This window comes from Calypte anna, unplaced genomic scaffold (assembly GCF_003957555.1).
Source record: "Calypte anna isolate BGI_N300 unplaced genomic scaffold, bCalAnn1_v1.p scaffold_183_arrow_ctg1, whole genome shotgun sequence".
In the NCBI taxonomy this organism is placed as follows: domain Eukaryota; kingdom Metazoa; phylum Chordata; class Aves; order Apodiformes; family Trochilidae; genus Calypte; species Calypte anna.
The window spans coordinates 370,773-433,116 of record NW_022045469.1 but is presented as its reverse complement, the minus strand read 5'-3'; the positions used below and the strand labels follow the sequence as shown (position 1 = coordinate 433,116).

Genomic DNA, 62,344 nt, shown 5'->3' with positions numbered 1-62,344 from the left:
CCCACAGGGCTGGAGCTGCAGCAGCCCTGGGTCAGGCAGCCGGGAAGACCTTCCTGGGGAGGAGGAAAACCGGGATGCTGAGAGGGAGAGCCCCGGGCAGAAAAGTCACTGGCAGAGCCATCTTCTGGATGGGACGTGGTGAAGGGCAGCAGGAGCTGGGAGGTGCTGATGTGCCTGGGATGGGGCACAAGTCACTGCATGCCACTGCTGCTGCTGCCTCTGCTGCCAGCCACTCACTGCCCCCAGAAACATCCCCCAAGGCTTTCCCAAGGGGTGTCCACCTCCCTGGGGACCTGTGATGGGGGCTCTTGGCTCTGGCCAGAGGTAAAGGCAGAAGGGGAAAGCCCAGGGGCTGGGGTCCCCTTGCCAGTGAGGCAGAGTCCATCTGGGAGGGGGTCAGGGTGCTGGGGTGGGGGGCACTGGGGAGGGTGGAGAAGGGGCTCTGGCAGCAGTCAGGGGGCAGGGGGCTGGGCAGGAAAGGAGGGATGTTCATAGAATCATAGAATAGGCTGGGTTGGAAGGGACCTCAGAGATCATCGAGTCCAACCCTTGATCAGCTACCGCCACAGTCACTAGACCATGGCACTGAGTGCCATATCGAGTCGCTTTTTAAATGTCTCCAGGGACGAAGAGTCCACCACCTCCCCAGGCAGCCCGTTCCAATGTCTGATCACCCTTTCCGTGAAAAAATTCTTTCTAATATCCAATCTGAACTTCCCCCGGCACAATTTAAGACCATGCCCTCTTGTCTTATTGAGAGTTGCCTGGGAAAAGAGACCAACCCCTGCCTGGCTCCATCCTCCTTTCAGGTAGTTGTAGAGAGCAATGAGGTCTCCCCTGAGCCTCCTCTTCCTCAGGCTGAACAGCCCCAGCTCCCTCAGCCTCTCCTCATAGGATCTGTGTTCGAGTCCCTTCACCAGCTTGGTTGCCCTCCTTTGGACCTGTTCAAGGACCTCAATATCCTTCTTGAACTGAGGGGCCCAAAACTGGACACAGTACTCAAGGTGTGGCCTTACCAGGGCTGAGTATAGGGGCAGAATCACCTCCTTGGACCTGCTGGTGACGCTGTTTCTGATACATGCCAGGATGCCATTGGCCTTCTTGGCCACCTGGGCACACTGCTGGCTCATGTTCAGCTTCCTGTCAATCCAGACTCCCAGGTCCCTTTCTGCCTGGCTGCTCTCCAACCACTCTGTCCCCAGCTTGTAGCGCTGCATAGGGTTGTTGTGGCCAAAGTGGAGGACCCGGCACTTGGCCTTGTTGAAGCTCATCCCATTGGAGTCAGCCCATCTCTCCAGTCTGTCCAGGTCCCTCTGCAGAGCCCTCCTGCCTTCCAGCTGATCAACACTTCTCCCCAGCTTGGTGTCATCGGCAAACTTGCTGATGATGGACTCAATCCCCTCATCCAAGTCATCAATGAAGATATTGAACAGGACTGGGCCCAGCACTGATCCCTGGGGGACACCGCTGGTGACCGGCCGCCAACTGGAAGCAGCCCCGTTCAGCACCACTCTCTGGGCCCGGCCCTCCAGCCAGTTCCTAACCCAGTGCAGAGTACGCTTGTCCAAGCTGTGGGCAGCCAGCTTTCTCAGGAGGATGCTGTGGGAGACGGTGTCGAAGGCCTTGCTGAAGTCCAGATAGACCACATCCACAGCCTTCCCCTCATCCACCAGACGGGTCACCTGATCATAAAAGGAGATCAGGTTGGTCAGACAGGACCTGCCCTTCCTAAACCCATGCTGGCTGGGTCTGATCCCCTGTCCATCCTGCAGGTGCTGTGTGATTGCCCCCAGGATGATCTGCTCCATAAAATGTTCTCTGTCCCCCTCCTTGCACCAGGAGCTGGGCAGGCTTGGGGGGGTGGTTCCCTGTGCTGAGGCCAGAGCTGGGAGAAGTTCTGCAGAACCAGGGTGGAGCAGTCACCAGTGCTGTGTCCCAGCTCTGCAGCATCGTTTCCAGTGTGGACATTGAGGATCAGAGGCTTGGGGACAGCCCTGGAAGCCTCGGGCATGGGGGCAGCTGTGAGTGTGCCCAGGAAGGGGTCTCAGTCCTGGGGAACTCCCTGTGGTTCATCCCTGTCACAGTTTAAGGCTGGGCCAGCACTTAAAGGAATGTCAGGTGCTCTCTATTCACCCTTCTCCTCTCCCTGAAAGGGAAAGGGAAGAGTTGTCCTCAAAGCTGGACAAACCCATGGCATCCCTTGGAGCAGAGGAAAGCCTCAGGGCCCTGGGTGTTCACACAGAAGATGCTGGAGAAGCAGGCCTGCAGGAGGCTGCCCCTCTCTGCTGCAGGGACAGAGAGATGCTCTTCAGAGCAGGCAAGGAGGAGACAGACCCAAGGCTTGGAGATCTGGGCTGATCCCCATGCTGTGGGGGGCATCTCAATGGCCATGGCATTGACAATCATCTCTGGAGGGAACACCCAGCGTCTGCCTCCTTCTTGGATCAAGGAATTGGGGATGCCCCCTCCTGGGCCCTGTGCTGCTGGGGCCACTGGGCACCAGGGGGACCAAACTGGGGGCTGGGGCAGGTAGCCCATGGAGGTGATGGCTTCACTGTGGTGTCCAGGCCAATGGGCTTCTCCTCCAGCAGCTCCTGGGGAGCAGAGTGGGGTGGGACAGGTCAGGATGGGGCAGTCTCCTTTGCTCAGCAGGAGCCCGAGGGGCTGGCAGAGCCCGGGAGGCTTCACCATGGCACCCCCTCCCCAGTCAGCACCCAGAGGTCCCAGGCTCTGTGGTGGGAAGGGCTGTGCCCATCCCAGAGCCACAGGCTGGCCCAGGGACCTACAAGTGGTGTTGGGTCCAAGTCCTGGCTCCAGTTGGGCCACCCTGGTGTCTTTGGAGCATCCCCAAGAACAGAGAGCTGGAGCAGTGTTCTTGGCCATCCCCCTGCCCAGCCAAGGTCTCCCCTGCCCTGAGGGCTGTGCTGCTGCCTCTGACCCCCCTCAGCCTTGCTGTCCATCCCCTCACCTTGATGATCTCCAGCAACTCCTCCTGGCAGTAGTAGAGCCAGACCCACACAGTGGTGTGTGGGCTGCTGATGCTGCAGATGGAGGACAGAAACTGCAGCTTCTGGGCCTCTTGCTGCCAGGCAGAGAGGGGACAGATAGACAAAGAGTGTCAAATGGGGAGGGAGGGGGGGACCCAGCAGAGCTCCCATCCCATTCTGAGCATGGGATGGGGGCAGAAGAGCCAGGCACACGTGTCATGGCAGGAATGTCCATGGGTACCTGTGTTCTGAGCCCTCCGCCCAGCTGCCAGGGGTGTCAGCAGCCATTGCTCAAGGCTAGGACACTGCTGAGCCCTGTGGGCCCCAGGGCTGAGGGTGTGATGAGGGAGGGCAGCACAGGGAGGGGGCCCCGGGACGCCGGAGTGAGGGATGCGCTGGCAGGGGGGGCAGGGAGGGTCCCTGCCCAGGGATGCTGTGATGGGGCTGGGTCCCTGGCTGCTGCCTCCTGGGGTGGGCAGCCCCGGTCCCCGGTGCCCACACACTCACCCACTCGCAGTGGGGGGACCTGCCATGTCTCACAGGGCCTTGGCCCAGAGCTGCAGGACGGGACAGCTCTGTTCTCCTCCCAAGCCCACCTGGGCTGGCTGGGGGGTCACCTGCACTCCATGATGTGAGAGGGATGGAGGGGAAAGGAGTGGAAGTGGTGAGGCAAACCCCAGCTCTTCTCTCTGATGCTGGAGTCCCAGGACAAGCCGTGGGATCCCCTGACAGATTTATTGGCACCCAACGAGGGGCTTAAGCTAATCAGCTAGAGTGCAGTTCACAGTTCAGCTGATTTGCCTGAATACCTTGAATTTCAGCTTCAGTGCAAGGGTACCCAGATGGCTCTGATGAGTGGGAATCGAACTATTTTTCTGGAAATTTCACAGGGTTGGAAATTAAAGAGATCATTCTGCACCTTTGGTATTCAGGGTATGTGATCTGTGGCTTTTGAGCTGGGATTAGTGTTGCTCTCTGGTTCATTCTTGGTAAGAGCTGCTTAAGAACCACAGTTGTGATGTGGCCTTCAATACTGGCATGGGGGGATTAAGAAGTGAGTTCCATGGGGACAGGGGCCGGGTTGGCTTCAATTGAGTGGAATCATGGAATGGGTTGGGTTGGAACTAGATGATCTTTAACCCTTCCAACCCAACCCATTCCATGATTCTGTGACACAATCCCATCCAGTTCCAGGCCTGGGGCATCTCCACAGCCACCACCAGGGCTTTGTGATGCTCCCTTCCCTTCTCCTCTCCCTGTTTGCTTCAGCATCCTGGTAGGATTCCATCCCTTCCTCTGCCTGTGTTCCTGATCCGTGCCAGCCTGAATCTCTGTGTTCCTGCCTCCAGCTCCCGAGCACTGCTGAGTCCAGGAGTCCAGGCTGGACTTTCCCAGGGCTGCCCTGCAGCCTCGGTGGTGACGTGAGAGTTATTGGGGGAGAAGGGGGCAGGAATGTGTTATCAATTTTCCTGTCTATTTGTGTAGATTTAGAAATTTTTCCTTTCTTTCATTACAATTTCATTTCAAGCTGTGTAGTTTAGTTCCCAACCCATCAGTCTCTCTCCGTTATCCTCTCTCCTTTCTTTATCTGGGAGGGGAGGGGGGATTAATAGAGAGCATTTGTAATCTGATTAATTTCTGGCCCAGCATTAAACTGTGATAGATTTTTGGGCTCAACATGACTTAAGCTAATGATCTCCAACCCAGTTCTGACTAATTAGATTAGAGTTCCGACTAATTAGAGCGAGCAGGAGGGCACAGATAACAATGGTTTCCAAAAAAGCAAAAACTGTTGCTGTCGAGAAGAAGGGTGTGTCCATACAGACAGAATCCCTTAAGAGGAACAAAAAAATGGACGTAGCTGTTCAAGTCTCTGGCTGTGCAGAATGTTTAAGCCTCGTCTTAGCACCGGCGGACAGTGAAAATAAGCTCTGTGTGAGATGCGAGCAGGTCAATGACTTGCTGAGCATGGTGGCAGAGCTTAAGGAGGAGGTGGAGAGACTGAGAAGTATTAGGGACAGCGAAAGGGAAACTGACTGGTGGAGTCACACCCTTTCGACTGCAATAGAAATGCAACAGGAGATGGTGAAGCCCTGCCCCTCCTCCTATCAGGCAGCCGATGCAGACCAGGTGGATAGGGGAGAATGGAAACAGGTCCCCCACCGGAAAGGCAAAAGAATTCTCCCCCAAACCCCACCATCCCCCCAGGTGCCCACAGAGAACAGATATGAGGCCCTAGACCCAGAGAATCAAGAGGAGGACAGACAAGAGGATGGACAAGAGGACGATCTGTCCAGAAGGTCTCCCGTTCGCCCCCTGTCTAGCAGTCAGATTAAAACTTCACCCACAAAGAAAAGAAGAAGTCGTAGTTGGTGACTCCCTTCTGAGGGGAACTGAGGGACCTATATGTCAACCTGACCCATCCCACAGAGAGGTCTGCTGCCTTCCTGGTGCCCGGGTGAGGGATATTACTAAGAGACTCCCTCAACTAATTCGACCCTCAGATTATTACCCACTGCTGGTAGTCCAGGCTGGCAGTGACGATATCAATGGAAGAAGTACCAGGGCGATTAAAAAGGACTTCAAGGCCCTGGGTCGATGAGTTGGTGGATCAGGAGCACAGGTGGTGTTCACCTCAGTTCCTGCAGTAGAGCAGACGAATGAGGAGAGGAGCAGGAAAACATATCTCATCAATAGGTGGCTAAGGGACTGCTGCCACCGGAAGAACTTTGGGTTTTTTGACTATGGGATGAATTTCAGCATACCAGGTGGACTGCAACTACCTAACAGGGGAAAAAGGACTCTAGCCCACAAGCTGGCGGGTCCAATAAGGAGGGCTTTAAACTGGGTTCGAAGGGGGAAGGGGTTGAAACAAGGTTCTCCGGAAAGGAGCCCAAGGGTGGACAGTGCAAGTTAAGGGACAAACCAGCAGCCCAACTGAAGTGCATGTACACCAATGCACACAGAATGGGCAACAAACAGGAAGAGCTGGAAGCCACCGTGCAGCAGGAAAGATATGATGTAGTTGCTATCACGGAAACGTGGTGGGATGACTCCCATGACTGGAGTGCTGCAATGGGTGGCTACAGGCTCTTCAGAAAGGACAGACAGGGTAGGAGAGGTGGAGGGGTAGCCCTGTATGTTAGAGAGTCTCTTGACTCCATAGAAATTGAAGTAGGTGATAATAAGGTGGAGTGCCTGTGGGTCAGAATCAGAGGGAAGGCCAACAAGGCTGATACTGTGATGGGAGTCTGTTACAGACCGCCCAACCAGGAGGATGAGGGTGATGAACTCTTCTACAAGCAGCTGGCACATGTTTCAAAATCGTCGTCCCTTATTCTCGTGGGTGACTTTAACCTGCCGGACATCTGCTGGGAATTCCACACAGCAGAGAGGAGGCAGTCTAGGAGATTCCTAGAGTGTATTGAGGATAATTTCCTGATGCAGCTGGTTAATGAGCCTACCAGGGATGGAGCCCCACTTGACCTACTCTTTACAAACAGAGAGGAGCTGGTGAGGGATGTGGTGGTCGGTGGGCGTCTGGGACTTAGTGATCACGAAATAATAGAGTTCTCAATAATCAGGGATACAAGGGGGGTTGTCAATAAAACCTCTACATTAGACTTCCGGAGGGCAGATTTTGGCCTGTTCAGAAGACTAGTCCAGAGCATACCCTGGGAAACAGCCCTTGAAAACAAAGGGGTCAAGGAGGGATGGACATTCTTCAAAGAGCAAGTTTTGAAAGCTCAGGAGCAGCTGTCCCGGTGTGCCGAAAGGCGAGCCGGCGGGGAAGACGACCACTCTGGCTCAACAGAGAGACTTTGAAGGAAATTAGGATTAAGAAGAGGGCCTAATGGTTATGGAAAAAAGGGTTATCTACTCAAGAGGAATTCAGGAATACAGTTAAGTTATGTAGGAAAAAAATTAGAGACACAAAGGCACAACTTGAACTAAATCTCGCCACCTCTGTGAAGGATAACAAGAAGTCCCTCTACAGATACATCAGTGGCAAAAGGAGGGGCAAGGAAAACATTCATTCTTTAATGGACATGGACGGGAATGTAATTGTCAAAGATGAAGAAAAGGCTGAGGTATTTAACACCTTCTTTGCCTCAGTTTTTAACAGTAAAACGGGCTATCCTGAGGACAGCTGGCTTCTGGAGCCTATAGGAGACAAGAATCTAAACACCCCCCCTGCAATCCAGAAGGAAACTGTCAGTGATCTACTGAGCTGCTTGGATCCCCACAAGTCTATGGGACCAGATGAACTCCATCCAAGGGTGATGAGAGAGTTGGCAGAAGAGCTCGCCAAGCCTCTCTCTATCATCTACCAACAGTCCTGGCTCACTGGGGACATCCCTGATGATTGGAAGTTGGCCAATGTCACGCCAATCCACAAGAAGGGCCGGAAGGAAGACCCGGGAAACTACAGGGCTGTCAGCCTGACCTCAGTGCCTGGCAGGGTTATGGAACAGATCATCCTCAGTGCAATCACACAGCACCTGCAGGATGGACAGGGGATCAGACCCAGCCAGCAGGGGTTTAGGAAGGGCAGGTCCTGTCTGACCAACCTGATCTCCTTTTATGATCAGGTGACCCGCCTGGTGGATGAGGGGAAGGCTGTGGATGTGGTCTACCTGGACTTCAGCAAGGCCTTTGACACCGTCTCCCACAGCATCCTCCTGAGAAAGCTGGCTGCCCACAGCTTGGACAGGAGCACCCTGTGCTGGGTTAGGAACTGGCTGGAGGGCCGGGCCCAGAGAGTGGTGCTGAACGGGGCTGCTTCCAGTTGGTGGCCGGTCACTAGTGGTGTCCCCCAGGGATCAGTGCTGGGCCCAGTCCTGTTCAATATCTTCATTGATGACTTGGATGAGGGGATTGAGTCCATCATCAGCAAGTTTGCTGATGACACCAAGCTGGGGAGAAGTGTTGATCAGCTGGAAGGCAGGAGGGCTCTGCAGAGGGACCTGGACAGACTGGAGAGATGGGCTGACTCCAATGGGATGAGGTTCAACATTCCAAGTGCCGGGTCCTGCACTTTGGCCACAACAACCCCATGCAGTGCTACAGGCTGGGGACAGAGTGGCAGAAAGGGACCTGGGAGTCTGGATTGACAGGAAGCTGAACATGAGCCAGCAGTGTGCCCAGGTGGCCAAGAAGGCCAATGGCATCCTGGCATGTATCAGAAACAGCGTCACCAGCAGGTCCAAGGAGGTGATTCTGCCTCTGTACTCAGCCCTGGTGAGGCCACACCTTGAGTCCTGTGTCCAGTTCTGGACCCCTCAGTTCAAGAAGGAGATTGAGGTGCTGGAGCAGGTCCAAAGGAGGGCAACCAAGCTGGTGAAGGGACTCGAACACAGATCCTATGAGGAGAGGCTGAGGGAGCTGGGGGTGTTGAGGCTGGAGAAGAGGAGGCTCAGGGGAGACCTCATCACTCTCTACAACTCCCTGAAAGGAGGATGGAGCCAGGCGGGGGTTGGTCTCTTTTCCCAGGCAACTCTCAGCAAGACAAGAGGGCAGGGTCTTAAATTGTGCCGGGGGAAGTTCAGATTGGATATTAGAAAGAATTTTTTCACGGAAAGGGTGATCAGACATTGGAACGGGCTGCCTGGGGAGGGGGTGGACTCTTCGTCCCTGGAGACATTTAAAAAGCGACTCGATGTGGCACTCAGTGCCATGGTCTGGTGACTGTGGCAGTAGCTGATCAAGGGTTGGACTCGATGATCTCTGAGGTCCCTTCCAACCCAGCCTATTCTATGATTCTGTGATTCTATGACTAATTTTATCATAGAATCATAGAATCGTCTGGGTTAGAAGGGACCTCTGAGATCAAGTCCACCCCTTGAATAACCCACACCTCCAAGGGAGAGAATTCTAACTCCAGTGTGAGGAAATCCAGAGGGCTCCTCTGCAAGGACATGAGACCCTTGCCTTTGGACATTTCAAAGGGTTGGTATTCTGTGAATGGTGCTGTGTTCTGCAGGTGAAGGACAAAGAGGGGATTGCTGAAGCAGAGTGGGCAGGGGACAGAAAGGCATGGGGTGCACCTGGCCTTTAGCAAGCCCTTTGCCATGCTCTACCATTGTCCTGTTGTAGCCAGACTGGGGATGTCTGGATTGAAGAGGTGGGTGATGTGGTGGGTGGGTGATTTTGCAGTGATTTGGGACAAAATAGATTTGGGACATAAGGGGATAAAATGAGTCAAATTTTTTGTTAAAAAAGGGAAAAATGGAGTAGGAACAGGAAGGAATTGTAACGGGAAGTGGAGATAATGGGGGAAAAGGGAGGAAAGGGAAGGAAAAATGGGAGGAAATGAGTTTGAAAGGGGAGGAAATGGGGGAAATTGGGAGGAAAATAGGGAAGTGGGGTAGGAAGGAGAGGAAATAAGGAAGAAAGAAGAGGAAATGGGGGAAAATGGGGTTGGGAGGGAAGCAAATAGTGAGGAAATGGAAAAAAGGAATAGGAAATGCAGGAAACTGAATAGGAAGAGGAGGAAATGGGGGGAAATGGAGAGGAAACGAGGGAAAAAGGGGAGGAAATGGGGAAAATGGGATTAGGAGGGGAGGAAATGGGGCAAATGGGGAAGAAACGGGGGAAAACAAAGGAAATGGGGGGAAAATTGGGAGGAAATGGGGACTCCTGGGTCCCTTCCACTTAAGGGTCCCGAACTCCTGGGTCCTCCCCACACTTAGGGGTCCCGAACTCAGTTCAGCCTGGAGAAGAGGAGGCTCAGGGGAGACCTCATCACTCTCTACAACTTCCTGAAAGGAGGCTGGAGCCAGGGGTGGGGGGCGTCGGGCTCTGCTCCCAGGCAGCTCTCAGGGGGACAAGAGGCTTCAGCTGTGCCTTAAGGGAGAGGTTTAGGTTGGATATTAGGAAGGAATTCTTCCCAGAGAGGGTGCTGAGGCACTGGAATCGGCTGCCCAGGGAGAGGGGGGATTCTCCATCCCTGGAGGTTTTTAAGCAGAGACTGAATGTGGCACTGACTGCCATGGGCTGGGAACCACGGGGGGAGTGGACCAGGGTTTGGAGCTGATGATCTCAGAGGGGTCCTTTCCAACCCGGATGCTTCTGTGATTCTGTGAACTTCCCAGCCACCTCATCTCTCACCTCTTCAATCCAGGTCTTCTCAATCTGGCTCTCATGGGACAGCAGCAGAACCAGGTGAAAGGGCTGTCTAAAGATCAGGTGCACAACGTCTCCTCCCTGCCCACACCGGATCAGCAAACCCTGCCTGGAGCAGGCTGGAGGAAGGCATTCCCCAGCACCTTCCCAGGGACTGAGGTGATGCTGATCAGCCAGGAATCCTCACCATCTTCCTTCCTGACCTTCCCGAAGCACGATTCCTTCTCTCTCTTTTCCAAGGGCTCAGGAAACTTTGCTGACTCTGGTCATAGCGAGGGGAGAGAGGTCTCAGAAGGTCCCAGCTCAGCTCCCCCAGCGCCTCTCCGCCCCTTCCCACACGGAGCCTTCTCCATCCCCCGCCCTTCCAGAGGGATCCCACGGGGTAAGAGAGGGGCGGGGCCAGGGGGAAGGTCACGTGGAAGGAAGATGGCGGAGGCCTCGGGGGGAGGGAGGAGGAGGAGGAGGAGGGAGAAGGTGTGTAACTGAGGCAAAAAGAGGGGAAACTGAGGCACGTGGGGGGTGGGGTCGGTTCTGGGGTCCCCCACGACCCCCCCGCTCCCCCCTAGCCTCTCCGGTTCTGCCTTTCCCGGACACTCAGTTGGGTTTTGCGTCACGGAGCGGCGGATGTGGGTTTGGAAATGGGGCCGGGTACGTTAGACCCCCCCCCAGCTTACCCCTGGGACCCCCAACCCCCCCCACATAACCCCTGGCACCCCCGAAACCCCCACTAATTACTTTCTTGGGCCCCCAACCCCCCCCCCCCCCAGTCCCCCCTTGAACCTCCCCCCCCCAAAAGCTTTCTTGGACTCCCAAATTGCCCGAGGACCCCCAACCCCCCTCAAATACCCCATGGGACTCCCCCCCGCCCCCCCAAACACCTTGGTACCCCCAACCCTCCTCAAATAACCCCTGGGACCCCCAACCCCCCCTACATAATTTCTGGACCCCCAATCCCCCCCGAATTCCACCCAGGATCCCAACTCCCCCTCAAATACCCCCTGGCACTCCCCCCCCCTGAAACACCCTGGGGCCCCCAACCCCCCTCAAATACCCCATGGGACTCCCCCCCCCTCAAACACCCTGGGACCCCCGCCCCCCCTCAAATACCCCATGGGACTCCCCCCCGCCCCCCCAAACACCTTGGTACCCCCAACCCTCCTCAAATAACCCCTGGGACCCCCAACCCCCCTCAAATACCCCTGGGCCCCCCCAATCCTCCCTCAACCCCCCCTCGGCCCCCCCTGACTGGGTGAGTGGGGGTCTCTCCGGGGATCTCAGACGGTTTCGTGGAGGTGGGGGCTCTGCTGCGCCTGCCCCAGTTGGCGGGGGTCTCGGAGGGGGATTTGATGCGGGCGGTGGTCGAGGACCCCAAAGGGCGCTTCGCCCTCAGCCCCCCTCCCCCCGCCCCTCCCCGCCGCATCCGTGCGAACCAAGGGCACTCCCTGGAGGTGAGGAGGGGGCTTCGGGGGAGGGGGGGGGGGCGGTAAGAGGAGAGATTTGGAGTCTAGGGGGGAGGTTGGGGAGTCCCGGGGGGGATTCGAGGGGGGGGCTGGGGGGTACCCCTGAAGTAATTTGGGGGAGGGTCGGGGGTCCCACGGGGTATTTGAGGGTGAGTTGGGGGTCCCGGGGATGTTTGGGGGGGTTGGAGGTCCCAGGGGGTATTTGGGAGGGGGGGGTTGAGGGTCTCAGGGGGTCCAGGGGAGTACGTGGGGGGGTCCGGATGCTATTTGGGGGTCCTGGGGGGAGGGGAGGTGTGTCTTTGGATGTTTCCAGGTGGTATTTTGGGGGTGTTTCTGGGGGTCCCAGGTGCCACTGCTGGAGCTGACCCCCCTGAGGACCCCCGGGTCGCTGCCCCCCACCCTTACCCACGGCACGCGGCGCCGCTGCCTCGGAGCCATTCTGAAGGAGGGTCTGCGCCCAATGGGTCGGAACCACATCCACCTGGTGGGGGGGGAGGGGCTGCCGGTGGGAGCAGGTGAGGAGTGACGTCACAGGGGTGGGGGTGGTGGCGGGTGTGACATCACAGAGAGGCTGAATTAACCGCAAAAATCCCCCCCCGAAAGGGATAAGGACGAACTCAGAGGTTCTGATTGTCATCGATGGGACCCGAGCTCTGGAGGGTGAGGGTCCGGGAGGGTGGGGAGGGGAAACTGAGGCAGAAATGGGGAAACTGAGGCACGGGGAGGGGTAATGGAGGCAGAAATGGGAGAACTGAGGCACAGGGAGGGGAAACTGAGGCACAGGGAGGGGAAACTGAGGCAGAAAGAGGGGAAACTGAGGCACAAAGAGGGGAAACTGAGGCACGGGGAGGGGAAACTGAGGCACAAAGGGGGGAAACTGAGGCACGGGGAGGGGAAACTGAGGAAAGGGGAAACTGAGGCAGAAACGGGGAAACTGAGGCAGAAACGGGGAAACTGAGGCACGGGGAGGGGAAACTGAGGCAGAAATGGGAAAACTGAGGCACGGGGAGGGGAAACTGAGGAAAGGGGAAACTGAGGCAGAAACGGGGAAACTGAGGCACGGGGAGGGGAAACTGAGGCAGGAATGGGAAAACTGAGGCACGGGGAGGGGAAACTGAGGAAAGGGGAAACTGAGGCAGAAACGGGGAAACTGAGGCACGGGGAGGGGTAACTGAGGCAGAAATGGGAAAACTGAGGCACGGGGAGGGGAAACTGAGGCAGGAATGGGAAAACTGAGGCACGGGGAGGGGAAACTGAGAAAAAGGGAAACTAAGGCACGGGGAGGGGAAACTGAAGCATAGGGAGGAGACTGAGGCATTCCGGTGCCCCCCCCTAGCTGGGATCCCCTTTTTCTGCTCGGCCAATGGGGTTTTCCTGAGCCCGGGGGACGGGGAGGGGCGAATCCCCCCCAAGTTCTTCCTGAGGGTCCTGGAGCTGCACCCGGAGCGTGAGTTTTGGGGGGGAAGGGGACCTGGGAGGCAACGAGAGGGGAAACTGAGGCATGGGGAGGGACCTAGGAATGGGGAGGGGGCTGGGAGGAAAGGGGACCTAGAAGGGTCTGGGGGGAGGAGGACCCGGGGGTTGGGGTTTGGGTGTGTGTGTGGGGGGTGTGACACATTTGCATTCCCCGTTGCCATGATAACTTTTTTTTTTTTTTTTTTCCCCCAGGGCGTAGCGGGGGGGAGAGGGACACGGGGGGTGACTCTCCCCATGCACAGGGATGAATAAACGACCACCGACCCCACAGACAGATCCATTCCCCCCTTTTCTGTTCACCAAGGGGGAGGGGGGTAAACTGAGGCACGGGGAGGTGAAACTGAGGCAGAAACAGGGAAACGGAGGCAGAAAAGGGAATAAAGGGAAACTGAGGCATGGGAAGGGGAAAGTGAGGCACAGGGAGGGACCCAGGAGTGTGTGGAGGGGAAACCAGACCTTGTAATTTCGTTACTTTTTCTTGAATTTCCTTTATTTCCATTCACTTGTCATTGTTTTTGGGGGGTGGGAGAGGTGGTTTCCCCCCTTCACCATTGGGAATGCCCCTGGAGCCCCCCCAACTACTATGGGATGGGACCAAAGCACACAGTGGGGGACACCCAGGGTTGGTTTTCTTGGGATGGGTTTTGCGTTTGGGGGATTTTTTTCATTTGGGGGGCTCAGGGGGTTCTCAGGGTTCAGTCTCGGGGTCTGTCGGAGGGGGATGCCCTGGCAGGTGGGTTCCATCCCCAAATCTCGAGCATATTCAGATCATGCGGTCCCTCAGGAACTTCCCGCGGCTGCCGTGTTCTGGAACCTCATCTGAGTCCATTCCGGGGGTTCTGTATCAGGGGCTTTGGGGGGCATCAGAACCCCCAAAACCATCCCCCTCAATCCTCCAGGGATCCCTGACCCTCCCCAACAATCAACTCCATGGGGTTTAGGGAACACCTAGGATTTTTGTCCCCCCCCCTCTCTGCCCCGATCACCTCCCTACGATTTCAGGCACCTTCCCCCCCCCCTCCCAGTGCTTTGGGGGTCAGTTATTTTTGGGGGGGATAGTGCCTGTTCTTTAAGGGGGTTCATTTTGGGCGGGGATGCCCCCACCTTGTAGAGTTCACTGCTGCGCTCCTGGCACTCGACATAGGATTTGCGAAGACTTTGAACATTTTTTTGGAACTCTCCCCACCCAGCTGATTCTGTGAGTTAAAAGATGGGTTGGGCAATGAAACACTGGCTTCCCAGTCAGGCAACAAAGAAACAGTTAGATCTCAGTACCACAAAACTATCTCAGAGTGGCAAGCATCTGGTAAACTCTTGATCCTACCTGAGACCTTTAAAGGAGTGCTGACAAAGACCCATTGCATTTAAAGAACAAAGCACTCAATAAGCACTTGAGATACTTCTTGGTCAGGGACATTGAAGGGAAACCCAGACACCATACATCTAACCACCAAGATGCCAACAACAAGCACCCCCTGGGAATAAAGGAACAGAGGAAGAAAAGATTGAGAAAGAAAGGGACCTTTTTATAGTACAAGTGGTTGTCCCACACCAATGGGAGCAAACCAGCTAATATTATACGAGGTGATATAGAGTCCCTACAGTGTCACATCCCCAAAGAGGAAACGCATCAGACTTCAGTCACGATGGGAAACAAGGATGGGACTGTTCCAAGGGTTTGGTGCATTTAAATGATACCAACGAGCAGATAACTCAGCATTCAAAACCATTATATCAGCAACAGAGTTTGCAAAAAAATGCTAAAGAAATGCACGAGAATTGTGGTGGGGCCTGATAAAATAACAAAGATCTCATTAAGATGCACCCCGGTTATAAGGAGCTTAGAGAAGTCTTCAGTCTCTGGTTGTTAAGTGGCATAATACCTGATGAGATAAAAGACTGTAAAATGACCCTAATTGCTAAAAAAAAAAAAAATGCCCAAACCCTCGCATGATATTAATACTTAATGACCTATTACAATTGGTTCAACAGTCCTGTTTTCTAGAATTCTAACTTCAAGGTTAAACAAAGCATGTCCCATTAACCCCAGACCAAGAGGTTTCATCAAATCCTCTGGTTGTGCAGAGAACGGAAATCTGCCCCAGGTATTAATCCAATATGCTAAAAAGCAACATCAGCCTCTGGGATTAGTTTTTGTGAATCTGGCAAAAGCCTTTGATAGGCTGACTCATCAACACATAATTACAACATTGTAAGAAGGAGGTGTCGCTGCCCATATTCTCCCCTTAATTACTAATATGTATCAGAATGCCAACACCCCTGTCAAGTTAAATGATGCTCAATCTGACCCTATCAAAATACAGAGAGGGGTTAAATATGGGGATTCTGAGTTTTCACTCCTGTTGAACTTACCCTGTCACTGACCGTAATTATAACATCTTGACTTTGGTTGATGCAAATTTGGTGTTGAAAAAACTAGAGATCCTCCATTCAAATTGCATCACACCTGCAAATCCAGTCGATCAAAATTCCAACAATGATATTGACTTGGGTTTGTTTCCAGATGTGTATGAGGAACTCCCCCCAAATATCCCAGTAACAACGCATTGTAATGGAGTGGAGGAGAATTCTCTGTCCTCTGATGAATCATTTATTTCTTGCATATCTCCCGGTCCCAGCCCTGTGAGTACTTTAACAACAGGCAGTTCTCCAATTATAAAAATGCCAGACAACAATCCAACTTGCAGTGCTGCGGCAATTGGGTTCAAAAAATAAATACTTTGATTGACCTCCTGAAAAGAGTACATGGAACTCATAGCTCCTGTTCCAATGTACAAAGTGTAACAGAACAAATGACAGCCATCATAGCATAGCATGCCATATTCCCAAATGCCATCATTCTAATATTGCAACTGTAGGAGCTTTTAGCTGTGGTGAGTGTCAAAGATCATTCACAACAAAAATAGAATTAAGCCAACACAAACGCTTAGTCCACGCAGTAGTTAGAAATTTAGAAAGAATATTGGCTTTCATTGAAAGAAAGACCTGTTGCTGACCATATTCTCCCCTTAATGATCAATTATGTATCAGAATGCCAACACCCCTGTCAAGTTTAATGATGCTCAATCTGACCCTATCAAAATACAGAGAGGGGAAATGGGTCTGCAGGGAGGGTTCCCGGGGGGGGTCCCCAGACCAGCATCCGCCTCGGCCGGCGCCTTGCAGCCGGCTTGGAACTGTTGGGGACCAGGGGAATCCCAGTGTTTAATGAAAACAAAGCATTGCAAAGGCCCGTGGCAGGTGTTGACGCGATGTGATTTCTGACCAGTGCTCTGAATGCCAAAGGGAAGAAATTCAATCTCACGGTGAAACAAATTATGGACAGTGTACTTACAAGTCACTGTCCAAAGCCCTTGCTCACAGGCAACGTTGAGGAAAGCTGATTGCCTTGAGGGGGGCTTTGGTTTAGGTACTATCCCTACGGGCTATGTTTGTGACTGGTGATACACAAACCAACTGGGCTGATACAGTATCATTTCGGTCACTGACCGTAATTATAACATCTTTACTTTGTCATCAGCACATAATTACAACACTGAAAGAAAGAGGTGTTGATGACCATATCGTATCATTAATTGCAAACATGTACCAAAACACCAACACCCCTATCAAGTTAAGTGATGGCCAATCTGACCCTATTAAAATACAAATAGGGGTCAAACAAGGGGATCCTATGTCTCCTCTCTTGTTCAACTTAGGTGTGGATCCCCTACTCAATAAATTAGAGAAAACTGGAAATGGTTTTCACATTCATTCAAAAACTTTTACTGCAATGGCATTTGCAGATGATTTAGTATTAGTCAGTAGCTCTTAGGAGGGCATGAAAAATGACACAGCAATTTTAGAAACCTTTTGTGAGCTCAATGGCCTTAAAACACAGGGAGAAAAATGCCATGGATTCTATATCGAACCAACCAAAGATTCATATAAAATTAATGACAGTACATCTTGGACTATTAATGGCACTCCTCTAAACATGATAGAACCCAGGAATTCTGAAAAATACCCAGGACTCCAAATTGACCCATGGAGTGGAATTAAGAAACCAGAATTAGTGATAAAAGTTAAAAGATGGTTAAATCAAATTGGCAAAGCCCCCCTAAAACCATCTCTAAAACCTGATAAATTGAAAGGATATGCCATCCACAGATTACTGTACAGTGCTGATCATGCAAAAGTCAAAATTACAACCCTTGAAACAATTTTTATGAATATTAGAACTGCTGTTAAGGATTGGTTACATTTACCACTTATCACATGCGACTCCTTCCTCTATTCAAGCACCACGAATGGAGGTATAGGTTTGATTAGACTGTCAAAACTGATTCCCAGTATGCAGGTTAGGAGGTTACATAGATTGGCACAATCTACTGATGAAACCATAAAAACCATTGTAAAGCGAGAAAATACAGAACAAGAATATGAGAAACTTTGGATATGAGCTGGTAGCAATAGGGAAAAGATTCCTCGCATCTGGGATCCAGGGTCCACTCTAACTGTAACTGAGGCCACAATAGATAACAAAATTTTATCAGAATGGGAAGACCCCCCCCCCAAAAAAAAATATTTACCCTAAACCTAGAGATTGGAGAAAGAATGAAGTTAAGATTTGGGCCAAATTACTCTCACAAGGTAGAGGAACAACAAATTTTGACAATGATAGTATTAGTAACAATTGGCTAAATCACCACCAAGGATTCCACCATACAAAGCTCCTTACAGCACTGCAGTTAAGGTCAAACACATAATGTACCAGAGAATTCTTAGCTAGAGGTAGGAAAGACGCCCACAATGCATCCTGTGGACACTGTATTGCTGACAGTGAGACTGTGCCCATACCATGGGGTACTGTCCTGCTGTCCAGGATGCCAGGATCAAATGGCAGAATGGAATATGGGATTGACTAACAGAGGAAGCCAAAAAGAAAGAATGGCTTGTGTTCCAAGAGCCCCACCTAAAGGATAAATTTAAGAATTTATGTAAGCCAGACCTAATATTTGTCAAAGATAAAAAGGCCATAGTAGGAGATGTCACCATACGATACGAAGCCGACTTAGACTCCTTGGCAAATGCTGCCCAAGAAAAAGTGCAGATATATTAGCACCTAACATCCCCAATACAGGAGCTAACTAATGCTATAGTTGTTCAATTGTAGGTTTCCCTAAAGGGGCTCGAGGGAAATGGTACAGTAAGAATTTCAATGTCCTCTCTGACTTTTGTCTTTCCAAATCAAAACAATCTAGAATTGCACGCCATTTGGCTAATCGTGCTTTATTTACATCTGTTGATATTGTTCATATGTTTGCTTCTAAGTCACCTTCGTGTTCTGTTAACACTTGTTAACCCGACTGTTGTTAATTAAAAGCTGGATAAGTTACGAATGGGACAAAAATGGATCTCGTAATGGTTACTACTAAACATGACGTATTATACCTATTAAGAGTGACAGGTGGAGGGGCCACCTTTACTTAGCCCAGAAAAGAGAGCTTCGTGCTCTGATAACCAGTCAAATATCTCGTCATCTAATTAGTGACCTGCATGAATGGGTGAACGAGATTCCCACTGTCCCTACCTACTATCCAGCGAAACCACAACGAAGGGAACGGGCTTGGCAGAATCAGTAGGGAAAGAAGACCCTGTTGAGCTTTACTAGGGTTTTAGAATGGGTATTTCCACCATTACAACCAAAAACCACAATACAACAAAAAATTTTGATTTTGGCAGACTTGATAAAGACTTGTAGGCAACGTGTATGTAGTATCAGTGGCAGAGAGCCGGAAGTTATCTATGTGCCTATAGCAAAAGCAGATTTGGAATGGTATATGCAGAATTGTGAAGCTTTGGCTAGTGCTTGTCTAAGCAATGGGTCATCAATTGTGATTACACCTTTAAAAGATAAAGTGTTAGTCTGGATGAAGAATTATCATTGGATAGCAAAACCAAAATTGTCATTAAGTCCAATTGCAAATGCGCTTACGGTTTTTACTGATGCAGGAAAACGGTCTCAAAAGGCTGTTGCAACCTGGATTTCTAATGGGAAATGGCATTCTAACTTTTTGTACGCAGAAAATAATGATTCGCTCCAAACATTGGAGCTGCGTGCAGTTGTGTGGTCTTTAGAAAAATGGCTCGATGTACCAATTAATATTGTGTCAGATTCATTGTATGTAGTAGGTGTTGTTCAACGAATTGAAGAGTCAATGATTAAGCAAGTGTCAAATGGTAGATTGTTTGAGTTGTTGCTTGAACTATGGCGTGCGGTAAAATTAAGAACTGCGGAATATTGTATATTGCATATCAGAAGTCACAAATTTGATCAAGGTTTGGGTGAAGGTAATGCAAGAGCAGATCGATTGGTCACGCTATCTGCACCAGTATCTAATTTTGCCAAGGCTCGGGAATCACATGCTCAATTTCATCAAAATGTTAAAGGCTTGGTGAAAGCTTTCGGTGTACCCTATGCAGACGCAAAAGCCATCGTGAAAGCATGTCCAATATGCAGTAGTATCAATCAAGGTCTTGGTTTGGGTCTTGGCGTAAATCCTAAAGGATTAGCAAGTAATGAAATCTGGCAGATGGATGTAACACATGTAGCAGAATTTGGTAGACAGAAGTATGTTCATGTTACAATTGATACATATAACCATATGATTTGGGCTACTGCACAAACTGGTGAGAAATGGAAAGATGTTCAAAAACATCTACTGGCTTGTTTTGCAGTAATGGGGGTCCCTAAAGTGTTAAAAACTGATAATGGACCTGCTTATTGTAGTCAAGGAATGCAATCAGGCTGTCAGCAATGGGGAATATCTCACGTTACAGGTATTCCGCATTCACCAACTGGTCAAGCAGTGCTAGAAAGAGCCAATCATACCTTAAAACAATATTTGCAAAAACATAAATCAGGGAGTCCTGTAGAAAGATTGCATATGGTGTTATTTGTATTAAATCATCTTTGCATTTTTGGAGAAGAAGCTGTTCCACCTATTATTAAACATCAAGGTGGTACATCTGTACGTCCTATAGCTATGAGAGTGTTATATAAAGAGCCACAAACAGGTGAATGGAAAGGTCCTGTTGATGTTTTATTTATCGGAAGAGGTTATTTTTGTATATCAACAGGTGATGGCCCACGTTGGATTCCTAGCAGATGGATTCGACCAGTAGTTGAGTCATCTGACCAAAATGAATCAAGAGCAGCTTGCAGCGCATCGTCATAGGTTGCTGTCATGGGTTGAGTCAGATTATAGTCGAACTATGCACAAGTTACAGCTTATAATGCAAGACAAGATTGCTTCTCTGCCGAAAGAAATTTTTAATCGTATCCCTGTTCACATTCGAAGTGCACCTGTTACTTTTGAAAAGTTACATTCTCTATTTGATATATTAACAGATGCGTATATGCTTGGGCCAGAAGATTGGCCTTGTCCATATTGTCATGATATTAATTGTCCTGCACTCATTCGATTTTATTGTGGTAGATGTCAATGTGATTATGTTATTCGTCGTAGAGAAATGAGTCACTGGCTTTGCGATAGCTGTGTAACAGAATTTGATAGTCAGAATCCTATTCCAGCATTCTTATATTTTACAGGTGCTACATCCCTTGATCGAGCACTTGAATTAGTTGAATCACCTGAACAATCACATCTAGCTCATTGGTGATGGGATTTTGATCGTCTTGTTCAACTTACCATTGATGAAGCAGAATCTCATATTATACAAAGCTACTGCAAGCGATGGATAAAAAACAAGAGAAAATGATGTATAAATGTATTAATTTTTGCTGTTTTATGAATTGTACTACTACAATGATTATACCACCAAGGCAGAATATGTGGGTTACTTGGTCAAATAACACTGGTATTACTGATTTTTGTATTGCCATGGCTTCTGCTACTGACCCTTTTCGCACTTGCCTGATAGGGATTCCTGGTTTTGATGAGTCTGCATTTAAAGGGTATTCTACTGGGAAGTGTACCAGGGATATGTCTGCTGGGAGATGTGCTTTAGCATTAATAGTTGGCCTGAATAAGACATTGACATGGGATCCACAAGAATTGAATCTACTAGGCTCTCAAAGTATAGGCAATGTTTCTGAAAATTGGACGCCAACATGTATACAATTCGGCGCTAATTCATGGCCATCCAATGCTCCTGATATTTCGCCAGGGTATCCATATGATGCTTATTGGGGATATTGTGGGTATAATGATACATCATCAGAGTTGGATAAGAGGATGTATCCAGTGGGAGATCGCTCTTCTTCCAAACATAAAAAAGGAACATATATCTGGAAAAATGAATCAGCATATGCTTTACCACCAGGAGTGTTTTTGATTTGTGGCGATCGAGCTTGGCAAGGTATTCCTAAAGGAATTGTCAGGAAGCCTTGTTATTTAGGTTCTTTAACCATATTTGCTCCAAAATATGCAGAATTGCGTAACATTACATTAACTGCCAATTTAACAGCAAAGATTCGAAAGACTAGAAGTAATGATCATGTTGAACTCTTAAGTCAAGCTGCTAGAGTAGCTTTGTCAATATTTCTTCCTGGTGCTGCTGCAGGAAATGCTTTACGAGAATTAGCTAGTTTAGCATGTTGGACAGAGAAACAAGCCAATGTTACTACAAAAATTTTAGGTGAATTATTACAAGATCAAACTAGTTTAAGGCATGCTGTATTACAAAATCGTGCTGCCATAGATTTTTTGCTATTGGCACAGGGTCATGGATGTCAAGATTTGGCAGGAATGTGTTGCATGAATCTATCAGATCATAGTGAGAGCATTCACGCATCTCATATCTAAAAGAACATACTGGCTTGATACAACAGCAAACAAGTCTGTTCGGAGATGCATTTACGAGCTGGCTATCTAGTCTAGGCATTACAGGATGGTTATCATCATCACTCAAAACATTTTGTTATGTTGGAATCATGCTGTTGTTCTTATTTTTGCTATTGCCTTGCTTTCTGCAATGTATTCAGCATATGATGGAAAACACTATTAACCGTTTAGGTGTTAGTACTTATATTGCTCTTAAAGAAAACGGGGGAAATGTCGATGATTGGGCATTGCCTATGCAAGGCCTTACTGTTAGCAATACTAAGGCTAACTGTTAGCAATATAAAGGCTAACTAGAATTAAAGCCATGTATAGTCATGTATCGAGTCTGCACTGTCCTTGATCCACAGCAAAAGCAAGTAAACAGGACATTGTGGTCAGAAAAATGAGGATGCAATCCGCGTGTGAGAATCTCTCGGGATTATCGAAGGAGGATTCACTTGTTTTATGCCAACCAACCATAAGCTTAGTTTTTGTAATATGCATGAGCTAATTAAAGCAATTAACCAATTGTAACAAAAGTAATCATATGTTATGTAAGTGTTATATAATCACAAATGTATAAAAGAACATCTTAGAGACAATAAAGTTGGCTCTGACTGATCATATTGATCGTGTGTCATCCCCTTCTTGCGACAGAGCTTGACTCTAGTCTGGCGCTGTGAAGAGATATGAGAGGTATAAAATAAGACCTGGCCGCCGGTGAAATACCACTACTCTGATTGTTTTTTCACTTACCTGGTGAGGCGGGGGGGCGAGCCCCAAGGGGGGCTCTCACTTCTGGTGCCAAGCGCGCGACCCGCTCCGGGGACAGCGGCAGGTGGGGAGTTTGACTGGGGCAGTACACCTGTCAAAGCGTAATGCAGGTGTCCTAGAGTGAGCTCAGGGAGGACGGAAACCTCCCGTGGAGCAGAAGGGCAAAAGCTCGCTTGATCTTGATTTTCAGTATGAATACAGACCGTGAAAGCAGGGACTCACAATCCTTCTGGCTTTTTGGGTTTTCAGCAGGAGGTGTCAGAAAAGTTACCACAGGGATAACTGGCTTGTAGCGGCCAAGCATTCATAGTGACGTCGCTTTTTGATCCTTCGATGTCGGCTCTTCCTATCTTTGTGAAGCAGAATTCACCAAGCGTTGGATTGTTCACCCACTAATAGGGAACGTGACCTGGGTTTAGACGGACGGAGACGTGGAGGGGGGCCTGGCTCTCGCCCTTTTTTTTTTTCCGCCTTTTCCCGGGGTAGACCTGGCAGCCCGGTCACTGCGGCCAAGCCGGACGCCACGGGGTAGACTTGGCAGCCCTTTCCCCCCGCCCCGAGGGCCGGCCTATCGGGCCGGGGTCTTCATCCGGGAGTCGCCAACGCGTCCGGTTCCGGCCGCCCGAGGTAGGCCGGTCGGCTCCCACGTGCCGACCAGGGTAGACCCGTCGGCTTTCCAGTGCCGACGGGGGTAGACCAGTTGGCCTCGGCCCCGACCCCGTTTTTTTAATTTTTTTTCGGGTTTTTTCCCCCTTTGAAATAGCTAAGTGATAAAAGAGAGAGAAAGAAGAGAGAGTCAGTCGACGAGTTAACTGCCAGTGCGCTTTAATAATCATCAACTTGCACCTCAACGTGTGTGAGAGAGGGGGGAATACCGCTCCTCCTTCCTTTCGTGAAAAGAGAAGGGAAGGTATTTCGGTTCTTACCTTCCTGGCCGTCAGGAAGTGGTCAAATCATCACCGCACGATCGTTCCTTTAGGGTGAGCGGGAGCCCAGCATCCTCGCCTTTCCGTCGGCTGTGTCGGCGGGGACCACCTCTTCATTTTTTTCTGCTCCAGCAGTGCCTCCAGAAAGATCTGCTCCATGACCTTATGGGGTACAGAGGTGTAAATGACCAGCCTGAGTTCCCTGGATCTTCCTTCTTTCCCTTTTTGAACATGGGGTTTATGTTTCCTACAGATCATTCCCATGACCCTCCAGATCGTTCAGAATCACAGAACACCTCAGACTGGAAGAGACCCCTGAGCATCTCCTTGTCTGAGTGCCCTGCTCAAGGCAGGATGAACCAGATGAGGTTGCTCAAGGGCTTCCACAGCGTGGCTTCATCCACAAAAGGGCTGAAAGTGCCTTTTGTCCCACCCCACGGGGGGATTATAAAGACAGCAGTGTTGGCATAACTTCTGGACACTGAGGCACCATCACATCCTTCCAGGAGGACTTTGGATCCCTGATGGCACTGTGACCCTCATCATCTCGTGAACTTCCCACCCACCACATCACCCACCTCTTCAATCCAGATATCCCCAGTCTGGCTACAACAGGACAATGGTAGAGCATGGCAAAGGGTTTGCTAAAGGCCAGGTGCACCCCATGCCTTTCTGTCCCCTGCCCACTCTGCTTCAGAAATCCCCTCTTTGTCCTTCACCTGCCTCGAGCAGGATGGACCCCATCAATGTCCCAGGGACTGAGGTCATAGAATCATAGAATCCTAGAATGTTAGGGCTTGGAAGGGACCTCGAGATCATCCAGTCCAACCCCTCTGCCAAAGCAGCATCACCCAGGGCAGGCCTCACAGGAACACATCCTGAGATTTGTTGAAAGTCTCCAGAAAAGGAGTCTCCACAACCTCTCTGGGCAGCGTGTTCCAGTGGTCCCACAACCTCAAAGTCAAGAAGTTTCTCCTCATGCTGAGGTGGAACTTCCTCTGTTCTAGCTTAAAACCATTTTTCCACTGAAAAGAGATTGTCACCTTCCATTTGACACTTAGATATTTATAAACACTCATAAAATCCCCAAAATCTTCTTTTCTCGGGGCTAAGCAGACCAAATTCTCTCACTCTTTCTTCAGAGGAGAGATGCTCAAGTTCCTTAATCATCCTCCTAGCTCTCCCTGAGACCCTTTCCAGTAGATCCCTGTCCCACTAGAACTGGGGGCCCAAAATAGCATCCAATATTCTATAGGTGGTCTCAGAAGGGCAGAGTAGAGGGGTAGGAAAACCAAGCTAGATCTGCTAGATCACTTTTGCTGATTCACCCCAGGAAACCATTGGCCCTCTAGACTATGCATTTGTTCATCCCTTTGTAGAAGGATGTCAGGTTAGTCAAGACTTCTGTTTAGTAAATCAATGTTGGCTGCTCCTGAGAACCTTCTTTGTGTTTGCACAATCGGAGTACTGAATATTCTGTAAGGCAGACTTCCCTTTCCCTACTCTGTACTGAGAGCTACATCTACCATTGCAGAGATGAGGAGTCCCCTCAGTTTCCAGAGAAGTTTTCTCCTTCCCCTCTTTCATCCCCCAGTATGGTACTGACTGTAGCACAATGGACCTTCCAGTACCTGTGGGGAGCCTAGTGGAACACTGACAAGGGACTTTTTGCAAGGGCTTGGGCTCATAGGATGAGGAGCATTGGGTTAAAGCTAGAAAGGAGTTTATTTGGACTGGATGTGAAGAAAAAGTTCTTTACCATGAGGGCACTTGAAAAAATGGCACATGTGTCCCATAAGGGTTGTTTAGGCCTCATGCCTGGACGTATTCATGGTGAGGCTTAAGGAGGTTCTGAAGAATCTGATCTAGTTTAGGGTGTCCCTGATTACTGCAGTGGGGTTTGAATGGATGACCTTTAGAGGTCCATTGCAACCCAAATAATTCACTGATTCTAGGATTGTAAGACCTTTGGCCACCTCAGTTAGTCTGGAGAATGCCCAGAGTTCTCCTAAGACAGTGTTAGGAGGACCCAAGACCATGGCCGGTATACACAGACTAATGAGCCAAGCCCTAGTGCTGTGGAGACTGCGGGCAGTAGAGGAGGATCCTGGGAGTGCCTGAAGGGTGGTTTTGGGCATGGTGGAGCTTTTCTTCAGAGTGGGAAACAGCTTGGGAAAGAAAGAATGGCCCAAAGTGCAGCTGGGGATGCCTGGAGTGGAGAGCAGAAGAAAGAAATGTCAGTGCAAGGGCCATGCTGGGGAACACCACATCCCCCAGAAGGAGCCTGGATCAGCCCAAGGCTCTGTGTGCCAAGGCAGAGGCAGGGAGGACACAGAGATGTCAGGAGAGGAAGGGGACAGCAAGGTGGGGCAGGCGGGTGAAGGAGCAGAGCCTGCAGGGCAAGAGGCACAGAGGATGGGACAGCCCAGGACAGACTGTGCTGGAGATGGGAGAGGGAAAAGCTGTGGAAAAGCTGAAGACACACTTGGCAGAGCCAAGCTCTCCATGCCTTTGCTGATGGCTCTTGTCTCTGTCCCTGATGGCCATGGGGAGACAAGTGGAGCTTCCAGCAGCACTGGGGCTCAGGGCCTCCTTGTCCATGTGCAGGAGGCTGGGAGGTGCCGGGCCATAGTCCTGCCCTTGGCATTGCCCATCTCCACATGCCAGTGCTGCCAGGAGAGCCCTGAGGGCTGAGGGAGGGACAGGATCTCCCTCCCTTGCCAGGGGCTGGGGCTCAGGGCCGGCACCTTTGGGGAATGGGCTCAGGGCTGGGCCCTTTGCAGTCCTGACACACAGCCAGGCATCCTCAGCACCAGAGCCACCTGCACCTTCCTTTTCCCCACCTGCCATCACTGCCTCCTGCTTCCTGCTCCTCCCACACCCTGCAGGGGACGCTGCTTTCTCAGGGCTGTCCCTCAGGGGGACCCAGGCACACGCCAAGAAACTGGAAACTTGGGACTTGGACTGTGCCTTGGACTTTCTTGTAGAGAAAGAAGCTTCTGCAGCTTCTGCTCCTTGCCTCTTGAGCAATTGTCATGGGCTCAGCATCAACCCCCCAGAGGGGTCCTGACAGCTGTGAGCTGGGCTCCTGGGATGGAGGGAGCTGCTGGCAAGTGGGCAGTGCTGCAGAGAAAGAGCTCTGGGCAGGAGCAGCTCCTCTACAGAGTGCAGCAGGGCTGAGGGAACTGCCAGGGTATCTGGGGGAGATGAGCAAGGCAGAGAGAGCTTCAAGGAGGTGAAGATGGAGGGGATGAATGCCAGCTGAGTGGAGGAGAACCTTCCCAGCGTCTGACATGGTGAGTGTCTGGTGCAGGGCAGTGAAGCTGATGCAGTTCCTGGAGGCATCTCCTAAAGCTGAAGAGCCAGAGCTGCTGGGAGCTGGAAGGGGGGAAGGGGCTGGAGGTGGAAGGGGAATTGTGAAGAAGAGTGAGGGGGTGTGTGCAGGCAGGGGTGCCCAGGGCTGTCCTTCAGAGCAGGGTCCTGCAGCCCAGGGGCTGTGTGCTGGGGCAGGGACTCTGCTGCCTGCCTGCCTGCCTGCCAGGGGCAGCTCTCAGACTGCCCGGGGAGCTCACTGGTGCTGGCAGAAGCTGTGGCTGGTAGGAGACAGGGAGCAAGGGCAGGCTCCTGGTGCTGGTGAGAGAGGGATGAATTGCTCAGGGCTGCTCACAGCTCCAGCTGATGCCCAGAAGATTTCTGAGGGGCCTTTTCAGGAGTCCCTTCAGGGCAGGGCTTTCCTGCTCCAGTCTGGGCTCTCCTCAGGCTCTGCTTCCACTTGTCTCTCCAGGGCATGGAAAGCTCTTTCTGCACTCTGCAGAAGTCTCACAGACCCCAGTTCTCCTCAGCCCTTGTCTGAGCTGCTCCTGAGCCCCTGCACAGTCAGAGATGCCCCTGGACAGGTCCTGCTGATGCCAGGAGGGGTCTGCAGGGCAGAGCTGAGCACTCAGGGGGTGGGATGGGGGCTGTGAGCACTGAGAGGGAGGAGAGCTGGGGACAGAGAAAGAGCTGCAGGCAGCAGAGATGGGCAGGGATGGAGAGGGAGCTGTTTCCTGGAAGATGATGGCAGGGGGGATTCCTGCCCCTCCCAGCTATCGCCTGCGGAGCTGCTGCCCTCCCTAGAGCTAAACTCTGCTATCTATCACACAGCACAGTCCCCCAGCCCTTCAGATCATGGACACTGAATTCTGAGGATGCTTCTAGCAGCCTGCCCTCCAGAGAGGAGAAATGCTGGAGTCTCTGCCTGTGTCTCCCTGTCCCGACTCTCTTGGCAGTAGAACTTTGGCAGGTTCCCCTCTTGCCCCTGCTGCTGCTGCTGCTTCCCTTGTTCTTCCTCTTCTTTTTGCTGGGCTGAGGGGTGAGGGTTCAGGTTCAGCTAAGACACTGATGCTGCAGGTCCTCTCTTGTTGACGTGTCCATGAAGTAGAAGCATCGAAAACTACCTGAAATTTGGGGCTGTGAGGATTGGTGGGTGTGGGGCTGGGGTCAGCCCACTCTCCCTTCAGGATACCCCATCTTTAGGGTCTTTTCCTCTCTGTGCAGCTGAGAGCAGGACTGATGGACAGAGCAGCTGTCCTCACTCAGCACTAAGGGTGCCCTTAGTGCTAAGCCCTTTGCCTCTCAGCATCCACAGGGTTTCACTTGCAGAGCTCCTGGCTCGGGCAGCTCCAGGCAGCAGATGTGTCCATGGCAAGGAGGTGTCCATCTTCCCTCTGCCCTCTGGAGCTCTGGGCAAAGCCCTCTGTAATGCTGGGGAGGAGCTGACCCTCCCTTCATCAGACCAGCTCCCTCTTCTCTGCACACAGCCACAGGCAATCCTCTTGCCTTGCTCTGTTCTCCCCGAGCACAGCAGAAATGCTGAGGATTTGAGACATCCAGGAACATTCCCTGGGAGAGATGGGGGAAGCTGAATAAAAAAACCAAATCTCCCTTAAATTGCCTTCTGCATCCTGGTTCTTCAGCACTGAGAATACAGATGCTGACAATCCCGTTTATTTAGCACTGCTTTCAGATGTACATTTCAGCACTAATAGTTGATCCTAAGAGATCCAAGCAGAGACCTGAAGGAAGGTCTCATAAAAAAGTGTGTGTGTCTATACCAGGAAAATATAATAGGGAAATTGTCTTTGATTTTCTACACAGGATTTCCCTAACTTATTTTTCTTATTTGATCAGTGCTTCCTAGTGGCAAGCAGCAGATGTCCAACAGCAGCTCCATCAGGCAGCTCCTCCTCCTGGCATTTGCAGACAGGCGGGAGCTGCAGCTCTTGCACTTCTGGCTCTTCCTGGGCATCTACCTAGCTGTCCTCCTGGGCAACGGCCTCATCATCACCACCACCATTGCCTGTGACCACCACCTCCACACCCCCATGTACTTCTTCCTCCTCAACCTCTCCCTCCTCGACCTAGGGATAGAGAAAGAGTTGCAGGCAGCAGAGATGGGCAGGGATGGAGAGGGAGCTGCTGCCTGGAAGATGATGGCAGGGGGGATTCCTGCCCCTCCCAGCCATCCCCTGCAGAGCTGCTTCCTTCCCTAGAGCTAAACCCTGCTCTCTGTCACACAGGACAGCCCTCCAGCCCTTCAGATCATGGGCAGTGAATTCTCAGCATCCTTCCAGCAGCCCCCCCACCAGGGAGGAAAAATGCTGTAGTCTCTGCCTCTGTCTCCCTGTCCTGACTGTCTTGGCAGGAGAACTTTGGCAGGTTCCCCTCTTGCCCCTGCTGCTGCTGCTGCCTTGTTTTTTCCTCTTCTTTTTGCTTTGCTAGCAGTAGAGAATTCAGGTTCAGCTCAGGCACTGATGCTGCAGCTCCTTTCCTGCTCTTGTCTCTGTGGTGGAAAAGCATGCAAATTTCCTGAGATTTGGGGCTGTGAGGATTGCAGGGTGTGGGTCTGGGGGCTCAGCCCACCTTCCCTTCAGGATACCCCATCTTTAGGGTCTTTCCCTCTTTGTGCAGCTGAGAGCAGGACTGATGGACAGAGCGGCTGTCCTCACTCTGCACTAAGGGACAGTCCCTTTGCCTCTCAGCATCCTGAAGGTTTCACTTGCAGAGCAACAAAAACACCAGAGGCTTCTGCATTAAAAGTTTTTCTTTGTGTGGGGGAGTAACTGGAGCAGAAAACCACAATCCCCCCAGCTCTGGATGCTGCACTAGGGTTGACAATGCTGAAAGGCTCTTGGATTTCAAGATGTTAAGGATGTCAAAATGTCCTCAATGTCAAGAGTTGATTTGATCTGAGATTCCCCCTGTGTTCCCTTGTAGCATTTGTTCTAAGGAGGGACTGACTCCTGCAGAGCCCAGAGTGCAGACCCAGCTCCCAGGGAGAAACAGCTTGTGAATGAACAACTCACAGCTACTGAATGGAACCTGAAAATCTTGTTAGCTATTTGGGGATTTCTGTGAGAAACTCAGTTGATCCCTTTTATTTTTCTGACAGTGTACCATCCCAAGAGACAGCAGATGCCTAACAGCAGCTCCATCAGGCAGTTCCTCCTCCTGGCATTTGCAGACAGGCGGGAGCTGCAGCTCTTGCACTTCTGGCTCTTCCTGGGCATCTACCTGGCTGCCCTCCTGGGCAACAGCCTCATCATCACCACCATCGCCTGTGACCACCACCTCCACACCCCCATGTACTTCTTCCTCCTCAACCTCTCCCTCCTCGACCTGGGATCCATCTCCACCACTCTGCCCAAAGCCGTGGCCAATTCCCTCTGGGACAACACCAACATCTCCTACAACAAATGTGGTGCACAGCTCTTCTTTTTTGCCCTTTTCATCTCAGCTGAGTTTTATCTCCTGACCCTTCTGTCCTACGACCGCTACGTGGCCATCTGCAAACCCCTGCACTACGGGACCCTCCTGGGCAGCAGAGCTTGTGTCCACATGGCAGCAGCTGCCTGGGGCACTGGGTTTCTCACTGCTCTGCTGCACACAGCCAATACATTTTCCCTGCCCCTCTGCCAGGGCAATGCCCTGGACCAGTTCTTCTGTGAAATCCCCCAGATCCTCAAGCTCTCATGCTCACACTCTGATTACAGCAGGGAAATTGGGCTTCTTGTATTAAGTTGTTTATTAGGTTTAGGTTGTTTTGTTTTCATTTTTTTATCCTATGTGGAGATCTTCAGGGCTGTGCTGAGGATCCCATCTGAGCAGGGAAGGCACAAAGCCTTTTCCACATGCCTCCCTCACCTGGCCGTGGTCTCCCTGTTCGTCAGCACTGGCATCTTTGCCTACCTGAAGCCTCCCTCCATTTCCTCCCCATCCCTGGACTTGGTGTTGTCATTTCTTTACTCGGTGGTTCCTCCAGCAGTGAACCCCCTCATCTACAGCATGAGGAACCAGGAGCTCAAGAATTCCCTGAAGAAACTGATGTATGGATGGTTTTTCAAAAGGATTAGAATGATTGACTTATTTTACAACTCTCTCGTAACATAACTCATTACAAACCCCTCCACTCTCCACTGTTTTTTATGGGGTTTGGTTGTAGATGGAAGTTATTTCATTGAAGTTTTTTCTCTTTTCCCTTTCCAATATTTGCCCATACATTAACATCATTATTTGTGCCGTTTTTTATCATATGTCTCTCCATGTATTCTTTTTTCCTACAGTCTGTATGAATTAATAGCGGTTCTTTCTCTTTTTTTTTTATCAAAATAAAAACCCTTTTCCACTAGGATGCCCTTTTAAGGAAATTTAGATGCAGAAATTAGACTTTTCACTTAGGTATCCAGATATTGTGGCTGCAAAACTTGGTGGAGGTACACTAGCCTGAAGTTCAATGCTATTTGGGGGTTGTTTTATATTAATAAGATACTCAATAAAATTTTACAAATGTGCAGTGGAGCAATCCCTTGTGGCTGTTGGGATGCAAAGTGTTGGAGAATGCTTTGGGTGTTTTGTGCTTGGGATCCTGTCCTCAAAATCTCTTTTTTTCACCCTGAGGTGGGCATAAAACAGTTTCCAGCACAGTGACTGAAGAGGTAAATGATAGAGCTGATGGAGAAGAGAGAGACTGAGCTGTCCTGTTCAGCTGAAACCCTTGGCTCTGCAGACCATTCTCCAGCTCTATTTATAAACATGGAGTGTTATCAGTCCTAGAAGCAGACACTGACTGAGAAACTGGCTGTTCATTCCAGCAAGTGCAGATACTTGCAACAGACTGAGCTGAAAGCAAAAGTACAAGACAGAAAATTAGCTTTATCTTGGCCCAAACCAAAACATTCCACCCCTTATTCCATACCATTTTTGTCCTGCTTCAGATATTACCATCACTTATCCCTAAATACACCTCTACACAAATTATTACTCTCTCTATATCTTAAAGCCCACTAAGTTAACTTAGTTTATGATTGCAGATGTTCATCTATTCTAGCAGACTCTTAAAATAAGAAATGACTGTCGCAGTTTATGTCCATGGTCCACAAGGTGCAGACTGCAGATGTTAATTTGAGGAAGTTACTGGATGCCAGTCAGTGAACCCAGTTCTGGTTTCATCACCACAATATTATCCTGAAAAACACTCACAGAACATTGTTAATTTATGCAATAATTCACATAACAGCAATTCATGTGGGGCATGAATTCACACTCCCCAGATTTCCATGCTCTACTGATTGAGCTAGCCATTCAAAAATTATGTATTCTCACCTAGTGTTTGATTCCCTTGTGGTACACACTGTACTTCTCCATCTTCCATCATCACCCACCAAGTGTGTTCAGGCCCTTGAGCAAAAGCAACCTCACAAATGGGTTTGCCTTTGCCCAAGGCAGGAAAAACCCAAACAGTTTTCCTCAGCAGATTCTTTTCATGCACCACAGGTACTTTGTCCCCATCTACTGTGTGTAGAAGATCTGACTGAGCAGGAGCAGCTCGATTGATCATGGAACCCCTGGTGTTATCTAACCAGGTGGCTTTTGCCAAGTTCTTTCCCAGTTTTTAAAGGTTCCACCACCCATTGTCTTCAAGGTATTTTTTAACAGTCCATTGTACCTTTCCATTTCCCCTAAGGCTGGTGCATGACAGGGGATATGGTATCCCCACTCAATACCATGTTCTTTGGCCCAGTTACTTATAAGACTGTTTTTGAAATGAGTTCCATTATCTGACTCACTTCTTTCTGGTGTACCATGTCACCACAAGACTTGTTTCTCTAGGCCCAGGATGGTGTTCTGGGCTGTGCCATGAGGCACAGGATATGTTTCCAGCCATCCTGTACTTGCCTCCACCATTGTCAGCACACAGGGCTTACCCTGGCAGGTTTGAGGCAGTGTGACACAGTCAATGTGCCAGGCCTCCCCATACCTATATTCTGACCATCTCCCTTCATACCACAGAGGTTTCAAACTTTTTGGCTTGCTTAATTGCAGCACATATGTCACAATGGTGGATAACTGCACAATAGTGTCAAAAGTTAAATCCACCCCTCGGTCACGAGCCCATCCTTGCCTTGATGACCTGAAGTGTCGTGGGACCATCTGGCTAAAACCAGTTCACCTCCATGGTCCAAGTCCAGATCTCTTTGGAACACTCGAGCAGCCTCATCTGCTCATTGGTTGTTTCCATGTTCCTCAGTAGCTCGATATGAAGGTACGTGGGCATCTCCATGATGCCTCCACTCTCCCTTAGGCTTGGCAATGGCCACAGAGGACGAGTGAAGGGAGAGTGAGTCCTGCTGATCACTCCTTGCCTCTCTAGCTGCTGGATCAGCTTGTGAATGGGGATCACAGCATCCCTAATGGTGTGATATTGTCTTCAATGCTCTATTGAAGTAGCAATTGGCACCTGCTGGTTTTTAGTTTACATCATCTCGCTACAAAGAATTTTTCAGAAAGGCCAAGCAGAGCATGCAGCTGTTCTGTATTCTCATTCTTTAGAGCTGCTATAGCAAAGGACCAGTAGGTACACATAAGGTCCTGAAAGTCACGAAGGATTTCTCAAAAGATTATCCCTTATAGACAGGTGACCTCATTAGGGGCAGCTCGTACTTAGCATATGGTTGAGGAGTGTGTTTGATTGGCCATGAAGCTTTATCACACTTTGCTTTGCTTTGCTTTGCTTTGTTTGCAAAGAGGAAAACTGCTGTGCCCATGTGCACCAGTTCTCTAAGGAGAAGAGGGGGGAGCTGGTGCAAAGGAGCTGAACCATCCAGCTGCAGAGACCAGGGGAGAAGTCTGATGGGAGGAGAAGTGATGCAAGTCCCAGGGGCCAAGGAGAGCAGGGGTGGGGTTGGGAAAGTGAGGAGCACAGGTGTCCATCCACTGTCAGACCTCCAGGAACTGCTTCTCCTTCTGGTGCAGACCTCCCGAGGAGACCCTCTGGGTCATTATCACTTGGAGAATGCTGCTGGAACCTCTCCTCTGAAGTACAAAGTAATGAAATGTTCCCTTTCAATTAAGAGAGAAAAGGTGCACATAAAAATCTTCCTCCTGATATCCACTGGGAAAAAATTAACAACTCCAAGAAGCTCTATAGGTCTTGAAGACATGAAGGAAAAAACAAAAGATAAAGAGCTCCTTTGGGCTTTAGTTCATTAAATGAACTTCAGATATTGAGAGAAGAAAAAAAAGAATCTCTGATAAAGTCAAAGTCAGAAGCAAAACCCAAAATACCTTCACACACTGATGGGTCCCTTTCAGCCTGCCAGAGCCTCCCCATGGCCTCGTTTGAGCAGATCCCTGGAGGCCATGATTGCAGGAGGCAAAGGCCCTGTGCTGGTGGCTGTAATGCTGAGAAAACCCTTTGGTTTGTTGGATGCAGCAGAAAGGCCAAGCCCTGACCCCAGGCCCTGGGAAGGCAGATCCTGAGAGCCTCAAGAGAAAGTTTCCCCTCCCCAGCTTTGGTGGCCCAGGACACTGCTATGGCCAAGGGGACAATGACCTCACTCCTTGACAGAGCCCTTGGCCACCTCTCCTGCAGGCTGTCCTACACTGTCCATGCCTGCAGCTCCTTGCCTTCAGGCTGTTGTCACCCTTCCTGCTTTCCCACCTAACTCTGACCCCTTCATTTCCAGACCTTCTCTGGTGTCTCTCTGCTCTCACTGGATTTACTGTGAAAACAAAATCTTGGGCTGATCCAGAACCCCTCTGGGTAAACCTCTAACATAATGATACCATGGGTGTGAGACTTCTTGTTCTTTCCCTCCAGTCTGAACCTTCCAAGGTGACCTTTGTGGAGGTTTTGGACTACCACAAGAAGTTCCATCATAAAGTCATAGAACTGTTTGGGTGTGAAAGGATGTGACAGACCAACTTGTATTTCTCATATATTTCTTATGGTCACTCACTTCTCATGGAGCATCGTCTCTGTCATGAAATACATGACCATGTATTTCTCATGGTCACTCCAAAAGGACTGTCCATTCCACCTTTGTGGAAACGAATGAGGAGCCTGGTAAGGAACCTACACGACACATAAAACATTCTGTGGGGGGATAAGAAGTACGTGGTCAGTCTCTATCCTCAGCTGCAAAGGTTTTCGGAGGCAGTTACAGGTTGCAGCCCAACCTCTTTCCCCATATTAGTCCATGTACCACCTTGAGAGATGGAGGACGCTTTGCACCTCCTGCCTCTGGTTAGGAGAGTGCTTGTGAGCTGTGGTCTTGCAGGCTTCACAAACACAAAGAGTCTGGAGTTTTGCTGGGAAGGGTAAAAACTCATGGACAGACTTAAGGGTGATGTGGGCTGAGAAGAGTGTGTGCCTGAGAGTCTGGGATGGATGCTTCTGATCCCATCCCTCTACTCAGTCTTGCTATGGGATGAGGGATTTAGGAATGCCCCAGGACATTCCTCTTATCACAGTTTGTTTGACTCATTTTGATAGGCCTCTTTTCTTTCTTTCCTAGAGAAAGAATTGCTCGTCTAAGTGATCATCTGACCCTCAGCCCTTTCACCCTGTACCAGTCAGTGGTGTCAGAGGAGCTGTTGAGCACTTTCTGGGACTGTATGATTTCAGTCCTTCTCCCCAGCAGGGCCAGGTCTGGTGCTAAGGTTGGGTCCAGCAGCACCTTGGCTCCTCTCTGAAAAGGAGTTTAGAAAGCCAGGGGGTGCGAGCTGTGCTTCCCTGGGTGCCCTCCCCAGGTCATGACAAGTGCCCACCAAGACCTTTCCCATGGGCCTGCTCCCAGCCAGGCAGCTCCAGCCTCTGCCATGGCCCGGGTGAGTCCCCTGCAGGGGCAGACACTGAAACTTGTCCTTCTTACCTTCCTGTCCAGATGAGCTCTGCTTTTCCTTGACGCCTTTCATGGAGCAGAGAGGCCTGGGAGAGCTCCTGAGGAAAGTCTCCATCCCAGAAGGCATCGAGTCCCTCAGCATCATTGGTGTCTCCTCACATCCCTGTCCTCCATCAGCAGGAGCCCTGCAATTACCTTCTTCTTCAGCCTTGTTCTCAAACACAGCCATGGGAGATGCTGCTTTTATCTTTGAATGCTTTTGCAGGGCCAGTTACACACCCATGGCTTTCTCTGCCAGGGTTTCACTTGCCAGCCCAGAACAGCTCCTTCCAGGCTCTCCCACCTCCCTTCTTCTCTTCCCCAGCACAGCCCAGTTGCTGCTGGCCCCACACCAGTGCCAAGCCCAGGCTGCTCTGGGCAGTCCCACCACAGCCCCAGCCCCTCTGAAGGGCACAGCAGCTCCTGGGGGGCAGAGAGAGCTCAGAGCCCCAGATGGGTGACCATGCATGGCACAAGGAGCAGGAGGCACCCTGTGTCCCCTGCTCTCCTCTCCAGGAGATCCGCAGAGCTCTGCAGCCCCTCGGCGCCATCCCCTCTGCCCAGCCCAGCACAACAGCCCTGGCCCTTGTGCTCCTCAAGAGCTCTGACTGCTCCAGGCACAGAGCAGCCTTCCCAGGGCTGCTGTACCCAGGGAGGGGCTTTCTCTTCATATTAAGACACTGAAAATGGAAAAAAAAATATTTGGTGCTGGTTTATTTATTTAACTAAAATCAAGTGGGGACTCTCAATTTACACAATGCTCTTCGGTCAAAAAAATGGGTGGATAGTAAAGGAGAAAGGACATATAATGATATTACTTTGAAAAAATGAAGATAAGAGCTGAAGAAAAACGAGAAGACTGTCAAGAAATTCAGAATTGGAATGTCCTGACTGATCTGAAAGGGACAAGAGGAAGCTTACGGTTGCTGAAAAACCCTAACCATTTTTTCAGAGAAGCCTTGAGCTCCTGGTTCCTCATGCTGTAGATGAGGGGGTTCACTGCTGGAGGAACCACCGAGTACAGAAATGACACCACCAGGTCCAGAGGTGGAGAGGAGATGGAGGGGGGCTTCAGGTAGGCAAAGATGGCTGTGCTGATGAACAGGGAGACCACAGACAGGTGAGGGAGGCATGTGGAAAAGGCTTTGTGCCTTCCCTGCTCAGAAGGGATCCTCAGCACAGCCCTGAAGATCTCCACGTAGGACACCACCATGAAAACAAAACACCCAAATGCCAAACATGCACTGACCACAAGAAGCCCAATTTCCCTGAGGTAGGAGTGTGAGCAGGAGAGCTTGAGGATCTGGGGGATTTCACAGAAGAACTGGTCCAGGGCATTGCCCTGGCAGAGGGGCAGGGAAAATGTATTGGCTGTGTGCAGCAGAGCAGTGAGAAACCCAGTGCCCCAGGCAGCTGCTGCCATGTGGACACAAGCTCTGCTGCCCAGCAGGGTCCCGTAGTGCAGGGGTTTGCAGATGGCCACGTAGCGGTCGTAGGACATGATGGTCAGGAGATAAAACTCCCCAGCAATCAAAAAGAGAAAGAAAAAGGTCTGTGCAGCACATTTGTTGTAGGACATGTTGGTGTTGTCCCATAGGGAATTGGCCATGGCTTTGGGCAGAGTGGTGGAGATGGATCCCAGGTCGAGGAGGGAGAGGTTGAGGAGGAAGAAGTACATGGGGGTGTGGAGGTGGTGGTCACAGGCGATGGTGGTGATGATGAGGCCGTTGCCCAGGAGGGCAGCCAGGTAGATGCCCAGGAAGAGCCAGAAGTGCAAGAGCTGCAGCTCCCGCCTGTCTGCAAATGCCAGGAGGAGGAACTGGCTGATGGAGCTGCTGTTGGACATCTGCTGCTTTTCCCAAGGAGCACTGATCTAGGAGGAAAATGAACAGTTAGGGGAAACATGACTAGAAAATCAAAGACAACTTCCCTATCATTTTTTCCTGGTAAAGACACACAGCTTTCGACGAGACCTTCCTTCAGCTCTATGCTTGGATCTCTTAGAAGCAAGTATTAGTGGTGAAATCTGTCAGATGAAAGGAGTGCTAAACAAAAGGGATAGTCAACATCTGTATTCTCAGTGCTGAAGAACCAGGATGCAGAATGCAGTTTCAGAGAGTTTCGGGATTTTGTTTCAGCTACCCTCATCACTGCTGGGTAATGTTATTGGATGTCTCAGACCCTCAGCATTTCTGCTGCATTCAGGGAGAACAGAGCAAGGCAAGAGGATTGCCTCTGGCTGTGTGCAGAGCAGGGGGACCTGGTCTTATGAAGGGAGGGTCAGCTCCTCCCCACCCTCACAAAGGGCATTGCCCAGAGCTCCAGAGGGCAGAAGGAAGATGGATACCTCCTTGCCATGGACACATCTGCTGCCTGGAGCTTTGCCAGCCAGGAGCTGGTTCCTTGGCCCCATCTCCCTTCCTGCCCCTGCTCACACAGCCCAGCCCCTGGATGCCCAGCTCTGCCCTGCAGCCACTCAGGCGGTGCAGGGGCTAAAGAACAGGGCACACACCCCCTGAGGACAATGGAAAGGGGAGGCTGAGCTGAGCTGAGCTGAGCTGAGCTGCTGGGGGGTGGTGGTTGGAGCCACTTCCCAACATTCCCAGTCCCCCTCCAGGTGATGCTTTAGGAGTCTCAGCCCCTGCTCTCCCCTGCACAGTTAAATTTCCATCCCACCAAACTGAGCCAGAGACAAGTGGAAGCAGAGCCTGAGGAGAGCCCAGAATGGAGCAGGAAAGCCCTGCCCTGAATGGACTCCTGAAAAGTCCCCTCAGAAATCTTCTGGGCATCAGCTGGAGCTGTGAGCAGCCCTGAGCAATTCATCCCTCTCTCACCAGCACCAGGAGCCTGCCCTGTGCTCCCTGTCTCCTGCCAGCCACAGCTTCGGCCAGCACCAGGGAGCTCCCCGGGCAGGCTGAGAGCTGCCCCTGCCAGGCAGGCAGGCAGGCAGGCAGCAGAGTCCCTGCCCCAGCACACAGCCCCTGGGCTGCAGGACCCTGCTCTGAAGGACAGCCCTGGGCACCCCTGCCTGCACACCACCCCTCACTCTTCTTCACAATTCCCCTTCCACCTCCAGCCCCTTCTCCCCTTCCAGCTCCCAGCAGCTCTGGCTCTGCAGCTTTAGGAGATGCCTCCAGGAACTGCACCAGCTTCACTGCCCTGCACCAGGCACTCACCATGTCAGAAGCTGGGAAGGTTCTCCTCCACTCAGCTGGCACTCATCCCCTCCATCTTCACCCCCTTGAAGCTCTCTCTGCCTTGCTCATCTCCTCCAGATACCCTGGCAGTGCCCTCAGCCCTGCTGCACTCTGCAGAGGAGCTGCTCCTGCCCAGAGCTCTCTCTCTGCAGCACTGCCCACTTGCCAGCAGCTCCCTCCATCCCAGGAGCCCAGCTCACAGCTGTAATGAGCCCTCTGGGGGGTTGATGCTGAGCCCATGACAATTGCTCAAGAGGCAAGGAGAAGAAGCTGCAGAAGCTTCTTTCTCAAAAAAAAATAAATCCAAGGCAGAGTCCAAGTCCAAAGTTTCCAGAGTTTCTTGGCGTATGCCTGGGTCCCCCTGAGGGACAGCCCTGAGAAAGCAGCGTCCCCTGCAGGGCATGGGGGGAGCAGGAAGCAGGAGGCAGTGATGGCAGTTGGGGAAAAGGAAGGTGCAGGTGGCTCTGGTGCTGAAGAAGCCTGGCTGCACTTTTGACCATTCTTTCTTGCACAAGCTGTTTCCTACTGTGTAGAAAAGCTCCACCATGCCCAAACCCAACCTTCAGGCACTCCCAGGATCCTCCTCTACTGCTCACATTCTGCATAGCACTGAACTTTGGCCAATCAACCTCTGCAGACTGGACATGCGCTTGGGGTCTCCAAACCCCATCTTGGGAGATCTCTGAGCCCTCTCCATGGTAACTGAGGTGGCTGAAGATCATATCATGTCATCATAGAATCACAGAATTATTTTTTTTTTTGAAGGATCATCCATTCCAACCCCCCTGCAGTAATATCTACAAAGGGACGACCAAATGGGCAGATGAATGGAGAGCAGTGGATGTCATATACCTTGACTTCAGTAAAGCTTTAGACACTGTCTCCCAAAACATCCTCATAACACAACTCAAGAAATGTGGAACAGACTGTCAGGTGGATTGGTAACTGGCTCAACAACAGAGTTCAGAGGGTTGTGATGAGTGGCACAAAGTCAAGTTGGAGGCCTGTGTCCAGTGGTGTTCCCCAGGGATCAGTGCTGGGTCCAGTTTTGTTCAATCTCTTCATCAACGACCTGAATGAGGGGATGGAGTGTACCCTCAGCAAGTTCACGGATGATCCAAAGCTGGGAGAGGTGGCTGAGACAGCAGAAGGCTGTGCTGCTCTCCATGGGATCTGGACAGGCTGGAGAGCTGGACAAAGGTGAACTTCATCAAGTTCAATAAGGACAAGTGTAGAGTCCTGCATCTGGGTCAGAATAATACCAACCACCAGTGCAGATTAGGGGACATTCTGCTGGAAAACAGCTCCATGGAGAAAAGTCTGGAGTCTTAGTAGACACTAAATTCTCCATGGGTCAACAATGGGCCCTTGTGGCAAAGAGGACAAATGGTGTCATGGGGTGCAACAGGAAAAGTGTTTCCAGCAGATCTCAGGAGGTTTTCCTACCCCTCTACTCTGCCCTGGTGAGACCACACCTGAAATACTGGATCATGTTGTTCAACAGGGCAGGAATCTACTGGAGAGTGGGCAGGGCAAAAAAAGGCATAGGGTGCACCTGGCCTTTAGCAAGCCCTTTGCCATGCTCTAACCTTGTCCTATTGCAGCCAGACTGGTGATGTCTGGATTGAAGAGGTGGGTGATGTGGTGGGTGGGAAGGTCACGAGATGATGAGTGTCACAGTGCCATCAGTAATTCAAAGTCCTCCTGGCAAGAAGTGATGGTGCCTCAATGTCCAGAACATGTGCCAAAATGTTATTCTCTCTATACTCCTTCTGTGGGATGAAACAAAAGGCACTCTCAGCCCCTTTGTGGATGAAGCCATGCTGGGGAAGCCCTTGAGCAACCTCATCTGGTTTATCCTGCCTTGAGCAGAGCACTCAGACAATGAGATGCTCAGGGGTCTCTTCCAGCCTGAGGTATTCTGTGATTCTGAATGATCTGGAGGGTCACGGGAATGATCTGTAAGAAATATAAACCCCATGTTCAAAACGGGAAAGAAGGAAGATCCAGGGAACTCCAGGCTGGTCAGTGTCACCTCTGTACCCCGTAAGGTCATGGAGCAGATCCTACTGGTGGCACTGCTGGAGCAGAAGAAAAATGAAGAGGTGATTGGGTAAAATTAACACAGGGTTTGTTTCCTCAGGGGGAAACCATGCCTGACAAAACTTGTGGCCCTTCTATGGGAATATCACAGCATCAATAGATAAGGGAAGAGACACCAAGGTCAGCTACCTGGACATGAGCAAAGCCTTTGACACTGTCCCACACAAGACCCTGGTCTCCAACCTGGTAAAAGACGGGTTTGATGCATCTGATGATGGACAGACCACTGGGTAGATAAAGAACTGCCTTGATGGCTGCACCCAAAGTGTGGCCACAAGGATGATCAGAGGGCTGGAGCACCTCTCCTATGAAGACAGACGGAGAGACTTGGGGTTATTCAATCTGGAGAGGAGAAGGCTCCGAGCAGACCTCAGCCTTCCAGTACCTGAAGAGGGCTACAAGAAAGCTGGTGAGGGACTTTAGGATGTCAGGTAGTGATAGGACAGGGGGGGACGGATTCAGATTAGAGGAGAGTAGATTTAGATCAGATATAAGGAAGAAGTTCTTCCCCATGAGGGTAGTGTAGTGAGCCCCTGGTGCAGGGTGCCCAGAGAGGTGGTGGAAGCCCCATCCATCCCTGGAAGTTTTAAAGGCCAGGCTGGATGGGGCTCGGAGAACCCCGATCTAGTGGGAGGTGTCCCTGCCCATGGCAGGGGGGTTGGATAGATAAAACTGGGCTTACTAGAGAGGAGCCTGGAAGTGGCATGTCAGTACCCACTGGTCACCTTGGGGAGGGGGCTTTAAACTGAAGGACCTGCAGGGAGGGATCCAAGATGGCAATGATCACCCCACCATCACCACTACAACTGATCTGGGATGAAACCAGGCGAGCCAGAGGAGTGTAAAATGTTCCTTGGCTGTCTCCTTAAATAGGAACCAAAAGATCAGCCTCCTGAAGTGTATGGATACAAATACAAGCAGCCTGGGAAATCAAATCAAGAGGAGGAACTGGAGCTCCATGCCCAGTCAGGTAGTTCTGATATCATAGGAACAACAGCTGAAACATGGTGGGAAGGGTCACAGGACTGGAGGATCATGACAGAAGGCTATGGGCTGTTCTGTAAAGACACAGCGTAGCGGGAGGAGCCTTTCTTGCTCCTGAGGCTCAACAAGCTGCTGGTCTCTCCATGGCCTCACACAAGAGTGAGCTTCTCTCTGTGGGTGTGTGTCCCACGTTTATTGGCCCCCTGGTAATAGGGAGCCTGCCCTAACCAGACACAGGTGGACTCACACCCACTCTTTGGCAAATCGAGGCACCTGGTTTATCTTGTTTCTCTACAACACAGAAAAGAGAAAAGCCTCAGAATCAGCTCCTCAAACACCAGAGCTTTTGCCGGCTGTGCAACTCGAGCATTTCAAGCACACCCAATCCAAACACAGCTCTCACAGCAGCCACAGTGCCTCTGCCATCAACATCTTCAAGCAGGGGAAAGGAACGACTCTGAGAGCTGCAGGGCAGAGGAGAGGGGCAGCTGAGAGCAGTCCCCGAGGGGAGAGCAGTGCTGGAGCAGAGACACCTTCCCCTCTGGGGAAAGGAGAGAGGAGAAGGGAGAGAGACTGAGGGGCTGGACAACTCAACTGCACAGCTGGCATGGAACAGCCCTGCTGGAAAGGAAGAGAAGGAAATCTAGACACAGAGAGACAAAAGCCATCTCACCTTCCTGCCCCTTGCCCCAGACATGCTCACGCTGCTCAAATGTGACTTTTTTCTAAAATTTTCTTTATTTTAATTAATAACTGATCTCACCGTGGTACAGAGTGCTCCTCCATGAGCTGCAGATGCACATCTGCCCCTCCATGCTCCTCCATGGGCTGCAGGGGACAGCTGCCCTCTCCCCACAGCCTGCAGGGGAACTTCTGGACTGGCCCTTCCTTCAGTCACTGACCTTGGTGTCTTGTGGAGGGCTGGGAGCAGGCTTCCACCTCCTTCTCCATGGACATCTTGGGCATTTTCTGCCACAGACATTCCATGATCACCCAGGGCAGCTGCTGACTCCTGAGGGAGGTGCTCTCCCAGATATGGGCACCCCAGGTCTCCACACCCCTTATATTCCCCCAGGGTCACCACGGAGACCCCCATGAAAATGGTGTCCAGCCACCAGACCCTGCATCACAAAGCCCTGGTGGTGGCTGTGGAGACTCCCAGGCCTGGAACTGCCTGGGACTGTGTCACAGAATGATGGAATCAAGGAATGGGGTGGGTTAGAAGGGTTAAAGAAGATCTATTTCAAACCCAACCCATTCCATGATTCCATGATCCCACCCAACTGAAGCCAACCCTGCCCCTGTCCCCAGGGAACTCACTTCTTAATCCCATCCACAGCATCAGCCTCACTCAGTAGTAGTGTCTCTTGGAGCTGTTCCAGGATGAGCTTCCAGTGCTCCTCCTGCTCCATGATCCTACAGATCATTCCCATGACCCTCCAGATCATTCTGAATCACAGAATACCTCAGGCTGGAAGAGACCCCTGAGCATCTCCTTGTCTGAGTGCCCTGCTCAAGGCGGGATGAACCAGATGAGGTTGCTCAAGGGCTTTCCCAGCATAGCTTCATCCACAAAGGGGCTGAAAGCGCCTCCTATCCCATCCCACAGAGGGGGATTATAAAGACAGGAATCAGTGTTGGCACAAGTTTTGGACACTGAGGCACCATCACTTCTTGCCTGGAGGACTTTGGATCCCTGATGCCCTTGTCTGTGGGGGGGAGCAGTGGCTGCAGAGGCAGAAGTGGGGTTGCTCTCTGTGCCAAGGGCAGCTCTGCATCTCCCAAGAAGAGTGCTCATCCTCACCAGTGTGGTTTCTGTCTTACTCCTCACCAATATATGAGGAAAATTAACAACACCCACCAGGAGATGCAGAAATGAAATTCTATTGCTCTTTAAATCTGGTGGAGTCAGCTTGAAATAAGATGGAGTGCTGGATACTTCAGTAGACTCATCCTGGAATAGTCTAGCAACCGCAACGGTGGTTCAATTCTTGGACGCGATGATCTCTGAGGTCCCTTCCAACCCAGCCAATTCTATGATTCTATGATTCTATGATAAAAGTGATTATCTGTCTTGTCATTTTGCTTTCAGCTAAGTCTCTCCTAAGCAGCTGCACTTGCTGAAATTAACAGCCAGTTTCTCAGTCAGTGTCTGCTTCAGGGACTGAACCAAGGACACTGCTCAGTGTTTCATTCTATGTTCATTCAGTGTTTCATTCTATGAATGAAACAGAGCACTATCATTTTCCAAATTAAAACTGAATATGTAATTACCAACCAAATTCTTTATCTCTGTATGAAACACCACTGTACCATGTACCACACTGTGTATCAGTATTGAAACCATATCACAACTGCAGTTCTTGAGCAGTTCTCACCTAGAATGAACCACAGAGCAAAACTAATCCCACATTAAAAGCCACAGATCACACACCCTGAATACCAAAGGTACAGCATGATTGGTTTAATTTCCAATCCTGTGAAATTTCCAAAGGCAAGGGTCTGATTCCTTCTCGGAGGAGCCATCTGGGTATCCTCGCACTGGAGTTGGAGTTAAAACTATTCAGGTAAATTAGTCAAAATTTTGATTGGGCTCAAGCCAAATAGCTTAAGCCCCACGTTGAGCACCAAAAATCTGTCACAGTTTAACGCAGGGCCAGCATTGGGGGATTTTGGGGTGGAGATAATGGGGGTTGGAGGGATTTTGGGGGGTTTAGGAGGGAGAGAATGGGGGTTGGAGGGATCTTGGGGGATTTTGGGGTGGGGATAATGGGGGCTGGAGGCATCTTGTGGGGTTCAGGGTGGAGGGAATGGGGGTTGGAGGGATCATGGGGCCTTTGGGGGGGAAATAATGGGGGTTGGAGGGATCTTGAGGGATTTTGGGGTGGAAATAATGGAGGTTGGAGGGATTTCGGGGTGTTTAGGGGGGAGGGAATAGGGGTTGGAGGGATATGGGGGGCTTTGGGGTAGGGATAATGGGGGCTGGAGGCATCTTGTGGGGTTCAAGGTGGAGAGAATAGGGTTTGGAGGGATCTTGGGGCCTTTGGGGTGGAAATAATGGGGGTTGGAGGGATCTGGAGGGATTTGGGGTGGAAATAAGGAGGGTTGGAAGCATCTGAAGAGTTTTTGGGGTGGAAATAAGGGGGGTTGGAGGCATCGTGTGGGGTTCAGGGTAGGGGGAAACGGGGGTTGGAGGGATCTTGGGGGGGAAATACTGGGGGTTGGAGGGATTTTGGGGGCTCTAGGGGGGAGGGAATGGGGGTTGGAGGGATCATGGGGCCTTTGGGGTGTGGAAAATGGGGGTTGGAGGGATCCGGGGGTTTTTTGGGTGGGGATAACGGGGGTTGGAACCCTCCGGAGGGTTTTTGGGGTGGAAATAAGGGGAAGGCTTTTGGTCTGTCTCTCATAGCATCTTCCTGGATAAAATGTCCATCATACAGCTGGACAACCCTGCTATGTGATGGGTGAGCAACTGGCTCACAGGTGGAGCACAAAGAGTGACAGTGAATGGGGTCACATCAGGCTGGTGACCGGTCACTAGTGGGGTCCTGCAGAGCTCCATCCTTGGCCCAGTCCTCTTCAACATCTTCAGCAGTGACTTGGGTGCAGGGCTGGAAGGAATCTGAAGCAAGTTTGTGGATGAGAGAACTCAGCAGGTTAGAGAGCTGGGCAATCAGCAGGCACAGGAAGGACAAGTGCTGAACCACAACTTCAGCAAGTGCTGAATCACCAACCACAAGGGCAAGTGCTGAATTCTGCACCTGGGATGGAGCAACCCTGGGGGCAAGTACAGACTGGGGAACGAGTGGCTGGAGAGCAGAGAGGGACCTGGGGGTCCTGGTTGATGGCAAACTGGAGATGTGCCAGCAGTGTGTCCTGGCAGCCAGGACGGCCAACCCTGTCCTGGGGTGCATCAAGCACAGTGTCACCAGCCAGCCCAGGCAGGTGACTGTCCTGCTCTGCTCTGCACTGGTACGGCCTCACTGTGGGTACTGGGCACCCCAGGATAGAAAAGGCATCAAGGTGTTGGAGAGTGTCCAAAGGAGAGCAACAAGGATGGTGAAGGGTCTGGTAGGGATGACTTCTGAGGAGCAGCTGTGGTCACTTGGATTGTTCATTTGGGAGAAAAGGAGGCTGTGGGGAGACTTCATTGCAATCTATGGATCCTCATAAGGGGAAGAGATGGGGCTGGGTCAGATTTCTTCACTCCTGTGATCAATGACAGAACTTGGGGAAGTTACTAGAAGCTGAATTATGGGAGGTTAAGTTTATATATCAGGGAAAATTTTTTCCCCAAAGGGCAGATGAGCAATGGAACAACTTCATTGCTTCCAAGCAATGACAACTCACACAAAGTGGTCAGAGCACCAATCCTGACTAAGTCCAAGAAGTGTTCGAATGATGTTCTCAGGCTCATGGTGTGATCCCGGGGGTACCCTTCACAGGACAGAGGCAGACTTGATCATCCTGATGAGTCCCTTCCAACTCAGCATATTCTATGATTCTGCGATAACACATTTGGTAGCAGGAAGAAATGGAGCAAGGTCCTTCCTGGTGTGCATGGTGGGCGGGTGAGAACCAAGGGGCATCATCGGAAAACAGGGAGGGAAAATGTCAAAAACTTGCTCCTCATCAAGACACTCAAGAGCATCTACCAGAGAGTATGTGTCATCTCCATCCCTGCAGCTTTTCAAGACCCAAATTAATAAAGGCCTGAGAAACCTTCCCTTACTGCAAAGCTATCCCTGATTAGACCTGATTAGGTCATCCTATGGACCTCCTGATGATCAGAACTCTGATCATCTTTGTGGCCTCCTCTGGATTTGTTCTGACAGCTCCATGTCCTCTTTGTGCTTGGGGCTCCAGAACTGGACCGAGCACTGCACTGGGGTCTCACCAGAGTGGAGCAAAATCTCCTCCCTGACCTGCTGGCCACGCTGCTTTTTGTGTAGCTCAGGACATGCTTGGCTTCCTGGGCTGCCAGCACACCTTGCCAGCTGGTGCTGAGCTTCTCATCAACCAGCACCCAAAAGTCCTCCTCCTCCTCAGGGCTGCTCTCAATCCATGCTCTGCCCAACCTGTATTTGTGCTGGGGATCGCCCCAACCCAGGTGCAGGACCTTGTGCTTGTCCTTGAACCTCATGAAATTTTCATTGGCCCATCTCTCCAGCCTATCCCTTTGTCTGGGCAATATGTGTCTGGAAAGGTGACTATAGAAATGGTCACTGTATCTCCACCACCAGCAGGAAAAACTCTTTCTTGAGGCTTTGAACTTGGTTTGCTCCTCATCTCATCTTAGGGTAGGCAGGAGGTGGTGTACATTTTCTGACATTACTGATCTTCTCACCCCACTATCCTCAGGAAGAATCCTAGAGGGATGGGCTCTGCTTCTCATTGCCTGGGGTTAAGAAAAAGGCCTCACTGCTTAATAAAACATAAATAAATAAAAGCCACCTTTACAGAGCCTTTGCCTCTTTGCAGTCATGGCTTCCAGTGATCTGATCTAACAAGGCCATGGGGAGGCTCTGTCAGCAATGGTCCTCACTGGGGCCAATCAATGCTTCAAGGTACTTTCAGGTTCCATTCTGACTTCTGGAGCAGTTTGTTCATTCATCTCTCAGCACCTGAGGATCAGGGACTCAGCACCAAACACACCCTGGGGCTCATTGGAATACAGAGAGCACTAAAGGGCCATGGCTCTCCATGGGATATTCTTCACAACTTCAAGACTTGTACAGCTAATTGGAGAGGTCTTGCCACTGTAGTTAAGGAGGAACATTTCCTATTGTCATTAATGAAAACTGATTCTGAGGTTTTTTTGTTTCTTGTTTTGTTCTTCTTCAATATTTTAAGAGATGATCTCATGATTTTCATTTTGGAGAAGAGGTGATAGAAGATCCCTGAGGTCTGACACTGTGTGGACAACTTCTCACATCCCCAGCCCCACCATTCCTTTCATGTCCCACCTGGGACTTCCATCCCTGCTCCTTGCATCAGACTTCTCCTCTCCTCTCTGTAGCTGGAGGTTACAGCTCCACTGTACCACCTCCCACCTGCTCTCCTTAGAGAACTGACTGCACACAGGCACAGCAGGAGTTTTTCTTTGTGCCAGCCAAGAAAAGTCAAACAGAGAAAGTGAAGAAGAATCTGAGGAGAAATGGTTTAGAGAGACAGATGGGAAAAGAGAGATGTGATCATCGTAACAGAGGTGGCTAAAGAGACAATCAGGCTGCTGAAAGACAGGCGAGCTTTGAACAACCTGCTGCTCAAAGCAGCACCCAAGGGAGAGGCATCTGAATGAACCAAAAGTAGGAGAAGGGGACAATTGGAGAGGAATGGGAATGGCCTTTGTCTGGACAGTCTGTGTCTGGAAAGGTGACTTTAGAAATGGTCACTGGATCACCACCACCAGGCAGAAGTTTCTGTTGAGGCTCTGCACTTGGTGTGCTCCTTGCCCCTTCTTGGGGTACTTGGGAGGTGTTGTGCATTTTTCTCATAGTTTCTATTGCTCATCGTCGTGCCCCACGGTGCCCAGGAAGTGTCCTGACCCACAAGTGAGGGATGGGCCCTGATTTCCCATTGCCTGGGGTTCACAGTGTGTCCTGACTGATAGATAAAATAAATAAATACATAAACAAGCAAACAAATAAATATCTGTTACTTCGTAGCCACCTTTACAGAATCTTTGCCTCCCTCCAATCATGTCCTCCAGTGACCTTCTCTAATAAGCTTCTTTGAAAGCTTTGTCAATAATAGGATGCAGTGAGACCAATCAATACTTCAAGAGAATTTGTATTTTTGTTTTGGCTTGAACTTCTAAACATGTTTTTTTTCAGTCTCCTGTCAGTACCTGAGGACCATGGACTCAGTCCCTCTGGCACTAGGGGGCCCATGACAGTACTGAGCAGCCATGAGTCACCCTGTGGTGTTTTTAGTGCTCAAGACTCACACATCTAATTGGAGAGGTTCCATTGTGGAGGAAGTTTTAAAAGAGCATCTAATAAAAATTATTGAAAAGTTCTGTTTTACTGGTTTTCAATTTAGAAATTTAAATTCTACTACTATTGGTGCAGAGTGACACTTCAAAGGCCTGGAAAGTGAAGAAAAACCTTTGAGGTCCAGCATTTCATTTAGAACATTGCTTCTCACCTCCCCAAAACACAACATTGCTCTCATTGGCTCCCTGGGAAGGATCTGGGATAATTTGCCTCCACAACCTTGTCAGTGCCACCACTTGTACCCTCCATGCAGCAGCTGCTGCTCGTTCAGCTCACTCCTGTCCCCACGCTGCCACTTCATCCCCACCCACCCACCCACCCCACATGGCACCAACATCATCGGGGGCTCTGCGGGGAGCCCCGAGCGCTGGCAGCGATTGTCCTGTCACACAGTGAGGGGATGGGGGCAGCGGCAGCGAGCCCGTTCCTGCCCTGCCTGCAGGACACCTTCCCTTAGGGGCAGGAGGAGCAATGCATGACAAGTGTCCCTTTCCAAAAGCCCGCAGCAGCCTCTCTTTCCTACGGCAGCTGCTTTCTGCACTGCCATCAAGAACGCCCTGCAGGCTGCACTTTGCATTTCCCCCTAAGAAAGGGAATGGTCGTTCTTGGCATCACCCAGCACGGACAGAATGTCCTCAGGTAGAAAGAAAAAGGAACAACAAAGATACAGAACTTGTAACCTCCCAGGGACTGGGAGGGACTGGGAGGCAACTGGGATGGACTGGGAGGGGATTGGGAGGGAACTGGGAGGGCTGGGAGGGAACTGGGAGGGAACTGGGAGGGTTTGGGAGGGAACTGGGAAGGATTGGGAGGGGATTGGGGGGACTGGGAGGAACTGGGAGGGACTGGGAGGGAACTGGGAGGGACTGGGAGGAATTGGGAGGGCATTGGGAGGGATCTGGGAGGGGCTCGGAGGGAACTGGGAGGGGATTGGGAGGGGATATGGAGGAAATGGGAGGGAACTGTGAGGGATTGGGAGGGACTGGGAGGGGATTGGAGGGAACTGGGAGGGATTGGGAGGAGATTATGGGGAAATGGGAGGGATTGGGAGGGACTGGGAGGGAACTGGGAGGGAACTGGGGGGGACTGGGAGGGACTGGGAGGGCCAGGGAGGGGATTGGCAGGGGATTGGGAGGGAACTGGGAAGGATTGGGATGGGACTGGGAGGGAACTGGGAGGAAATGGGAGTGATTTGGAGCCAACTGGGAGCAACTGGGAGGGATTTGGAGTCAACTGGGAGGGACTGGGAGCGATTGGGAGCAACTGCGAGGGGATTGGTGTCAATTTGGAGGGACTGGGACCCATTGGAATTCAACTGGGAGCAACTGGGATGGACTGGGAGGGACTGGTTTATACTGGTGTATACTGGCCTGTACTGGTTTAACTGCCCTATAGTGGTGTATACTACTTATACTGGTTTATACTGGCCTATAGTGGCCTATACTGGTCTGTGCCGGTTTACACTGGTCTGTAGTGGCTATAGTGGTCTGTACTGGTCTATACTGGTCTATACAGGACTGTATTGGTCTATACTGGTCTATACTGGTTTATACTGGTTATACTGGCATATCCTGCTTTATACTGGTCTATACTGGTTTACTGGTTTATAGTGGTCTATACTGGTTTGTACTGGACTATACTGCTTTTTACTGGTTATAGTGGTCTATACAGGTCTATACTGGCTTATACTGGTAATAATGGTTATACTGGTTTATACTGGCCTATACTGGTCTCTGCTGGCTTATACTGGTAATAATGGTTATACTGTTTTATACTGGCCTATACTGGTCTCTACTGGTTTGTACTTCTTATATTCATTTATACTGGTTTATACTGGTCTGTACTGGTCTTTATTGGTTATACCAGTTATACTGGTTATACTGGTCTATACTGGTTTATACTGGTCTATACCAGTCTGTGCTGCTCTATACTGCTCTATACTCGTTAAACTGGTCTATACTAGTCTATACTGGTCTATACTGGTTTATACTGGTCTATACTGGTTTTCTGGTTTTTAGTGGTCTATAATGGTTTTTACTGGTCTATACTGGTTTTTACTGGTTATAGTGGTCAATACAGGTCTACACTGGTTTATACTGATTTATACTGGCCTATACTGGTCTATACTGGTTTGTACAGCTTATATTCGTTTATACTGGTTATACTGGTTATACTGGTCTTTACTGGTCTATATTGGTTATACTGGTTATACTGGGCTATACTGGTTATACTGATCTGTACTGGTTTATACTGGTCTGTACTGGTCTCTACTGGTTATACTAGCTTATCCTGGTTATACCGGTTTATAGTAATATAAAAAGGTCTGTACAGGTTTATACTGGTAATACTGGTTTATATTAGTGTATAAAGGTCTATACTGGTTTCTACTGGTTATACTGGTTTATACTGCTGAAACTGGTTTATACTGGTCTGTACTTCTCTCTACTAATCATACTGGTTTATTCTGGTCCAAAAAGGTCTGTACTGGTTTATACTGGTCTGTACTGGTTTATACTTGTCTATAAAGGTCTATACTGGGTTATACTGGTTAATACTGGTGAAACTGGTTTATACTGGTCTATACAGGATTAAACTGGTCTTACTGATCTATACCGGTTTATACCAGTTTATACTAGTCTATACTGGTTATACTGGTCTATACTGGTTTATACTGGTCTGTACTGGTTTATACTGGTTATACTGGTCTATACTGGTTTATACAGGTTTATACTGGCCGATACTGGTTATACTGTTTTATACTGGTATATACTGGTTTATACTAGTCTATAAAGGTCTGTATTGGTTTATACTTGTTGAAATGGTTTATACTGGTTTAAACTGGTCTATACTGGTCTATACTGGCTTATGCTGGTTTATACAGGTTTATATTGGGCTATAATGGTTATGCTGGTTTATATGGGTTTATATCGGTCTGTAATGCTCTAGACTGGTTTGTACTGGTCTATACTGGTTTTACTGATTTATACTCATCTATCCTGGTCTGTACTGGTTATACTGTTCAATACTGGTCTATACTGGTTTATACTGCTTATACTTGTTTATACTGGTCTGTACTGGTTTATCTTGGTTATACTGGTAATACTGGTCTTTAGTGGTTATACTGGTTTATACTGGTCAATACTGGTTATACTGGTCTATACTGGTATATACTGGTTTTTACTGTTCTATAAAGGTCTGTACTGGTTTATACTGGTAATACTGTTTTATACTGGTCTATACAGGCCTTTACTGGTTATACGGATTTATACTCGTTTCTACTGGTCTGTAATTGTCTATACTGGTTTGTACTGGTTTATATTACTTTATACTGGTATATACTTGTTATATTGGTTATATGGTTATCCACATTGGTCCATACTGGTCTATACTGTATTTAATATATTTCTTATTATATACTGTATATTACAATATAACATGTATTTAATAATAATTATTAATATACTGATATTCTTAATAACAATAAAAATATGATGTTATATATAATAAATATTTAATATATAGTGTATAATAATATAAATATATAATATAATTCATAATATATTAGAATTTATAATTATATATAATAATACATTCTATACTATATAATAAAATAATATTATAAATAACAATATAAAATATAAAAATAGTTATTACTATATTTTAATATTACTTATTATTACATTATATTTATTCTTATACATAATTATGTATTATTATTCATTATTATTTAATTTATTATATTTTTTATATAGTATTATATTTATTATATTATTAATCTGTACATTATTTATTATATACTGTATACCATTATTTATTTTAGATTATTTAATACTCATTACTACTTATATTTCTATTGTTAATTATTAATATATGTTATTATATATAAATTATGTAATATTCTGTATAATATTACATACAATATATATTATATAATATATTCTATAATATTAATATATTATAGAATAGGTATTTATTATTATAGAATAGTAATTATTATTTTATTATTATTGAATTTTTAGTCATTTTCAAATTATTTTTATGTATTATATTTATCATATGTTAGTATTTGTTATGTATTATTATTTATAATTATTAATTTATTATTATTTATCTATTCATTATATTTTTATTATGTATTACATGTATTATTCCATATTGATATTTATTGTTATTTGATTTACTTATTATATTTACTCTTATATATTTTTTATATCTGTTATTATTATTTACATAGTTCTTATTTTATTATTTATTTTTAATTAAATTTTATCATTTATTTGTTTATTATTTTATTTATTAGTTCTATTAATTTGAAATAATTTTTATTATTATTTAATATATATTTCCTTATTGTATTATTTTTTATTATTTGTCATTTTTTATTATTTATATTTTTATTATTTATTATTTATTTAATTATTTAATGTATTATTTTATTTATTCTTTTATTTCACGATTCTATTTAATTGATTTAATTAATTTCAATTAATTTTCCCTTTTATTTCTCTTGATTTAATTGGGGAATTAAAGGAGGGGGACTGATTTCGTCCCAAGCGTCATTGAGGGGGGGAGAGGGGCAAGTGGGAACAACACGGGGTCAACATGGGATCTACATGTGATTCATATATAATTAACACGTGATTAACAGGGGGGTTAAGGCCAATCATGGGGTTTTGTTGACATGGGATGGACACGGGGTCAACATGGGGCTTATAGGTGAACATGTGATTAATATGGGATTAACACGTGATTTACATGGGGTTTCTATGGATGATAAGGCCAATCACATCATGGGATTGACATGGGATCAACATGGTGCAGAGGGACCTGGACAGACTGGAGAGTTGGGCTGATCCCAACGGGATGAGGTTCAACATTCCAAGTGCCGGGTCCTGCACTTTGGCCACAACAACCCCATGGGGAGCTCCAGGCTGGGCACAGAGTGGCTGGAGAGCAGCCAGACAGAGAGGGACCTGGGAGTTTGGATTGCCAGGAAGCTGAACATGAGCCAGCAGTGTGCCCAGGTGGCCAAGAAGGCCAATGGCATCCTGGGCTGGCTCAGGAACAGCGTGGCCAGCGGGTCCAGGGAAGGGATTCTGCCCCTGTGATCAGCTCTGGTGAGGCCACAGCTTGAGTCCCGTGTCCAGTTCTGGGCCCCTCAGCTCAGGAAGGAGATTGACGTCTTAGAGCAGGTCCAAAGGAGGCAACTGGGCTGGTGAAGGGACTCGAGCACAGATCCTATGAGGAGAGGCTGAGGGAGCTGGGGGTGTTCAGGCTGGAGAAGAGGAGGCTCAGGGGAGACCTCATCACTCTCTACAACTCCCTGAAAGGAGGTTGTAGCCAGGGAGGGGTTGGTCTCTTTTCCCAGGCAACTCTCAGCAAGACAAGAGGGCACGGTCTCAAGTTCGTTATAAAGTCATAGAACTGTTTGGGTGTGAAGGAATGTGAGAGACCAGACTTGTATTTCTCATGATCACTGCAAAAGGATTGCCCATACCACCTTTGTGGAAACATCCCCATGGTACAGTCTGGGGTTTTGCTGGGATGGGTACAGAAAGACTCATCCTTAAACCTGGAAGGAGCAGCCAGGGTTGGGAGAGATGGACAATGGCTGTGGGGTGACCTGGGCCCTGGGTCACCTTCTTCCTCTCTCCGTGCCACCAAATGCACAAAGCAGCCTCCTCTGCCCTGCACCTCCATCTCAGGGCTCTTTTTAGCAGCCCTGGCTGTGCATCACAGCCCCTGCTGGCAGTGTCCCCCTCCATGGCCATGCAGGGCCAGTTACACACCCATGGCTTTCTCTACCAGGGTTTCACTTGCCAGCCCAGAACAGCTCCCTCCAGGCTCTCCCACCTCCCCTCCCCTCTCTCCCAGCACAGCCCAGTTGCTGCTGGCCCCACAACAGTGCCCAGCCCAGGCAGTCCCAGCACAGCCCCAGCCCCTCTGAAGGGCACAGCAGCTCCTGGGGGACAGAGAGAGCTCAGAGCCCCAGATGGGTGACCATACATGGCACAAGGAGCAGGAGGCACCCTGTGTCCCCTGCTCTCCTCTCCATGAGATCTGCAGAGCTCTGCAGCCCCTCGGGGCCATCCCCTCTGCCCTGCTCAGCACAACAGCCCTGGCCCTTGTGCTCCTCAAGAGCTCTGACTGCTCCAGGCACAGAGCAGCCTTCCCAGGGCTGCTGCAACCAGGGAGGGGCTTTCACTTCCCTTTCATTCCTGATACACTGAGCAGGGACAGCAGACAAAATATTTGTTACAAGTACATTTATTTTACTTAAACCCACTGGAGACTCTCCATTTCCAAAAGGTTTCTTGGTCGAATAGGTGAGTAGATATTAATGTAGGAATATTAATGACATTACTTTTAAGGAAAAAAAAAAAAAACAGCTAAATAACAAGAAAAAAATGTTAAAGATGAAAGACTTGCAATGTCCTGATGCAGAATATGAGTCATGTGCAGAAGATCGGATGACTCCTATGGCTGCTGAAAAACCCTAAACATTTCCTTAGAGAACCCATGAGCTCCTGGTTCCTCATGCTGTAGATGAGGGGGTTCACTGCTGGAGGAACCACCGAGTACATAAATGACAACATCAGATCCAGGAATTGGAAGGAGATGGAAGGGGGCTTCAGGTAGGTAAAAGCTGCTGTGCTCATGAACAGGGAGACCACGGCCAGGTGAGGGAGGCACGTGGAAAAGGCTTTATGCCTTCCCTGCTCAGAAGGGATCCTCAGCACAGCCCTGAAGATCTCCACGTAGGACACCACCATGAAAACAAAACACCCAAATGCCAAACATGCACTGACCACAAGAAGCCCAATTTCCCTGAGGTAGGAGTGTGAGCAGGAGAGCTTGAGGATCTGGGGGATTTCACAGAAGAACTGGTCCAGGGCATTGCCCTGGCAGAGGGGCAGGGAAAATGTATTGGCTGTGTGCAGCAGAGCAGTGAGAAACCCAGTGCCCCAGGCAGCTGCTGCCATGTGGACACAAGCTCTGCTGCCCAGGAGGGTCCCGTAGTGCAGGGGTTTGCAGATGGCCACGTAGCGGTCGTAGGACATGATGGTCAGGAGATAAAACTCCCCAGCAATCAAAAAGAGAAAGAAAAAGGTCTGTGCAGCACATTTGTTGTAGGACATGTTGGTGTTGTCCCAGAGGGAATTGGCCATGGCTTTGGGCAGAGTGGTGGAGATGGATCCCAGGTCGAGGAGGGAGAGGTTGAGGAGGAAGAAGTACATGGGGGTGTGGAGGTGGTGGTCACAGGCAATGGTGGTGATGATGAGGCCGTTGCCCAGGAGGGCAGCCAGGTAGATGCCCAGGAAGAGCCAGAAGTGCAAGAGCTGCAGCTCCCGCCTGTCTGCAAATGCCAGGAGGAGGAACTGCCTGATGGAGCTGCTGTTGGACATCTGCAGACTCTGGGCATAGTGCACTGTCAGAGAAAAAAAACGGATAGGTAAGTCAGGTCAGGTGTGTCATAACAAAACCATTCAGTTTTCACAAAAATCTCCAAAATATCTCACTCCTTAATGGAATATTTTTTGCAGGTTCAGTTCACAAACTGTGGGTGGTACTGGCTGATGGTGTCATTGGGAGCAGGGGCTGCACTCTGAGCTCATCATTAGTCAGTCCTGTCTGACAGCAATCAGTAAAAAAAGGAACAGACCGAATCTCAGATTAAATCAACTCTTAACATCCAAAAGGCTTTCAGCATTGTCACGCTGATTGCACCACCAGCCTGCAGAGCAGTGCTGAACGGATTCAAACACACATTAGAAAAATTGAAATGCTGAAGCCCCTGGCATGTCTCCTGCTCTGCAAGTGAAACCTTGAGGGTGCTGAGAGGCAGAAGGACTCAGTGCAGAGTGAGGACAGCTGCTCTGTCCATCAGTCCTGCTTTCAGCTTCACAAAGAGGAAAAGATCCCCATAAAGATGAGGCATCCTGATGGAAGAGTGAGATGACCCCCAGCTCCATACCCTGCAGTCCCCACAGCCCCAAATCTCAGTCAGTTTGGATGCTTTTCCTCCATGGACACGTCAGCAGGACAGGACCTACAGCATCATTGTCTTCACCCGAAACCTCACTCCTCAGTCCAGGAAAAAGAAGGGGAAGAACAAGGGCAGCAGCAGCAGGGGCAAGAGGGGAACCTGCCAAAGTTCTGCTGCCAAGAGAGTTGGGACAGGGAGACACAGGCAGAGACTCCAGCATTTCTCCTCTCTGGTGGGGGGGGGGGGGGATGGCTGCTGGAAGGCTCCTCAGAATTCAGTGCCCATGATCTGAAGGGCTGGGGGACTGTGCTGTGTGACAAAGAGCAAGGTTTAGCTCTAGGGAGGGTAGCAGCTCCGCAGGGGATGGCTGGGAGGTGCAGGAATCCCCCCTGCCATCATCTTCCAGGCAGCAGCTCCCTCTCCATCCCTGCCCATCTCTGCTTCCTGCAGCTCTTTCTCTGTCCCCAGCTCTCCTCCCTGTCAGTGCTCACAGCCCCCATCCCACCCACTGAGTGCTCAGCTCTGTCCTGCAGACCCCTCCTGGCAGCAGCAGGACGTATCGAGGGGAATCTCTGGGTGTGCAGGGGCTCAGGAGAAGCTCAGAAGAGGGCTAAGAAGAACTGGGGTCTGTGTGCCTTCTGCAGAGTGCAGAAAGAGCTTTCCATGTCCTGGAGAGACAAGTGGAAGCAGAGCCTGAGGAGAGCCCAGACTGGAGTAGGAAATCCCTGCCATGAAGTGACTCCTGAAAAGTCCCCTCAGAAATATTCTGGTCATCAGCTGGAGCTGTGAGCAGCCCTGAGCAATTGATTCCTCTCTCACCAGCACCAGGAGCCTGCCCTGTGCTCCCTGTCTCCTGCCAGCCACAGCTTCTGCCAGCACCAGGGAGCTCCCCGGGCAGGCTGAGAGGTGCCCCTGGCAGGCAGGCGGCAGAGTCCCTGCCCCAGCACACAGCCCCTGGGCTGCAGGACCCTGCTCTGAAGGACAGCCCTGGGCACCCCTGCCTGCACACACCTCCTCACTCCTCTTCACAATTCCCCTTCCACCTCCAGCCCCTTCCCCCCTTCCAGCTCCCAGCAGCTCTGGCTCTGCAGCTTTAGGAGATGCCTCCAGGAACTGCACCAGCTTCACTGCCCTGCACCAGACACTCACCATGTCAGAAGCTGGGAAGCTTCTCCTCCACTCAGCTGGCACTCATCCCCTCCATCTTCACCCCCTTGAAGCTCTCTCTGCCTTGCTCATCTCCCCTAGATACCCTGGCAGTGCCCTCAGCCCTGCTGCGCTCTGCAGAGGAGCTGCTCCTGCCCAGAGCTCTCTCTCTGCAGCACTGCCCACTTGCCAGCAGCTCCCTCCATCCCAGCAGCCCAGCTCACAGCTGTAATGAGCCCTATGGGGGGTTGATGCTGAGCTCATGATGATTGCTCAAAAGGCAAGGAGAAGCTGCAGAAGCTTCTTTCTCCACAAGAAAGTCCAAGGCAGAGTCCAAGACTAAAGTTTCCAAAGTTTCTTGCTGTGTGCCTAGGTCCCCCTGAGGGACAGCCCTGAGAAAGCGTCCCCTGCAGGGTGTGGGGGGAGCAGGAACCATCTCTACAAAGTCTGCCTCCAGCTTTTCCACAGCTTTTCCCTCTCTCCTCTCCAGCACAGTCTGCCATGGGCTGTCCCATCCCCTGTGCCTCTTGCCCTGCAGGCTCTGCTCCTTCACCCGCCTGCCCCACCTTGCTGTCCCCTTCCTCTCCTGACATCTCTGTGTCCTCCCTGCCTCTGCCTTGGCACACAGAGCCTTGGGCTGATCCAGGCTTCTTCTGGGGGATGTGGTGTTCCCCAGCATGGCCCTTGCACTGACATTTCTTTCTTCTGCTCTCTACTCCAGGCATCCCCAGCTGCCCTTTGGGCCATTCTTTCTTGCCCAAGCATTTTTCCACTGTGAACAAAAGCTCCACCATCCCCAAACCCACCCTTCAGGCACGCCCAGGATCCTCCTGTACTGCCCACAAGTCTGCAAAGCACAGAGCCTCGCCTATCAACCTCTGCAGAATGGCCATGTTCTTGGGGCCTCCAAACCCCATCTTTGGAGAACTCTGGGCACTCTACATGGTGTCTGAGGTTGTCCAAGTTCATATCATCATAGAATCATAGAATCAGAAATGAATTTGGGTTTCAAGGGACCTCTGAAATTCATCTAATCCAACCCCTCTGCAGTTAGCAGTGCCGGTCTCTTCTAGATATGTTTTTTTCAGACCTCCTCAATCCTCACCTTGAATATGTCCAGGGATGAGGCTAGAACTACCTCCCTAGGCATCCTCTTCTCTTTTATCCACTGCTATCAACTTTTTCCTTACATCTGATCCAACTCTTGAACATCTCTCATATGAAGAATTACTGTGAGAGTTGGAGCTGTTTAGCTTTGAGAAAACAAGGCTGAGGAGGGGATGTTATGAATGTTCATAAATATCAGAGGGGTGGGTGTCAAAAGGAAGGGGCCAATCTCTTTTCAGTGGAACAGTGGGTTTAAGCTGGAACATAGGAAGTTCCCCCTCAACATGAGGAGAAACTTCTTGACTGTGAGGTTGTGGGAACACTGGAACAGGCAGCACAGAGAGGTTGTGGAGTCTCTTTTTCTGAAGACTTTTAACACATCCCTGGGAGTGTTCCTGTGTGGCCTGCCCTGGGTGATCCTTCTTTGGCAGAGGGGTTGGACTGGATGATCTCTAGAGGTCCCTTCCAACCCCTAACATTCTAGGATTCTATGACCTCAGTGCCTGGGACAATGATGGGGTCCATCAGACCCCAGTCCAGACAAAGAGAGAATTGCTGAAGCAGAGTGGGCAGGGGACAGAAAGGCATGGGGTGCACCTGGCCTTTAGCAAGCCCTTTGCCATGCTCTACCATTGTCCTGTTGCAGCCAGACTGGTGATGTCTGGATTGAAGAGGTGGGTGATGTGGTGAGTGGGAAGTTCACGAGATGATGAGGGTCACAGTGCAATCAGGGATCCAAAGTCCTCCTGGCAAGCAGTGACGGTGCCTCAGTGTCCAGTACTTGCGCCAACACTGTTTGCTGTCTTTATAATCCCCCTGTGGGGTGGGACAAAAGGCGCTTTCAGCCCCTTTGTGGATGAAGCCACACTGGGGAAGCCCTTGAGCAACCTCCTCTGGTTCATCCTGCCTTGAGCAGGGCTCTCAGAGAAGGAGATGCTGAGGGGTCTCTTCCAGCCTGAAGTATTCTGTGATTCAGAAAGATCTGGAGGGTCATGGGAATGATCTGTAGGATCATGGAACAGAAGGAGGATGGGAAGCTCATCCTCGAGCAGCTCCAAGAGATACTACTACTGAGTGAGGCTGATGCTGTGGATGGGATTAAGAAGTGAGTTCCATGGGGACAGGGGCACGGCTGGCTTCAGTTGGGTGGGATCATGGAATCATGGAATGGGTTGGATAGGAACTAGATGATCTTTAACCCTTCCGATCAAACCTATTCCATGATTCCATCATTCTGTGACACAGTCCCAGCCAGTTCCAGGCCTGGGAGTCTCCACAGCCACCACCAGGGCTTTGTGATGCAGGGTCTGGTGCCTGGACATCATTGTCATGGGGCTCTCTGTGGTGGCCCTGGGGGTATATAAGTGGTGTGGAGAACTTTGGTAACCAAATCTGGGAGAGCACCTCCCTCAGGAGTCAGGAGCTGGCCTGGGTGACCATGGAATGTCTGTGGGAGAAAATGCCCAAGATGTCCATGGAGAAGGAGGTGGAAGCCTGCTGCCAGCCCTCCACAAGACCCCAAGGTCAGTGAGTGAGGGCTGAAGGAGCTGGGGGTGTTGAGGCTGGAGAAGAGGAGGCTCAGGGGAGACCTCGTCACTCTCTCCAACTCCCTGAAAGGAGGTTGGAGCCAGGGGGAGGTTGGTCTCTTTTCCCAGGCAACTCTCAGCAAGACAAGAGGGCAGGGTCTCAAGTTGTGCCAGGGGAGGTCTAGGTTGGAGATTAGAAAGAATTTCTTTCTGGAGAGGGTGATCAGGCATTGGAATGGGCTGCCCAGGGAAGGAGTGGATTCTCCGTGTCTGGAGATCTTTCCAAAGAGCCTGGATGTGGCACTGAGTGCCATGGGCTGGGAACCATCGGGGGAGTGGATCAAGGGTTGGACTTGATGATCTCTGAGGTCCCTTTCAGCCCAGCCAGTTCTATAATTCTAATGAAGGAAGAGCCAGAAGAGAAGTTCCCCTGCAGGCTGTGGGGAGAGGGCAGCTGTCCCCTGCAGCCCATGGAGGAGCACAGATGGGCAGATGTGGATCTGCAGCCCATGCAGGAGCACCCTGCACCAGGGTGACATCAGTTATTAAATGAAACGGGTAAAATTTTCAAAAAAGTCACATTTGAGCAATGTGAGCATGGCTGGGGCGAGGGGCAGGAAGGTGAGATGGCTTTTGTCTCTCTGTGTCTAGATTTCTAGTGAGTTCCATGGGGACAGTGACAGGATTGGCTTCAGCTGAGTAGGAGGTGTCCCTACCCATGCATGCAGGGGGTGGAAACAACATGATCTTGAACCCTTCCAACCCAACCCATTCCATGATTCTATGATTCTGTGACATGGTCCCAGGCAGTTCCAGGCCTGGTCTCTAGGCAGCACGACCAGGGCTTTGTGATTGCATAGGTGCAGATTCTCAGCTGTTCCCTTTACAGCTGAGACCCAGGCCCGATGAGGAGCCATGACAGCATCTTCATATTCTCGTGCTGTTTTAATCCCATCACCCACAGTTGGTTCCATTTCTCCAGGAACCCATAACATTACTGACAGTGTAGGGTTAAATGGGGATGGTGCAGCATGCACAAACCTTTGCCTCACAGGCTTAGGGCATGGCATGTGATAAGGATCTACAGTCTCATCATGGTATAGATCATGTCTCGTACAGCCAATTCTTTCAGATACCTGAGAGCTTTTCCACGTGTGGCTGCTTTGACCTGTGGGCAGTCTATTTCCTCTTTATAGGGCTATTTCTTATATCTATGAAATGTGTATCTGCTAGGTGTAAGTAGTTGATTCTTCAAAAATTTCTTCTGTCTTTGGGATGTCAAAACATTTACAGTTTTATTAGTAGGAACCAACATGGCTCTAGAGGACCCATCAAAGATGAAGAGGCAAATGAAGTTTAACTGCAATAGCTGAGACCTTGTTCTCACTTCACCTTCCCAGATGTGTGCTGGAAATACAGCACAGCAGAGAGGGAACAGTCCTGGAGGTTCCTGGAGTGTGTGCAAGAGACCTTCCTGACACATCTTGTGGTGCAAACAA

The 62,344-nt window shown here is 49.9% G+C and overlaps 4 protein-coding genes and 2 long non-coding RNA genes across 8 annotated transcripts; 3 read left to right on the top strand and 3 right to left on the bottom strand.

Annotated features, from left to right (window-relative positions):
- The first annotated feature begins 3,460 nt into the window (after nucleotides 1-3,460).
- Nucleotides 3,461-22,976, top strand: LOC115600258. Its single transcript, XR_003988882.1, has 3 exons — nucleotides 3,461-3,471; nucleotides 8,453-8,462; nucleotides 22,606-22,976. It is a non-coding gene; the product is annotated as an uncharacterized LOC115600258 (long non-coding RNA).
- Nucleotides 6,047-23,079, bottom strand: LOC115600259. The gene is made up of 3 exons (XR_003988883.1): nucleotides 22,986-23,079; nucleotides 13,500-13,504; nucleotides 6,047-6,057 (listed from the first exon to the last, which is right to left on the bottom strand). It is a non-coding gene; the product is annotated as an uncharacterized LOC115600259 (long non-coding RNA).
- Nucleotides 10,522-13,318, top strand: TRPT1 (tRNA phosphotransferase 1). Of its 3 annotated transcripts, XM_030468590.1 has the most exons (7): nucleotides 10,522-10,586; nucleotides 10,679-10,760; nucleotides 11,391-11,560; nucleotides 11,919-12,087; nucleotides 12,176-12,232; nucleotides 12,909-13,019; nucleotides 13,241-13,318. In XM_030468590.1, exons 1-7 carry the CDS (start codon nucleotides 10,539-10,541, stop codon nucleotides 13,294-13,296), a joined length of 693 nt encoding a protein of 230 aa, XP_030324450.1. In that variant the 5' UTR covers nucleotides 10,522-10,538; the 3' UTR covers nucleotides 13,297-13,318. The 3 variants fall into 3 exon arrangements, with proteins under 3 accessions (XP_030324450.1, XP_030324451.1, XP_030324453.1); XM_030468591.1 differs by lacking the exon at nucleotides 12,176-12,232; XM_030468593.1 differs by lacking the exon at nucleotides 12,909-13,019.
- A 6,968-nt stretch (nucleotides 23,080-30,047) lies between the features above and the next one.
- LOC115600281 (olfactory receptor 14C36-like) lies at nucleotides 30,048-34,830 on the top strand. The gene is made up of 2 exons (XM_030468617.1): nucleotides 30,048-31,016; nucleotides 34,735-34,830. Exons 1-2 carry the CDS (start codon nucleotides 30,051-30,053, stop codon nucleotides 34,828-34,830), a joined length of 1,062 nt encoding a protein of 353 aa, XP_030324477.1. The 5' UTR covers nucleotides 30,048-30,050.
- A 39-nt stretch (nucleotides 34,831-34,869) lies between these two features.
- Nucleotides 34,870-37,643, bottom strand: LOC115600280 (olfactory receptor 14J1-like). Its single transcript, XM_030468616.1, has 2 exons — nucleotides 36,739-37,643; nucleotides 34,870-34,954 (listed from the first exon to the last, which is right to left on the bottom strand). Exons 1-2 carry the CDS (start codon nucleotides 37,641-37,643, stop codon nucleotides 34,870-34,872), a joined length of 990 nt encoding a protein of 329 aa, XP_030324476.1.
- A 17,888-nt stretch (nucleotides 37,644-55,531) lies between these two features.
- LOC115600279 (olfactory receptor 14J1-like) lies at nucleotides 55,532-56,485 on the bottom strand. Its single transcript, XM_030468615.1, has one exon. It carries the CDS (start codon nucleotides 56,483-56,485, stop codon nucleotides 55,532-55,534), a length of 954 nt encoding a protein of 317 aa, XP_030324475.1.
- Nucleotides 56,486-62,344: the final 5,859 nt, after the last annotated feature.

Coding starts and splice junctions, on each gene's coding strand:
- TRPT1 (XM_030468590.1), top strand. CDS start 10,539: ATGGCGGAGGCCTCGGGGGGAGGGAGGAGGAGGAGGAGGAGGGAGAAG. Junction 10,761..11,390: donor GGGTTTGGAAATGGGGCCGG/GTACGTTAGACC, acceptor CGGGGATCTCAG/ACGGTTTCGTGGAGGTGGGG. Junction 13,020..13,240: donor CCTGGAGCTGCACCCGGAGC/GTGAGTTTTGGG, acceptor TTTTTCCCCCAG/GGCGTAGCGGGGGGGAGAGG.
- LOC115600281 (XM_030468617.1), top strand. CDS start 30,051: ATGCCTAACAGCAGCTCCATCAGGCAGTTCCTCCTCCTGGCATTTGCA. Junction 31,017..34,734: donor ACTTATTTTACAACTCTCTC/GTAACATAACTC, acceptor CTTTCCCTCCAG/TCTGAACCTTCCAAGGTGAC.
- LOC115600280 (XM_030468616.1), bottom strand. CDS start 37,643: ATGTCCAACAGCAGCTCCATCAGCCAGTTCCTCCTCCTGGCATTTGCA. Junction 34,955..36,738: donor AAGGCTTCTCTGAAAAAATG/GTTAGGGTTTTT, acceptor GTTTCCACAAAG/GTGGAATGGACAGTCCTTTT.
- LOC115600279 (XM_030468615.1), bottom strand. CDS start 56,485: ATGTCCAACAGCAGCTCCATCAGGCAGTTCCTCCTCCTGGCATTTGCA.